This window comes from Benincasa hispida, chromosome 2 (assembly GCF_009727055.1).
Source record: "Benincasa hispida cultivar B227 chromosome 2, ASM972705v1, whole genome shotgun sequence".
NCBI lineage: Eukaryota > Viridiplantae > Streptophyta > Magnoliopsida > Cucurbitales > Cucurbitaceae > Benincasa > Benincasa hispida.
In genome coordinates this window covers 4,773,803-4,845,891 of record NC_052350.1, presented here as the reverse complement: position 1 = coordinate 4,845,891, position 72,089 = coordinate 4,773,803, and the positions used below count along the sequence as shown (strand labels likewise).

Here is a 72,089-nt window from a genome sequence, read left to right as displayed (position 1 = left end):
AAGCTATGTGATCATGCTACACACAAACAATAGCACGTCATCTCTCAATGCAAATGCCATAATTCCTATTTCTAGGACGCATGGTATGTATACGAAAATGTCGATGGGACTTATGTCTAAGCCTCTATTCTTGTCTATGCGATGATGAATGATGCACACATACACAAGGTGACCACATACTATCATATCTTATTTCTAGGGTGTATGCGATGTGTTAATAGCAATAGCACTTATGTCTAAGTTTTTACCTCTTGCTTATGCGGTTCTAATCTGACTCTCTAAAGCCTAGATTCTAATCTGACTCTCTCAAGTCTAGATTCTATCTTTAGACTACTATCTCAAGTATCTCTAAAGGGTGAATGAAGCATACATAAGACAAGATGATCGCATAAAATGTAAATCTTAGGTCATGCTAGCTAAGTACTTCTCAACCCATTCGGAAATTTAGCTACTCATTCGAAATGTGGAGAGATTAAACATAGGTTGAAATGATATTTCCATTTTCTATAAATAAAGTGTTGAATACAAAATAACAATGGAATTTAGAGATAATAAGCTCGGTACGCAATGTCTTGCTTCCCGAGGCCTTTTACACTATCTTTTTCACTCCAACTCTGTCCAGATGAATATTCTTGCTCTCGCAAGTATTACCCTCTCTCCCTTTGTATCATTTTCCAGCAGTCTCTCGATCTGTCCGGGAATGATCTCTCGGCTTCTTTGTCTCCTAGCTCGTCTACGTCTTCTAAATCTAAGTATGTACGTGAACAGACTCACGACTCTCTAACTTATTCTTTATATATCTAGCTATCCCCTTTGCAATGGTGGCCTACGATATTTCTAAAGCTCAAGATGAAGCAACCTTTCTCTTTAATGATTACAATGATGGGCGGTCATTAAAGCTCCTGCTCTGATGCGCCGATTAAAAGACACCGAAAGTTGAGTGTACTTGTTACAGTGTGGCTTTAACGGCTTGTCAACTAAATTCGGATTCGACCGTCATCAGCTTTCCGTCCCATCATGATTTATTATGCTGTCACCTTGATGTGCAGTCTTTATACAGCCACCTTCTTGAGAAAATTCTCACGATCGCAATTTTACTTGCGCCAACGCATTTTTCCTGCACAAAATAAGTGAATTAACCGCTTTTATGTGATGAGCGCATGCGATCACAATTTCTTTAGTTTAGCACTTTTGGACATGATATTGTTTATTTTTACTGTCGCATTCTCTTATTGTTTTACTTATTTGAGCTGTAATAACATGTATTTCTACCGTTATCAGTAACTTGGATACAAGTTGAGAATCAGTTTTTGGGTCAGTTTGAAATGTTCAAATTAACAAGAGGGAGTTCGGTTATATATGATATAATTAAATTGTTTAATTATATATGATATGATTGACTAAATGTATGAGATACATTATTTTGGAGGAAATTGGATATAAATATAATTTATATCAAGTAGAGGAGAAAACACTATAGTTGATATATGATATCAAACTATAGGTTAAGAATATAATATGATTTTATTCATTATTTTATTAATTGGGCAGTTATTAGTTAATTGGCCAAAGTTTTCTCTGAATTCGTGCAATAGTGGGAAGTTCAATTCAGTTCTAGTAACTGAAGAATAAAATGAAAATAGTTTTCATTTTTACAAAAGGCACCAAAAATCGCTCACGGTGTGATAAGTATTGTACCGCTTAGTGTTGAGAGCCTATACGATAGCGCCCGCCTACTAAACAATTGCACATCCGCACATTCCTAAACGATCACTTGCGATATCTTAAATGATCACTTACCTTTACTAGACGATCGCTTAGCGCCTGAGCATGTCTAAACGGTCGATTACCTTTTCATAAACGATCGCTTAGCTTTTATTAAACGATCAAGCACCGACTATACGATAGTCTTGCTATTCCCCCACTTGCTTGATCGTAGTACACGATAGTCTTTCCTCCCCCCTTCTATTAATTCCATCAAAGTCCACCCTTTGGATTCTCACTTCGAGAATACTGAGGGCTTCGAGTGGTGGTGGTGTCCCCTTTGCCTGTTGTTCGTGCGTTGTTGTTCATGTAGACGACCGTGTTATTGCTAGGTGATTGCTTGCTGGACGAAAAAGAGTAAGAGGAGTTCGTTCACAGTAAGACCGAGTTTTCTTAAGAAAGTCTTCAACTGGTAAGTCTCTCAGTCTCTTGTATTTTATCTTTTAAAGCATGCTAGTAATTAGTGTTTTCAATGCATATTTGTATGTTAGAATGTATACTGTTAAATTTTGTCACAATGAATTGGAAATATTCGCTTCTGCTCATAGTTTCTCTTGTATAAGAGTTCCTTCAGTTGTCTAATCACATCTTCCAATGACATACCTTAGTCGGCTGTGTGAGCATGCATCGTCATGTCGTATGTGGCAAGGGGTGAATCATAGTGGAACTTGTCCCATCCTAGGTTTCCATAGCCATGAGACTCCTCCCATCTAGGCCGATGAAAATCATCATCCATATAACTAGGATACCCTCCCATGGAATAGCTCGCGACATAGGGCTCCACCACAAATTTGGGCATGCTTCTCAGGGTGATCAATCCTACATGTTTGCACCTACTGTGGGTTACCTGCAACCAATTGACTAACCAAAGAAGTTAACTCAACGAGTTGACCTCGAAGGTCACGAACCTCGTCACTAAGCCGAGATGCTCTACTTGATTGTCCCCATTTTTGTTGATGAAATCTGTCCATGCTCAAAACACTGACACAAAAAGGAAAACAAATCAAAAGCAAAAAAATTCTCTAACTAGAAATTTAACTAACGAAACGTCAATGGCTTCCCTGGCAATGACGACATTTTTTATCGGATCGAGATTGAAAAAAAAGAAAATTTATAATACTGAACTACTCCTATTACTACAAAGACGTAGTAACAGTGGTAAGTTCGAGTCGATTCGCAGAGAAGTGCGATTGGTTTCATTAAGCTAATTTTCTAACTAGAGCGATAAATTGGAGGGGGGGGGGATTGATGTGGAAGAGATAACATGCGTGAAATTGAAATAAAAGGATAATGTAATCTAGGATAGGAGTCTATCTAATTTCTAGAGTAAGAGATAGTTCCTATGAAATTTCTTTCATTAGACATCAATTAATTATACTGAATTTGTCAACCTCTCAACCTATTAGAAAATCTAATAGCCCAATTAGCCAATTTTGATAAAAATCTAAATCAGCCCCTAATTCAATTTAAAACTTTTCCTTCTCAGCGACATACAAGTTAAAATTGAAAAGCATTAAGAAAGGGTTCAATTGTTGAGACATACTACAAGCCGAAAAGCCATATCTCATAGCATGATTTATTTGGGAATGATTATATTAGGGCATACATGCATTTGGTTAGAAAAAGTCAAGGCTTCAGACATACGATCCTAATATATGGAACTTAGTCAATCAATATTGCACAGGCTATGACGATCTTTGCAAACAAGAATTTCAACAAATTAATTTTTCAGAATAATTCATCAAAACTCTATTAATATTAAAACGAATCCATCCAAAGAATTCTCAAGAGTACAGTTAAATTAATCAGAAAACCTTAAAGAAATTAATATAAAGCTCTTACTCAAAGAAATTAGATAGAAATTACCTCTCAATTCATAGACAAATTAAGAATGAACCTCCAATCCATCAATTGCAACCCAAAATAAAAAGCAAAACTAACCTAAGAATACTAAAAATTGAAGGGGATAGAAGAAGAAGAAAGTCTGACTTCGGTCTCCATGCCTTCACCTCCAAGAATCAGCATATTCCCCCCTAAAATTCAGCATATTTTGACTTAGGGCCAATAAGAGGTATAAATAGGAATCATTGCAACATTGCAACCCTTGGAATAGCGTTGCAACGCTGATGCAGCAAAAGGGAAGCGTCAACGTTGAAGTCCAACGCTTGGTAGCATGCGCGCCCAACTCCATGTCCATCAATTGTTGCAGCGTTGCAACAGTCTAAAGAAGCGTTGTAATGTCGATGTTTCTACCTTCAAGCATATGAGTGAAGCGTTAGGATGCGTTACGATGCTGGCGGTGATGCAACTTCGAAGCGTCGCAAAACTTAGAATAGCGTTGCAACATTGCGTCCATTGCTAGATACTCGCTACTCGATACTCGATCCTTGTTCACTCGATAGCACTTTCTTGATTACTCGACAGCCTTTTCTCAATGGTACTTGATGATGCACGATGGCTGATCATACTCAGTGGAACTCAATGCCATTTTAGTCTTTTCAACTCCTTTGAAGCCCGGATGTTCTAATTAACACCAAATTGCTTCAAATTAACCCTGTTCTTCACCAAATGATTAATTCTACCTCTTGGTTGCTCGATACCTACAAAATAGGAAAATAAACATATAACATCCAATAAAGAGCCCAAATTAAGATAGGAATAATAGCTCTTTTTGAGAGCTAACATATAATAATAACTCTTTTTTAGAGCTAACACACAAATGCTAAGATATGAGTACAGTTGTAAAGGGCACTTACCCGTAGTTTGATGTCCGCATGATACCCGTGAGGGCAAGCCAAAACGAAGGTGAGTCACTTGAATCAACGCATGGGTGGTCCTAAAACAGCTCACAAAAGATTTTCTATAAAAGCAGCATCCAACGCATTGCTAGTTTAGAAATATGAGATTGGTTTGGAAACAAGGAATCATTGATAAAAGGCTTGTCGCATTTGAGATAAGACACATTCTTTTTTTCTTAGAAGGAACAAACCTGTATTTTTTTCAAACGCCAACCCTAATACTTGCAAGTTAGCATGATGAGAGGTGAAGTTATTGCATTAAGATGATGGAGATGATAAAGAATTATTTTTGGAATACTCGAAGACGAGTATTGTTCAAAATTTAGGGGTGTGATAACTTGTAGAAATGCAAGTTTTTGTCTCTTGAAAGTTGGAACAATCAGGATTTTTACTGATAAAATCTCAGCTATCTTAAAGGAAAACGCATGGAGTTTTTCAAACATTACTAACCTTTACAAAAGCATTTTTTTTATAAAACCGCATCACTAACGCATCTCATCGCAGGATTTCAATAAATTTCACTAAATGTCGCAGGCTCAACTAACACAAAGGCATGCGTCTGAAGGATTCCAATGCATAGTGGATACATTGGTTCGAGTTGTACCTGTTAAATCTGAAGGAAATCGAACACGAGGATTTCCATGAGCAATGGAAAGATCATTCCAAATCACAATCGTATATGAACTTTACAATTATAATCGTAAACAAAAACATATGGTTATGCAAAATATATAAATTACAACATGTTATACAAAGGATCAAGGACAAGAGCAACACACTTTAGTCGACTCATCACAAAGCTCCTTGATCACGAACACTGGATCACAGCTACACGAAAACACACGAATGCTCGTCCAACACGTCCGCTACACAGCACAAACACCGCACACTTAAACTAAGCGATCGCCTAGGTCACGAACACCCCGAACAACACGAATGGCCTCCACAGAACCTCGACAGTGTTGAGTTAAGTATGACACCACCAAGAAGGCTACCTTGGTATTCTCGGTGTGAGAATCCAGAGGTAGGCTCTTATTTGTGGGACTTGGTTTTTGAGACAGAAAGCAGGAGGGAACACAATCGTGTAAACGATTGAGCAAGTGGGAGATGTGAAGAACCTATCGTATAAGTCGATGCCAATCCTTTAGGAAAACTAAGCGATCGTCTAGCAAAACTATCGATCGTTTAACTCATCGTTTAGCTGAGTGTCTATTGCCTACTAACATTCCACGATCGTTTAGCTAAGTCTAAGTTTTCGCTTAGTAAATCCAATTTACTACGACAACTTTCGTGAGGTTTTTCCGAGAGTGGAAATCTCAAACAACAATTTTAACCAACATTACTAAAATTAGGAAAAATAATTTTTCCTTTTATCTCACGGTTACCATGAAACCACCAATAACCTCCCACTCAATTGGTTATTAGAGAAAAATAAATAATTATCTAATATTTAATATTATATTATTATAAATATAAATGATAACTAACTTATCATACTATATTTATAACCTATAGTTTTAATATTTCATCTCATGAAACATACAAACCATAACTCTTTTTTTTGTTCCATAGCACTTAATGTAAATCTCATTTACATTAATCCTCCACTTGATGTATCTCATACACCATACCGATTATATCATATATAATCAAATTACCTCTTGTCAATTTGAACATTTCAAATCAACACCAAGAATTGATCCTCAACTGAATCTATTGAGCTACCAAGGGGACCTTATAGACCTGTAGCTCGAAGCTCCAATGATACGTGAATAACTAACTAAACTCTTTAGTCACGGAATCCACCATCCGTTAACTACCAAGTACTCTATTAAAGACCGATAGCTGAACTTTCCTTACCGCAGATATATTATGTGTCCATTTTAACCAATCAGCAGTGCGACAACCTTTTACAGATCGCTCGTAAGTACAGCTCGGCCAATAACTGTTATGCCCCTGTAGTTACATCTAACTCCTTAAGTATCACTACATCCTCTAATGAACATAAGTCATAGTCCTACTATGACCGAGTCTTCTCTTCCAAAAAGAAACTATGGCCACTATGTTCAAGCTCCGGAATTAGCCCTTAAGGGAGCAATCTCTCTACTTACTCCTACTTCGAGGAATGAGTAAATTCCATCTTATGTATTGAGTTCCTAGCTCCCAAATCAGACAAGTCCCCAAAAAGGTAGGTATGTTGAGTTGGCAATCTGGCCATTCTCACCCATACTAATCAAAGGACCGCTCTCAAAGGCAGAAGTTCTAAAACACTCAAGATTGAGGTTGTGTCACCTATGGTCGTTTAGGTGAGATGTAAGTCTTCAGTATCAACGATGTTATATACAAAGTCTAGTCATCTCGTGGTCTGATCTTATACAAAATTTTTGTATAGAACACCCCTGCTTACATGTCTCCACATGAATGGTCAGGATCTACCATCTGTAGTAGTTTACAACACTTGCAAACCTCTACAAAGCGGGCCATATCCGTAGTGTCACCAGGATCAGGTATCCCACCTTAATCCTTATACTATAGACCTATTTAGGTTATCATTTAAAGCATGATCCGCTTGTATATCACATATACATGCTTAAGTTTACATAAGATAACCATGGAGCTTTGTTTATTGGATATGAGTAAATGCCAGAACGAAATAATAGTTATTTTATTCATAAAAAAATGTGTATCATTATAAACAATGAGACTCCGGGAGAATTAGGACACTAATCGCAAAAAAATCACCACTTGAATGGGTGGTTATTCTATTCATGGTAACCATGAGATGAAAGGAAAATGGTTTTCCTAATTTTAGTAACTGTTGAAAAGTTTTAATAAAAAGTTTTTTTGAGATCTCCCTCGCAAAAAAAAAAAAAAAAAAAGGGGATCTCATAGAGTTGTCAAGTAAATACAGGTTTACTAAACGACAGCTTGGGCGAGCTAAACGATCGTGCAGTGGTAAGCTAAACGATCGTACAACATTTACCAAACGATCACATAGATTTTTCTAGACAATCGCTTGCCCAAAGTAAACGATCGTGTAGTGTCTGTAGGCGATAGACTGAGTTATACGATGAGCTAAACGATCGCATAGCTTTTGCTAGACGATCGCTTAGCTTTAGCTAAACGATTGGGCATCTACCTATACGATAGGTCTCCACCATCTCCCACTTGCCCATTTGTGTACACGATCGATGTTTCCTCCTTCGTCTGCCTCAATTCAAGTTCGAACAGAGCCCAATCTCTGGATTCTCACACCGAGAATACCAAGGTAGCCTTGTTGGTGGTGTCATACTCAACTCGACATCGTCGAGGTGCTGTGGAGATCGTTCGTGTTGTTGCTGAGGAGTTCGTGGCCGAGGCGATCGTTGAGGACGAGCACGAAGTGTTCGTGCTGTGTTGCAGTCGTGTAGATCGAGCGTTCGAGGTTGCAGTTGTTCGAGCGGTCGTGCACAAAGGAGTGTGAAGATGCATCTTCAAATGTTCGTAGAGTTTTCTCTTTGTTCATTTGAGTTTTCATGCTGAAATTTCTATATTAATTGTATAACCGCTTGTTTCTGTACGACTGTAAATGTAATGTTCATTCATGATTGTAATTTGGAATGATCTTAATTTCGTTGCTCATGGAAATCTCGAGTCTGATTTCCTTCAGAATAGATTAAGAACCATTCTTAAACTTGTGCTTCATTGATTGATCATAATTGAATTTCATTCTTGATTGTAAATTTCATTCAAATTGACCGTTGAGGCTGAAGTAACAACATTGCAAATTAAGCTAGCATATCTTTATTTTATATTTTTTCTGTTTGTGTGCTTCTACCTTGCTCGGGACGAGCAATAATTAATTTTGGTGTTTGATAGCTCTGAAAAATAGCTATTATTCCTAACTTAATTCGGGCTCGTTATTGGATTTTACATGTTTATTTCTCTATTTTGTAGGTAATGAGCAACCAAGAGGTAGAATTGGCGATTTGGAGTTGATCGAGGTTACTTTAAAGCAATTTGGAGGTGATTTATGCATCCAAACTTTAAATGAGTAAAAAAGACCAAAATGTTCATGCTTCAACGTTGCAACACTCACCTTATACGAAACCCTGACGCTGAAAGGCAGTAGCCTGGTGTGTAGGGGAGCATTGCAACGCTACTCTTATCGTTGCAATGCTTCGAGTTGGCAGCAACGCCAGCGTTGCAACGTATTCTCCGATGCTCATGGTCTTTTTTGTTGAGTGTTGTAATGCTATTTTTTTTGTGCAATGCTGCGAATATTTTCTATAAATATCTCCTTCCGTTTTAGGTCAAATTATGCTGAAATTTGTGTTGTTTTTCAAAGGAGGCCAAGGAGAGGCCATGACTTTTTCCTTCTCCTTTATGTTTTCAGTATCCTGACGTTAGTTTTTGTTTTATTTTCGGATTATGGACGTGTGTTGGAACGTATCTCATTGGTTTGTCTATGAATCGAAGAGGTAATCCTTTCATTTAGTTCTTGGATCGAGCATTCTTGTAATTTGATAAGTTTTCTGTTAAACTTTGTGCTTTAAATTATAATTGTGTTTTTCTTTAAATCTTGCATGATTTAGATTTGCTTTTGTGTGTTGGATTAACGCCCCTATCATGATCGCATATCTTACCTAGTAAATTCAAGCTCGCATGTATCCTTGTAATCATCCATGCTTTGAGTTTACCCTTGTAGCATCGATTAGATAAGCATGCCAAGATGTATAGGCTGACCTTGAATCTTTGCATCGCATATTTAATCCAAATTTAAAGAATAAATTGATTATTTGAACATGGCTTTTCCTGACACTTAATTAACATAGTTGAATCCTGAATCTTAATGCATGTGTTTCTAGTTCTTTATGGCAGCTAAGGACCCAATTGCATCTAGGAGCATGTAGGTTAGTTAGGGTACGGTCTTTCCAGCCTTAATTACGAATTAGGGCGCTTGATTGGTTTCAAATTAATTGATTGTCAGTCTTTATAGAGATTAGTTAATTCGCATCAATTAGGTAGCTATGCGTGTATATAACATGATATTTTGGCAGAAACCAATGATTTAAATTACATTGAATGACTACTTGATCCGAGAACTAGATGAATCCATTACCGTTTCATATATTCCTTGCAATTTCCCTTTCTTGAATGTTTTCAATTTTAAAACCAAAAACCAAAACCCCTTTTTTATTTGTTTTTCCATGATCAAATCTAACCCAAAAAGAAATTAATTCTTCGCTTCCCCTGTGGTTCGACCTCGCACTTACCGCTGTTGCTACGTTGTAGTAGTAATAGGAATAGTTTGTGATTTTACAAATTTTCTTTTGATCAAGTTTGAAGCTAATTAACGACGTAAGTTTCAGGCTTGTCATAAGCACTTTGTCAATCAACTTGATGATACTTCATCAACCACTAACAAAGTGGACTTATGTGTTAAATCATGGATAATTCCACTAAAATCAAATTTTTGGGATGTTTCCACTTTCAATTTAAAAAATCAATTTAATTTTGATTTTGAATCTAATATTTTATTTTAGTCTAAAATAAAATTAGACCAAAAACATAAATTCAATTCCGAATTTGAATTTAATAAATTAAAATTATTTATTTAAAATTTTAGTTAATTAAACATATTTAATTAATCGAATAATAATTTAATATCAAATATTAAAATAATAAAACATGTAATTCAAACATGAATCTATTCATGTAATCAATATTTAAATATTTTAAATTCTTTAATTTATGCTTAATTTCGATAAATTTAAATGTTTTAATTATATCAAATATAAATAATCAAACCCTAAATTCAATTTTAATACTTCAAATTCAAAACCTAATTTCAATTTTAAACATTTCAAATCCTCTCAATTCATTAATCCAAGGAGTAATTTTACGAGCTAGTAGAGGGATCTTATGGACCTACAGATCATGAGCTCCAACTATTTGAAATTAATTGGTTAAACTCTTTAAACCGAATTAATCAATATCCGTTAACTATCGAGACATACCATTATAACTCGATAGTTGCACTCTCCTCACTGTAAATATATTTCTGTCCACTTTAACCATAATCAATAAGTTGACCATTCACAGGTTGTTCGTACTTACAACTAGGTCAAAATTACCATTTTACCCCTATAAATATATATTGCTCCTCAAGCTCTCACTGATCCTCTATTGAACAATTAGTTTATAGTCCAACTAATAAACCATGATCCTCTTGATTATGAGAAGGCATGGCCCCGTTGTTCAAGACTAAGAACTAGTACTTAAGAGAATAACCTATTTGCTAACTCTAAATTAGGTAGGAATGAATTCCATCTTGTAGGACCATGTCCTTCAACTATCTATCTGGTGTTATCCCAAAATGGGAGGCTTATTGAGCAGTGTTGTTGGACTAATCTTACCTATGCAGATCAAAGGACAATTTCGAATAAACATGAATTCATAGTTAGCTCAGGATTAAGATCGAGTTATCTTAGGTCATCGAATTTGAAATAGTCAGTTTTAATATTAAACAGTCGTTATAAAGAAAAGTGACTATTTTGAGGTCCGGTCTTATACAAACATCTTTTTACATAGAATGCCCCACTCACATGTTTCCACATGAATGATTTTGAGATCACATCACTTGTAACAGTATACAAAGTGGGTCGCATCCAATAGTGTCACGAGGTACCCAATCTCATCCATATATTTATAGACAATTTTGGCTATAAACTAAAACTTGATTCATATTTATGTCTCTACATAAAGTTAAAGTATTCATACTATAACTATGAATTTGTTTAATATCAATAACATTTTATTGAATGAACAATTCAATAATACTTTTATTGATAAATAGAATATGTTTCCAATATTTACGAACGACGAATTTTAAGATATTCCCAACATTATCAAATTCAAAATTCCATGAAACATACACACATGCATCAGCCCTAGATAAAATCACACTTTAAACTACATTTGAAGAAGTTATTTTTCTAAATATAAATCTCAATGGTTGATTTTTTAAATATAAATCTCGATGGTTGATGTTGGCTAGATGGACCGAACAAATTTCAAAGAATTCTTTTAAAAGGGTGCTAGTCTAAGATACCAAGATTTTTTGCACGGCAGGAACCCCCGAACTCTCCTATATCTCTCACTGCGACGCAGCGATACTCACGCCGCCTCCTTCAACCACACGCCCGCCGGACGCCAATCATCACACCGTCGCTCCCCGCCGTGCCGTCGTGCCCCGCCGTCCACCGCCGGTAGTTTGTCCACTCCATCTTTCTGATCTCCCCCTCTCTCTCTGTTCCTGCGTCTCTCTATCTCATTGTTTTATCTCTCTTAATCGCAGCAGTGCCCAACCTCCAACACGCCACCCACGTCCGCCCCCAACCGTTTGCCGATCCTGAGCTGCCGTCGTTGCGAGCCGTCACCGCCGCCGGAGGTGATTGGGTCTGCGTGCACTTCGTTTCGAGTTTGAACTTAATTCCTTTAAGCATTTGGAGCAAATTTCAACAAAGAGACTTAGTTTTGGTTAGTTATATGGGGTTCTTGTTTAATTTGTAAATACCCATTAATCTTTGGCATAGATTTAATGTTACCCATAATGTTTCGAATGTTAGATTGAAGATTTGGAAAGTGTTAAGTTGCTGTCCAGCAGCTTCGAAAGGATTTCAGCGACTTTTTGGTAAATATTTAAAGGTTCTAAACCTTTTTGGATTGGTTATAAATGGTCGAATTGGATTTTAAACTCTTAATTATGGTTTATGTGTAGATTCGTACCTAAGGGCTAGGATTAGAAGTTACTTTAGAGCAAACCATGTGTTGGGTATGTTGTTTGGAGTTTTTGAGTAAAATTTGTGTTTTGGAAATAGGCCCTAACGTTTGGGATTAAGTTTGATTATGGTTTTTGTTAGGGGTTTTGATCCAAGATTTGCTCTAGGCCAGGAAGAAGATAAATTTCTTATTTTTCGGGCTCAATTTGGAGGTAAGCAACTTTACTATTGGAATGCCTATGTGTTAGGAAAAATAAATAAAATGTTATTTTTGGCTTTGCCAAATAGTTTTAGAAAAACTCATTATATTTTACATGATTGAAACGATTTTATGAGCATGCTATGAACATTATGAACTTTTATGATATGATTGTATGATGTGGGACCCATGTGAGATAATAAAAGTGACAATTTACCCTTCTATCACTAGCTATGTAAGACCGTGATCCTATGAGTACAGTACTATGTAAACCATGATACTAGGGGTTCACTATGTATGATCGTGATCATACGGATTCACCACTATGTATGGTTGTGATCCTACGGATTGACTACTATGTTTGGTTTTGTTCCTACGGGTTCACTGGATGAGTATGTTTATGCGCCTTCGTGGCATTTGATATTTGTGATAGGACAAATTAAATTGTTCACTTAGATGGACATCCATATTAAGCTATAGTACACAGGTCCCACTAGTTACAAACATTCAATTCATGTTGCATGTGATTGCATAGCCTGACCCACTAGTGATGCTTGGCGAGCAGATCTATTGATAATGTTATGGGATTAGAGAAAATGCTTTCGCTTATAGTCATGTTTTTAAGCAAAGTTTTAAGAATCCCAAACTAAATATTTGTTTTGACTTTTATTTAAATAGTCTTGATGAAGTTTTTTGCTGGTTTAGAAAATTTTTCAGTTTAAATTCCAATAGTCAACTAGTTTTGGTTTTGAAACTGCATGCATGTAGTAATGCCCCCATGTAGAGATTTTGAAAAGCTGGGTTGTTATAGTGACACTACTAAATTGATATGATAACGTTTATGTGATGAACATAACATTGACTAAACATGGCTTCTTATGTGTTTGATTTGATTTATGAATGATCATCATGTTGTTAGGCCACCAATTATATTACGGTATAGTAGGAGGGGCATTAAAGGGAAAGCACGTGTGTGTGGAAGTGTGGCTTCTGAGGTGTCTGGGGACCACAAGTAGTTAGGGAATTAGAAAGGGAATATATAGGAGAAAGAGTGTAGGGCAGGGGTATGGTCATTTTTTGGTGTAGGAGGTCATCTCTCTGAGTGTGGGGGAAGACAGTAGAGAGTCTTGTTCATTGTCCTTGTTTTTTGTCTATTGTGTTCTTCTGATCTTGTTATAGCCTTGGGCTTGTTCTTGAATCAATAAAGTCATTGGAGTTAGTTTCTTATCAAATTGGTATCAGAGCATCAAACTGGGAAGAATCGGCAAGATGGCTCAGAAGAGCTTTGAAGAGAAATTGGAATTGTTAGATCAAGAAATTTCTGGCATATGTGTAGAGATGCAGAAATTGCCGACAATTTGTCGACAGTTGAAGAGAATTTGGCATCATTGGCCAAGAGCATCAAACGTTTAGGAGTACAAACAAAGAAGCATCAGAAGATGTTGATTTTGTATGTCGCGGAAATGGCGAAAGACCATTCAACAACATGGAGAATTGTTGAAGAGTTCGGAAGTAAAGGAGATTCTGGAGAAGTGACTGAAGCAACTATGGATATGTTAATGAATGTTGCCAAATCGGGAGTTGAAGAGATGGTGAATGATCGAAGTAAGTTCAAGAAGGTGGAAATGCCAATATTCAATGGATCAGATCCTGATTCGTGGTTGGTCAGAGCCAATCGGTACTTTCAAGTCCATAAACTGACGGAGGCGGAGAAGATGGCTGTAGCTATAATCAGTTTTGAGAGAGCTGCCCTGGATTGGTATAGATCCAAAGAAGAATGCGAACCTTTCAAGGATAGGAAGGATTTGAAACAGAGATTGTTGGTGGGATTTCGATCCATGAGAGAAGGATCAATTTGCGGATGATTTCTGGCTATTAAACAAGAGAGGACGGTCGAGTATCGAAATGTTTTCGATAAATTGGTGGTGCTATTACTGCGTTTACCGAATGAAGTTTTGGAAGAGACTTTCACGAATGGGCTGGCTCCATGGATTAATTTTGAAGTGGAGTGCTGGGAGCCCGTTGGCTTGCACAAATGATGAAATTGGCCCATCGAGTGGAGAATCGCGAACTTATGCGACTGGAAGCAGGCCTAGGCAAACAAATCGAAGGTAAGGCCCAATCTCTTGCTAATAGTACTAAAACTAATTATTGAAAATTCTTGGAGAAACAGGCGTACCAATGGATGGTCAGGCTTTACCATTAGTGCAAAATTGTGAACGGTTAAAGTTGCAATAAAGGGTTGGTTTGCTGATTTCCAGGAAATGCCAAAAAGAAAGGAAGAAGAATTGTTAAAAGAAATAATAGAGGGAGAAGCATTGGTTGAAACTTTGGGGTGGAATTCAGTTGAGGCTGACTACTTTTCATCATTAAAAGCTGAGTTGCTGAATCTTTACAGATTGGAAGAAAGAAATTTAATCCATAAAAGCAAATTAAATTGGATGTTGTTGGGCAATGAAAACTCTAGTTTTTTTCCACCTTTTTTGGCCGCAAGGAAAAAGAAAAATCTAATCACTGAATTGATAAATAATCAAAGGGGAGCCAGCCAAATCGTTCCGCGAAATGGAAAGCCTTATTTTGAATTTTTATGATGCTTTATATACTTGTATTCCTGGAAACACTTACTGGTATTATTAAATTGGTCATGTGTTACCCCATCTCAAAATGCCTCGCTAATTGCACATTTTTCAGAAGCTGAAATTTATTTGGCCTTAAAGTCACTTGGCAAGAATAAAGCCTCAGGACCGGATTGATTTACAGTAGAGTTTCTCTTTAGGTTTTGGTATTTGGTTGAATAGAATTTTAAAGAACTATTTGAAGACTTTCATGAATCTGGAAGACTAAATGCTGTGTCCAAGAAAACTTCATATGCTTAATCCAAGAGAAAGATGATGCTGCTTTTGTAAAGGATTTCAGACCAATCAGTCTCACTACCTTAACCTATAAGATAGTTGCAAAGGTACTCGTAGAAAGATCGAAGAAAGTGATACACACCATAATTGGCTCATCCCATAATGCTTTTATTGAGGGTAGACAAATACTAGATCTAGTGCTAATTGCTAATGAGGTGGTGGAAGATTACCGAGCAAAAAAGAAAAAGGGTGGATTCTTAGACTTGATCTGGACAAAGCTTTTGACCGTGTAGATTGGGGCATCATAGAAAAAGTAATCACTTTGATCCACGTTAGATCTCTTGGATTATGGGATGCATGAAAAATCCCAAATTCTCTATAATCATTGATGGAAGGCCACGAGGTCATATTCTTGCATCTTGGGGCATTAGACAAGGCGATCCGTTGTCACCATTCCTTTTCCCCTTAGTTAGTGAAGTGTTAGGGGCTCTTCTTGATAAGCTTTATGGAAATGGTCTGTATGAAGGTTTTGTGATAGGAAAGGAGAAGATTCATGTTCCACTACTCCAATTTGCGGATGACACCCATATTTTTTGCAAATATGATAACTGTATGTTATTGAAACTGAAAGAAGCCATTGAACTATTTGAATGGTGCTCAGGACAGAAGGTGAATTGGGAAAAATCAGCCTTAAGTGGAATCAATATAGATGGGTTGGATTTCTAAATTGCAAGGTAGAATTGCTGCCTTTTCTTTATCTTGGTCTACCTTTAGGTGAGTACCTGAAGCAAGCTTCATTTTGGCAGCCAGTGATTGATAAGGTTCATAAAAAATTAGATAAATGGAAGAGGTTTAACTTGTCCAGAGGAGGGAGGGCTACTTTGTGCAATTCAGTTCTCTCCAATATTCTTACTTATTATTATATGTTCTTATTTGCAATGCCTGATAAAGTGATTCTTTCATTAGAAAGAATTATGCGAAATTTCTTTTGGGAAGGACATAAGGGAAGCAAAATAAACCATTTGGTGAAATGGGACACTGTTACACGTTCCTTAAGTGATGGAGGCCTCGGTTTGGGAGGTCTCAAAAACAGAAATATGGCTTTATTAGCTAAATGGGGTTGGCGATACATGGAGGAGAAAACTTCCTTATGGACGTAGGTGGTCGGAAGCATTCATGGGGAAGACCTCTTTAATTGGCACACGACTGGGAAGGCTGGGAATAGCTTGAGAAGCCCTTGGATTAGCATTTCGAGATTTTGGTCAAAAGTGGAAGCTTTGGCTCCTTTCGAACTTGGCAATGGTGCTAGAATTGTTTTTTGGACCGACCTATGGGTAGATGCACTCCCTCTGAATATTCGGTATCCAAGACTTTTTAGGATTGCTTTGTTATCAGGGGGATCCATAGTGTCTCATTGGGACCATATGCTAGGTTCTTGGTTTATTGTTTTTCGTCGGTTGCTTAAAGATGATGAGATAATATAGTTTCAGGATTTGTTAACTCTAATTTCAGGTAAGAGAATTTTGAAAGACTCTGGTACAAGGACATGGTCCCTAGAAGCTTAAGGTATTTTCTCAGTTAAATCTCTCACTACTCATCTCTCCCCTTCATCCCCTTTGGACAAACGACTATACAAGGCTTTATGGAAGACCAAAAGTCCGAGGAGAGTTAATATTCAAATCTGGATAATGATGTTTGGCCTTCTAAATTGTTCCTCAGTCATGCAGAGAAAGTTCCCCTCGGTCTGTTTGTTGCCTTCTATTTGCCCTTTGTGCAAAAAAGATGGTGAAGATTTGCAGTATCTATTTTTCAATTGCTCATATTCAGCAAGATGATGTTGGAAAATTTTCTCCGATTTTAATACTGCTTGGGTGTTTGGAGATAATTTTAGACGTAACATTTAGCAAATTTTAATGGGCCCTTCACTTAAGAAGCGCCCGAGGTTAATTTGGGTTAATATGGTTAAGGCTCTCCTTGCTGAGTTGTGGTTTGAAAGAAACCAAAGAGTATTCCATGATAAAGAAGCAGGTTGGATGGACCGGTATGATTTAGCACGAAGAAATGCTTCATCCTGGTGCACCCTATGCAAGACCTTTGAAGATTTCTCCTTACAGGAATTAACCTTTGAAGATTTCTCCTTACAGGAATTATGTTTAAACAGGCAGGCCTTCATATTCCCAGACTTTTAGCAGTTCTGTCTCAATCTTGTTTTATTTGGCATAATATTCTTTTTATTTTGTATTATTGTGTTTTGGTTAGTGATTTGTTTTGGGACCTTGATGTTCTTTGTTTTATCACCATGTTATGTTAGTATGTTAGTTTTGTATGGATATGATGAGGGCGCTAAGGGGGTGTTAACCTAGTTGAGATGTTCGAGTGCGCCTCCTGATCCTTAGGATCTTTTGCTCTTTGTATAATTCTCTTGTACTTTGAGCATTAGCCTCATTTTATTTTACTAATGAAGAGGCTCCTTTTCATTTAAAAGAAAGAAAATATTAAAACTATTGTTCCTGTTGTTGTGAAAGGAGTGAAATCAACTGAACCAACACCGATGAGAACAATTACTTTGAAAGGTGTGGTGGCGAGTGGTAATCGGCGAGAAGGTCCGATTAAGAGGCGGTCTAATGTAGAATTTCAAGCCATGAAGGAGAAGGGCTTGTGCTTCAGATGTGATGAGCGATACTCTGTGGGGCATCATTGTAAGGGTCGTGAGCAGAGAGAGTTGAGAATTTTGGTGGTTCAGGCAAATGGAGAGGAAGTTGAATTGATTGACGATAACGATCAACTAGAGGAACAAGTGATTGAAGATGCTTGAGGTAGAAGAGGAATTACAACTTGTAGAGGAGTTATCGATTAATTCTGTGGTAGGATTGACGAATCTGGGAACGATGAAATTAAAAGGCAGAATCAAAGGCGAGCAGGTGGTAGTCTTAATCGATTGTGGAGCGAGTAGCGACTCATAGTTTCATCTTCGAAAGGTTAGTGTCTCGTTTACAATTGCCGATGGTTGAGACCTCGAATTATGGTGTTATCCTTGAGTCTAGGTCAGCGGTAAGGGGAAGAGGGTTTGTAATTCGGTGGAATGTCATTGAAGAGTGGATGTTGAAGGATAGTTTTCTTCCCTTGGAGTTAGGAGGGGATGTAGTTTCAGGAATGCAGTGGTTACATTCACTGGGGGTTACTGAAGTCGATTGGTGAAACTTGACTATGACTTTCAGTCAAGGGGATCAAACGATTGTGCTGAAGGGAGATCCAAGCTTAATGAAGGCTCGTGTGAGTCTTAAGAGCATGATGAAATCCTAGACGGATACGGACCAAGGGTTCTTGATAGAGTGTCGAGCAATGGAAGGGGGAGTGTCATTGGTTGAATGGTATGGGATAGGTGAGGTGTATACTTGTCTCTGAATCTATACTTGCATTGTTAATGAAGTTTGAGGATGTTTTCAATTGGCCTGAAGACCGAGGAGTATTGAACATCATACACATCTGATTGTAAATGTTAGACCATATTGTTATGCTTATCAACAGAAGGAGGAAATGGAGAACTTGGTGGATGAGATGTTGTCTTCGGGAGTTATTAGGCCAAGTACCAGTCCATATTCAAGTCCAGTGTTGTTGGTTCGGAAGAAGGATGGGGGCTGGAGATTTTGTATTTATTATAGAGTACTAAAAAATGTTACCATTTCAGATAATTCTGGTAATTGAAGAGTTGTTTGATGAGTTGAACAGTGCTGGGATGTCTTCTAAAATTGACTTGAAGTCGGGTTATCATTAGATAAGGATGCACTCAGGGGATTTAGAGAAGACAACATTTAGAACTCATGAGGGCCATTATGCGTTTTTGGTAATGTCGTTTGGACTTACCAATGCTCCCTCAACATTTCAAACTTTAATGAATTCCATGTTTAAACCTTATTTGCGAAGGTTTGTGTTAGTATTTTTTTTTGACGACATCTTCATATATAGTGAGAATTTGGAGAAACACCTGAAGCATTTGAGTTGGTGTTGTCAATTCTTTGAGAAAATGAGTTGTATGCCAACCAAAACAAGTGTCAGTTTGCTTGAGGTAGAGTAGAATACTTGGACCACATAATTTCAGGTCAAGGTGTGGAGGCTGACCCTGAGAAAATTCGGGCAATGCTGGAGTGACCGGTTCCTTCTAATCAGGGAAGTTAGAGGATTCTTGGGTTTGATTTGTTACTATAGGTGGTTTGTTCAGAATTATGGAAGTATTGCAGCTCCATTGAGTCAACTATTGAAAGGAGGGGCTTTTGTGTGGCATGAAGAAGCTCATGAGGCATTTGAAAAATTGAAACAGGCTATGGTAACTTTTCCAGTGTTGGCATTAACTGATTTTAATCTGCCTTTCGAGGTGGAGACCAATGCTCTAGGGTATGGGATAGGAGCTGTTTTAGTATAACAAAGAAGGCCAATTGCTTTCTATAGTCATACATTGTCGGTGAGGGATCGTGCTAAGCCGGTATTGAAAGGGAGCGTATGGCTGTGGTAATGGCAGTACAACGATGGAGACCTCATTTGTTGGGGAGGAGGTTTGTAGTCAAGACTGATCAGAGAGCTCTGAAATTTCTGTTGGAGCAACGGGTCATACAACCACAACATCAAAAATGGATTGCCAAGCTACTGGGATATGATTTTGAAGTAGTTCATTGACCAGATCTCGAAAACAAAGCAGCTGATGCTTTCTCTCGTGTGCCTCCTACCGTACACTTAGCTCATTTATCAGTTCCTACTTTGTTAGATGTGCAAATTATCAAAGAAGTAATGGAGAGAGATTCAAAGTTGAAGGAAATTATTATTAAACTGCAAGAAGACGCTGACAGTGTTCCTAAGTTCTCGCTACAACAAGGTATTTTGAAGTATAAGGGTCGGTTAGTGTTGTCTAAATTTTCTACTTTATTACCTACAGTGTTACGTACTTATCATGACTTGGTCTTTGGTGGACATTTTGGTTACTTGAGAACTTATAAAAGGCTGACAGGGGAGTTGTATTGGGAAGAGGGATGAAAGAGATGTGAAGAAGAATGTGGAAGAATGTGTGGTTTGTGGCTTAAGATAGGATGAAGAAGCGTGTTGACCGGAAGCACGCGACATCTGGAGTTTCAAGTTGGTGATTTGGTGTTTTTAAAACTCCATCCTTATAGACAATCATCTGTCCGACAGAGAAGAAATGAGAAGCTGTCCCCAAATTTTTTTGGTCCTTACAAGGTGTTGCAAAGGATTGGACCGGTGGCTTATAAATTGGAGCTACCCCCTTCAGCTATATTTCATCCGGTGTTCCACGTTTCTCAGTTAAAGGGTGTATTGGGACAGCATCATGAGGTACAACCGATGATTCCTTACTTGTCTGAAAAGCATGAGTGGACCACTGAGCCTGCTGAGATCTTTGGTTATAGAAAGAATCCTTCAACAAATGTTTGGGAAGTGATGGTGGGCTGGAAAGGTTTACCTAGCCATGAAGCTACTTGGGAGGTTTTTGATGACTTTAAGTAGCAGTTTCTAGTCTTTCACCTTGAGGACAAGGTGATTTTGGAGAGGGAGAGTAGTGTTAGGCCACCAATTATATTACGGTATAGTAGGAGGGGCATTAAAGGGAAAGCACGTGTGTGTGGAAGTGTGGCTTCTGAGGTGTCTGGGGACCACAAGTAGTTAGGGAATTAGAAAGGGAATATATAGGAGAAAGAGTGTAGGGCAGGGGTATGGTCATTTTTTGGTGTAGGAGGTCATCTCTCTGAGTGTGGGGGAAGACAGTAGAGAGTCTTGTTCATTGTCCTTGTTTTCTGTCTGTTGTGTTCTTCTGATCTTGTAATAGCCTTGGGCTTGTTCTTGAATCAATAAAGTCACTGGAGTTGGTTTCTTATCACATGTATGGTTATTTTAGCACTGAATTGTGATTTTATCAGGGACCTCATGCATGTGTGTATGTTTGAAGGAATTTCGAATTTGATAAACTTTCTGCCTATATTGGAAAAGTGCCTGAGATGACATAGATTTAACATGGAATGACATAACTTTAGCCTATAATGACACTGATTAGCCTGGAATGGCACTGTTTAGCCTAGAATGACATGCCTAGATTGGCAAAAATTCTAGCTTGGAATGACACAATTTTGGATGTTTTGGCTAACTTTTAGGTCCCACCAGTTTTAATAATTTTTCAACTCATGATTGTATGTGATTGCATAGCATGACCCTTGTAATGGGGTTAAGAACGTACTAAACGCATGACGAAGTGATCGGTTGACGGTGCCATGGGATGGGACTAGTGTCATTGCTTCCTCTTCATTTCATGTGTTTGAGATATTTCATGTTTTGACTTAGAACCTTTGAGTTAGTGGTTTTAACTCTCAATGTTTCTTTTTATTAACGTTTTTTGGGGATGTCGAATTAAAACCTATTTTGGCATTCATTAATTTATCATAGTGATGTTTTGTTTACTTTATTCCCAATTTTATTAATTTAGAAAATTTACTTTAAGTTAAATGATCTTTTGGTTTTTGTTTTGAAATCACATGCATGTAGTAATACCCAATTAGAGATCTTAGAAAGTTGTGTCATTAAAACAAAATTTTCAAACTTTTGAGACTTGAATGTCCCTCAAACCAATTAGACATTGCTTCTCATTACTAGTTTAACTTCATTTCATGTTGTTTCTTAGAATTGAATTGTTGGTATTATTATTGTTTACATCTTTCTGAAAATTTACATAATTTGTCATTTAAATCTTCTTGTTGGCTAAATTGGTAGCCATTCCGTTTAACTATTATCAAACTCAATTTCAGGGAGATGGGGGGCGAAAAGGACTTGAAAACGTGGGTTTCGGATCAGTTAATGTCACTGCTTGGTTTTTCTCAGCCGACGATTGTGCAGTATATGATTGGACTATGTACTGCTTCTCCTTATTTAGTGATTTAACATTCCTTTGGGTATTTCAATTATCAATTGTGAAAGATATGGTATTTTGGCATATTTTTTACGACACGTTGACCATTCTATTGCAGCCAAACAAGCAACATCACCTGCCGATGTAGTGAGCAAGTTGGTGATCGATTTTTCCTTGCCATCTTCCGGAGAAACATTGGCTTTTGCTGAAGGAATTTTCTCTAGAGTGCCACGCAAGCAATCATCTGGTTTAAATGTATCAGTGAAATTTTGTTTACAATTAATATGTGATTTATATATTAAGTGTTCTTCGCTGTTCCATTACCTTCACTTATTGCATTTACAGCTTCCTTGACATTGGATTATTTAATCTATTATAATTTTTTGTTGTCCTGCCTCAGCTTTATCAGAAGCAAGAGAGAGAAGCTGCAAGTTTGGCAAGAAAGCAGAAGACATATGCACTGCTTGATGCTGATGACGAAGATGTTGAAGATAAAGGACGCAGCAGTGATCCCAGAGAAACAAAAAATCGCGAGAAACATTTTAGAAAGAAAAATGAATATCAAGAAGATGAAGATGATGAGAAGGTATGATATATGAAATGGTATATATATATGTTCTTTTAAGCGGGTTATTTTTTCTCTGACTTGATGTGTCAATGCAGGAAAGTGCTATTGAAAGAGAAAATAGACAGGTTAAACGACGGGCATCTAGTTCTGAAGATGATGGCTCTGAGGTACACATTTGGGCTTATTTTGGTACACCTTCATTAATAATGTCAAATGTTTCTTTAGTACTTGGATGTATCTTTTACTCGGATAAAAATCTATTCAGTGAAACAAGTTCTCTTAACATCAAGTTTAAATCGAAATGCAGTCAGAGGAGGAGCGATTGCGAGATCAAAGAGAGAGGGAGCAATTAGAGCAAAATATGAGGGAAAGGGATGCTGCAGGAACCAAAAAGGTATACTTGTATAGAGCTAACTTGCTATTCCTTATTTTCCCTCTCTTTCAAAATTGATTCATCCTTTCTTATTTTTCATTTTCTTGAATCATGATAAAAAATTACAAGCAAAGTCTAGATTTAAACCAAATAAAACATAAAACTATGGAATCTCACAGACCCCACCCAACACTGCCGCCCCAAAAGAACTCCTCAGGACTCATGCTCTTTTTGCGGACTTCATACATCAATGAAATCTACAGTGATGTTCTAAGAACTTCATTATCTCTTGTTCTGATTCTAGTCATTCTTTGACAGTTAACAGAGCAGAAATTGAGCAGGAAGGAGGAAGGTAACTGGTTTTTAATTTAGTTAATACATTGTTATAACGGAAATGACATGCACTTTTTTCAGCTTACACTATCATCCTCGTTCATCTAATGTTAAACAGAAGAGGCAATTCGAAGATCAGAAGCTTTGGAGAATAATGGAATTGATACTTTGAGGTTTACTACTGCTACATTCACTTAGTTTTCTTCATGGTTTTACCTTTATTTTCTTGAGATAAATATTTAATTTTTACAGAGAGTTTAAGGAGTATGTAAAATATTTGCCTGCGGCCTAAGTTTGAAACGCAACCAAGCATCAGTTGAATGAGTGCAATTATATCATTACAATGGGAGCTATCTTGGATCCAAATAATAGGACAATCTAGGAGAATTATAGTAATTGGGAGGAAACTTAAACACTAACTAAATTTTATTGGCATCTATTAGACCTAACCTCATCGATGCTTAGGCAATGGCAGGCCCATCTCTTTTTGGCATGATTCTTGACTAGGTCGTGGAGTGATTGCTATTGCTTTCCCTTGTCTTTTCTGTTTAACTACTTGGCCTACTAGTATAGTCGTTGAAGTGAAGTTTGAAATTCTGACAAGGCTACTTGGGATTCAGGTGAACTTTGAGTTTTCGCCATAACCTCAATGATTTGGAAATCATTGAGTGGTTTAAACTTTCTCTTCTTCTTTCCTTGATTTTTTTATGGAATCTTGATAATTATTGGTCTTAGCCACTTGATCCTTCCAATAATTTGCTCTTGTTGGTACGGTACACCTTCACCCAGTGCTAGCAATCTTACTCAGTGATTTTGAATAAGACTTTTCCAAAGAAGATTAATACCTTTCTCCGAGCGCTTAGTCTTGGTGCAGTTAAGACAACTGATCATTTGTATTGAAGAATGCCTTACTTTCAAGTTTCACCTTCTCCTTTTTCTTGGTATATTACGTGTTCTGAGTCTCCTGGAACTTATTTGCTCATTGCTCCTTTGCATCCAATTATTGGATGACTATTCCGGATGCTTTTGGGTGGTCTTTGGCCTTGCTGAATAACATTTATAATTTTTTTGCTTCTATTTTGGTGGGTTATCCTTTCCATGGTGTGAAGAAATTATTATGGGCTGCTCTTAACTGAGTCTTTTCTTTTGTCTCTTTGGAGAGAAAGGAATGGTCGCATTTTTAGACATATCTCTTATTCCTTTGAATATTTATGGATTTGATTCTTTTGAATACTTTGTGTTGGTGCAAATGTAAATACCTTTTTATTAATTGTCGCCTCTCTACATTAATTGCTATTTGGGAACTTTCTTGAAATCCACCTCTATGTGTTCGGAGTTCTTCCTCTTTTATTTCATGTTATCAATGAAATTTGTTTCCCCTCAAAAAAAGAAGAAGAAAAAAAGAACTCTTATGGTCGGGGCTTCTGGTTCTTCTTTTATGTACATGATGTAACAGTTTCATTAGTTTGTTTTCGGTTTGTTTTACACTTCTGTGAATAACCAGTACCTAAATCAATTTGTAAGTTTGTAAATCAGTTTGTAACTAACTCTAGCCTATAAATAAGGGCTAAGTCCTTCACTTTGGAAATAATACAAGATCAAGTCAGTTTCTACAAGTGGTTTACACCAGTACAATTCTTGCAACCAAGGAAAAGGTTTTGCTTCCAATCAAAGCTCGACGTTGAGCATTCCAGAAGTTATGTGCTCCAAAGCACCTAATGAGGATCTGAGGGGAGAACAATGCTGCTTCCTGGTAGTAGCTGAGTAACTAGACAGGGATTTAGAAAAAAAAGACCCAGAATTATATCAAGGGAAGAAATCAAGTCCTTATCAATAGTCAATCCAACATTTTGGAGAGAGAACGAAAAGAGGCTCCATTTGTGATCCGTATGAACCATCTATTACTTAAAGGTCCTTTTGAAGATCAAGTTCCATCTGTCGTTTGACATGTCTGACATTCTTTAATAACCTAATTTTTTTTATAATTAAAAAATTGGAGCATCCTGGGAGTTTTCTTCCGGGAACAATGGAACATCTCGATGCCGATGATCAAACCAGTAGGAGATATTACACTAATTTTCCTGATTGAATTGGTGCAATCGTCAAGAAGTAGCTTGTAGTGAGTAATATAGTTTCAAGGTGTTTCAAGGTGTTTCTGCCGCTATTTTCATGGACATTCTAAATTAATCATTCTGCCTTAGCAATTCGGTATGTGTTCCTGTGATAAGATATCAAGGTTAAGTTCCTCAACCAGTCAATTTATAGTTTCTTAATCCAATATGTTTTGGCAATCTACTCTTAAAGATGCTTCGTTAGGTTTTTAACATATTTGTTCAAGGGAAGACACATTGCATTGAATATGTAAAGAATTAGGAATTATGGTGTGTAATGACGTAAATACAGAAGTGATAATTGATAAATGCTCATTGATAATGAAATTTTAGATACTCATCATCTAACTTTCCTTACTGTTTCAGGAAAGTTTCAAGACAGGAGTATTTAAAGAAAAGGGAGGAGAAGAAACTGGAAGAAATCAGGTATAATGGGATACATTCAGTTGGCACAGTTGTTTTTCATCTTATTACTGGTGTTATTTTTTCATCTGGGGTCAATTTTCCGTCCAAGAAATTGAAAGGACATTACATCGTTCTCTCAATTAATTTTGTTTTTCCGTAATCGTGATGTCATTTTCTCTCTCTCGCTTCATCTTATATTTTATTTTATTTCTCGACTTTCGTGATGATCAATACCAGAGATGATATAGAAGATGAGCAATATCTTTTTGAAGGTGTGAAGCTTACTGAAGCAGAATATCGAGAGCTAAGGTAAGAGTTCCATTCTTTTTTGCCATTTCTTTTGTTTTTTATTTTTAAATGATGATGTTAATACTTAATAGTTTGGTTCTCTCTCTCTCTCTAATTTCATTGTATTTTATCGTGTCTGTTTGTAAGCTTATAATCAAACTGTTTCCCTAAGTTCTTTAGGTGTTCAGATGTTATTTTCATGGGAGATAGTAGTTTGGTTTTTTTCTTTTTATAGAATCAAATGCGGCCGCACAATTGATAAGCTAGTGTTTGCGATGCAAGATTTTTTTTTGATATGGTGGATGGTTTTCGTGTGTTCTATATATATATACTGCTGCAAATATTTCCTCGTGTTTGAAATAAACAAATGAGTAGTAGTTAATGATGCTTTCTCTCTCTTGTTTTATGTACTCAGATATACTTGTAATTTTAGTTTTTGTTTTTAGTTCTTTATATAGAACTTGGTGCTTGCTACCATATTGATGTCATGCAATCTCATGCTATTGGATTTTTTAATATGTTCTTGGCGGGTGATCACTGATGTGTTCTGATGTGATTTTTTTCCCATATAGGATCCAATGAGGATGTATACGCCTAGCTCTTTATGGTTTATATAATATATGGTGTGCTTTTACTAGTGTCCGTGAACGAAATCTCTTAAGTAGTCCAGTCATTTAAGATCATTATTTTATCTTTCAAAGAAGTCATACAAGGACAGTACAAAAGAAGATCTTATCATTTGACCGTGCTGTACGAATCCTTTTTGTTCATTAGTTCCTGTTCACTTTTGAAATTTTTAAATATTTAATATTCATTTGATTGTTCAAATATTCTCTCTTTACTATCTAAAAACAATAGGACTTTCGTGGTATAAGTTTATGAAAATGAAACCTGGTGAAATATTTTGTTTGTCATTTCCAGGTATAAGAAGGAAATATATGAGCTTGTGAAGAAGCGGACAGATGAGGCTGATGACATCAATGAGGTCATATCTTTGATCTTTCTATTTTTGTTTCTTCGTTGTTGTTCTTCTTCATTCTCTTCTTCCTCTTCTCTCCCTTTCATTCTTTTAATATCTAATGAGTATTTTGACAAATTAATTGAAATTCCTTTAGTACAATAAGATAAATTAAAACAATTTGGAAAGCTAAAATTTTAAACATCTGCTTTTTTGCCTATCTGGAAGTTTTAAGATGTTTCTTTTTATCACATGAATCATAGATTTTTTTTTTTAATATTATTTTAAATAATAATAATAATGATGCTTTATTTATTTTTATTAACTTTTCCCTCATTCCGTTTAACCTTTGTGTGTCTTCATTTCTCCCTTTTCGGTTTAATCAAGATAAGAAGTTATTCTAACAGCTTTAAAGGGATAAGCAAGATATCGGAATAGCATTACGGATATTGTTCAATGTTGACATGGTATAGAACTCATTTCATAATGTTAGGGCCTCAATTATGAAGGATTTACCAGAATTCACCATGCCCTCCCTAACCCTCCTTCCTTCTCCTTCCTTCTGACCGTCTCTCCCACCCCTCTCCCTCTGCCCCCCTCTCCCTGCCCCTCTTCCGGCGCTTCCACCTTCTCTGATCTCCTTTCTTGCCCTGTATTTTAACCCTTGCTGCTTCGAGTAAAAGGCAGTTTTTTGTGCAAAAACCTTTCGACTCCTTGATAGGAGTGCTTTCCGGTCATGGAGATTAAAAGCTGCAACATTATGGGTCATTTCTTTTGTATGTGGCAAGAGGGTCCAAGATTCATAGTGGAAGATTTGAAAAAAGGACAGTCCTTGTTCCTTTCTTTAGCAACAACCATTTGGCAGAAAGAAGGCTTCAGAAGACTTTTGTTTGCCTCAACGGTTGAGTTCTTTTTGTTAAAAGAAAGAGTAGATGAGAGTTTCATACGTCTAGCCAAATTCAGAGTCAAAGACAATTGGTTTGTAAAATGTGCAGTGTGGCCTACCACAGGGGGAAGAAAGAATATTCATGTTCCTTATGGGGTTGGATGTTCAGGCTGGCAAAGAGTTCAAGGAAATGATTGATGCTAGCATCCATATCTTCAAAGATATTTCAGTTCAACAAGCCCCTCAAGTGAAGAGTTTCTCAGAAGTGGTGAAAGGTACGTTCTCTCAACCATATCTAAAGCCTTCAAAGTTTAGGAATGTTGCAGCTCAAAAATCCTGTAGTAAAGGTCAATTAAATCAAGAAAAGGGTTCTTATTGGATTCAAAAAGATCATGAAGTTCTCAAGGAAGATTTTAGTAGTTTATGGCTCATCTCAAGGCTTTTAGTCTTCAATGATTGGAAGGATATTTCGAAGGTAATGGGTGAGGCCTTTAAAACTGGTGTCACTATCAATCCTCTGTTTGCAGATAAAGCTCTAATCAAAGTCAGCAATGGTGATTTGGCCACATTGATATCAAGTCCGGGTATATGACAGTCGTTTGGTCCTTTTCACTTGCTGTTTGAAAAGTGGAATCCCAAAATACATGGAAGAGCCTCTGTGATGAAAGGTTTTGGTGGTTGGATTTCAATCAAGAATCTTCCTATGGATTATTGGGGAAAAAAGACCTTTGAAGCCATAGGTGCTTATTTTGGGGGTTTGGAATCAATTGCCTCAGAAACTCTTAACCTAACTAATTGTTTGGAAGCCAAAATTCAAGTTAGAAGAAACCTATGTGGATTTATGCCAGCCACAATCGAAATAAAGGATGCAATTCGTGAGAATTTTTTTTCTAAATTTTGGAGATGTGGAATGTTTAGAAGCTCCTCCTAAGGCAGTGGGGAATTTATTATTTAAGGACTTCTCTAATCCTATTGACCTTGTTAGGTTAAATGATGTAATTAAAGATAAAGGAGTTAATTTCAAATTGGATATTTCGGAGTGGAACTCCCTTGTCTCTTCACATTCCAAACCCACCTTTTCAAGGAACTCGAATCCGGTTCAAGAACCCCTTCAAAGAGATGAAATTTACTTAGAGGAAGTCGAGAAGTCCCATTCCCCCCTTGCAAGGTGCTTAATTACAAAGAATCCAACTTCCCCTGCCTCCTTTACTGTCGAGGAAGATGTACTGCCCACTGTTAGTGAAAAGTTTAATGTGCAAGAAATTGAAGAGTCACTGCACTTTAATTAAAAAGTTGAAAAGATGCCTAGAGCCTTTAAGAAGAGAGAGAAGGGAGAATTTAATGGGGTATCCAGCCCCTTGGCCAAAGAATTTGAACAGTCACCTATTCAAAAAAATGAAAAGTCACAAGGAATTAAAGATAATTGTTTTTCGAAGCAATCAGCAACATTTTTATCAAGCAGCAAAAGTGACCCTTCGTCTTCCAAGGCTGCTGCTCTGTTCCCCTGTTCTAGTCCGGGTAAGTCTCCTTCCCCTGTTTTCACTAAAAAACAGGCTCCTCTGCTTCAGCTGGCCCCCGAGATAGCCCCAAAAGTCCATGCCTCCTTCTCGGCACTCCTCCTTCCTCCCTGCAGTAAGCAAGCGCCAAAGGCAAGCAAAACAGGGGCTAAACGTCAGCAAAAATTAGCATCCCCCCTGCCTTTTTAAATCATTTCATCAGAAGAAAGTTAGCCAAGGACTCATCCAAGAAACCAAGCTTTAAAGCCAAGTCAGTGGCAATACACAACCCGGATTTATTAGAAGCCCAATGCACCCAAATTCAAGGACAACCTCAATGTTCTAGGTCAGGCTCCCCTTCTCCTCTCCCTACTCTCTTTGAGCACTCTGTTTTTTCATTACCTAATACAGAGGTTACATTCTTGAGAGGTTCCACAACCTATCCAGGGAAGTTCCCAGCAGATAAAGGGGAGGTCCTCATTGATTAAGAAGTTTGGGCAAATTCAGTTGGTTTTTCAGAAGAAAAAAGTAAAGAGGACCCTATTATTCAAGATTTGAACCCCCTGTTTCAGACAGAGGATGACACTATTTTAGAGGTTGTTAGTTCAATTTTTCCAGCTATTCCTTGTGATCTTCCAGCTCATTTAACCTCAATTGTCAAGGACTGCCATCTCATCCTCGATTAATGTTTAGAAATTGAGGTTACAATCCTCGAGTTAAGTCCGAATCATGAGAATTGTGTCGTGGAATACTAGAGGCCTGAAAGATGTTAACAAAAGGTTAGCTCTCAAGCGTTTTCTAAAGAAAATTAACCCTACAGTAGTTCTAATTCAAGAGTAAAAAAAAGACAGCTTTGAAGTGAGTTTCATCCAAAGCTTGTGGAGTTCTTAAGATATTGGCTGGGAATGTGTGGAATCTTATGGTTATTTAGGTGGTTTATTGACTCTATGGGATAAGAGTTTGATCTTGGTGATTGGAACTTTGAAGGGGGGGTATTCGTTATCAGTAAAATGCATCACTGCTTGCAATAAGACTTGCTGGATCACTAATGTCTATGGACCAAATGATTACAAAGAGAGAAAATTCATGTGGCCAGAGCTGTTATCTCTTTCATTTTATTGTGGTAGAAGCTTGTGCATTGGGGGAGATTTAATATCACAAGATGGGCACATGAAAGATATCCATTGGGCAGTAGCACTAAAGGAATGAGGAAGTTTAACAACTTTATAGACAAGCCCAGTTTTTTGGAGATTCGGTTGGGAAAATGGCAGCTTCACTTGGTCCTTAGGGAAGGAGTTCAGCTTCAAGATCTCTCTTAGATCGATTTTCATCACCAAAACTTGGGATTGATTGTTTGAGAACTCTAGAGCCAACAGACAGTAAGAATCCTTACTCCGATCACTTTCCAATTTTTCTTGAAGCAGGAGGGTCCGTTCAGCTGGGGTCCTTCCCCTTTTAGATTTTGTAACAGCCTTGGTTGTTTTATAAGGAGTGCGCGTTCAGACTCAATCGAATCAGCTTGGGCTGTAGTACCATTCAGGGTGGGCTGGTTTTGCCCTTAATCAGAATTGAAAGGTGTATAAAGGCAGCAATAAAGGAGTGGGTAACTCGCTAAATTTCAGGAAGATCAAAGAAGGCAAAAAGAAGAGGGGCTGTTAAAGAAAATTGAAAAATGGGATGCACTGGCTGATTCCTCTTTCCCTTGATAGCAGTGAATTTGGCAACTTAGAATCACTTTTAAAAAGTCAAGATTTAATGACTCTTTAAAGATTGGAGATATTTAATCAGAAAAAGTAGTTGAATTGGGTTGAAGTTGGAGATGAGAACACACAACTTTTCCATAAGTATTAGCTGCAAAGAAGAGAAGAAATTTTCATTGCTGAATTAATAGAGATCAAGGGGTGCCAACAACTTCTTTTCAAGAGATTGAACATCTAATCTTTGAATTTTTATACAACAATATCCGAAGTCTCCAGGTTTAAAAGGCAATCTTCCATTAACACCTTGCATTGGTCTTGTATCATATGCTAACTGCAGAATTTAAAGCGCCAAGCCCAAGTATCTTTCTGAAAGAAATCAGGGCTGCTGTAAAGGAAAAATAGGAAAATATAAAGCACCAGGAACCGATGGCTTCAACAGTGGAGTTTCTGCTGAAATTTTTGCACTTGATCAAGGATAAAATCTGCATTCCACCTTTGAAAATTTTTTTATAAGAATGGTAAGCTAAATGCCATGTATAAAGAAAACTTCATTTGTCTTATTCAAAAGAAAGAAGTTTAGCAGTCAAAGTAAGTGATTCCAGCCAATTAGCTAACTCAGTGATATATGAAGGTTGTTGCAAAGTGTTAGGCTTGAAAGATTTAAAATTGGTAAGCCTAGCATTAAGACTCTCCAAAGTGCCTTTATTGATAGGAAGGCCAATTTTTAAGAACCCCATCCTCATTGCTAACGAAGCTGTAGAAAGAGTATAGAATGAAAAAGAAGAAAGGATGGATCCTCCAAAACTTGATTTGGAGAAGGCCTTTGAACCGTGTGATTGGGATTTCCTAAAAAAGGTGTTGAAAAGTAAAACTTTGATCAAATGGATTGATTGGATTTTGGGCTGTTGTTAAAAATCCATTGTTTTCTGTATTCACAATGAAAACCAAAGGGAAAAAGTGGCTGCCACTAGAGGCCCTAGGCAAGGTGATCCCTCTCACCTTTCCTTTTCCTTCTAGTAAGTGAAAGTTTTAAAGTGCTCAGTGACCCTAAGATCATTTCAAGCCGGTCTATATGAAAGGTTTTGTGTTGGCAAAGATAAACCAGAATCTCCATCCTTCAATTTGCGGATGATACCTCTTGTTTTGTAAGTATGAAGCAACATGGTTGCCAAAGACTAAAGCAAACGGTGGAGTTTTTCGAAAATGGGCTTAGGCAGAAGGTAAACTGGGAGAAAATCAACCCTTTTAAACGTATAAATGTAGATGATAATGAGCCGCTTTCATGGCTGCTCATTTAAATGTAAGGCTGATCAGCTTCCAATCCTCTATCTTGGGCTGCCTTCTTGGAGGAATGACCCGAAGAAGCTGTCTTTTGGCAAACCATTTTTGGATAACTTCCAAGCCAATTGGATAAGGGAAGCACTCAATCTTTCTAGAGGAGGTAGAGTCAAATTATGTAAATCAGTTTTATCCAACCTCCCAACACACTCAATGTCTATATTTATATTGCCGAAGGAGTTGCTTCGATATTGGAGAAGGAATCACAAGAAATTTTCCTTTGGAAGGGCACAAATGGCAGCAAGCTAATCATTTGCTGAAGTGGGATATGGTTCAAAAACCATTGACAGATGGAGCCTCGGCTTAGGTGGGTTCAAACTTATGAACCAAGCCCTTCTTGCTAAATGGGGCTTGGAGGTTCTTCCAAAGAAAGAAATGGCTCATTTTGGGGCAAGTTATCAAAGAAGCATCCATGGCACGGACCCTTTCAATTGGCATACGGCAGGTAAAGGGGGTAGAAGTCTAAGAAGCCCTTGGATTAGTATTTCTAAATCTTGGCTAAAAGTTGAATCGTTGGCCACTCTTAAGCTTGGAAATGGTAGAAGAATTGCTTTTTGACTGGACCCTTGGGTGGGAGCAACTCCTTTCCGTTCCTTATTCCCAAATCTCTTTCGAATATCTTTGTTACCAAACGGTTCGGTTGCTGACCATTGGGACACCAATTTGGCTGCTTGGTCAATCACCTTCCGCCGATTGCTTAAAGATGAGGAAATCGCCTCCTTTCAAGATTTGCTTGGGGTCATTGCAGCAAGGAAAGTTTCAGAAGTTGTTGATAGCAAGATTTGGTCTATCTCAGCCTTGGGTCTCTTTACGGTCAGCTCACTTAGAACATACCTCTCCCACTCCTCCCCAATGGATAAATCGCTATTCTCGGCCCTATGGAAGACTTGCAGTCCAAGAAGAATTAATATTCTTATTTGGATAATGCTTAGTGGGCAGTTGAACATAGCCTCGGTGTTGCAAAGTAAGATGGCAGCCAACAATATCTCTCCCTCAATTTGCCCTTTGTGTCTAAATTGGTCAGAAGACTCCCTCCACCTTTTCTTTCATTGTTCCTATTCAGCTTGGTGTTGGAATAAGTTGCTGTCCTTCAACATCTCATGGGTTATGTGTAATAACTTTAAGGGAAACTTGCAGCAGCTGTTAGTTGGTATAAACCTTCACAAACCCAGCAATTTTCTATGGTTAAATGCAGTAAAGGCACTGCTGACTGACCTTTGGTTTGAAAGAAACCAGAGGGTGTTCCATGATAAAGTGCTTGGATGTCAAGATCGGTTCGAATCAGCCCGTCAGCTAGCTTCTTCTTGGTGTATCCTTTCCAAGCACTTTAATGCCTACAGTTTATCAGAGTTTAATCTTAATTGGAGGGTGTTTGCCTCCCTCCCAAGTGACGGGATTTAGCCTCTTCAGCATCCAGTGGTTCTCTTAGTTTTTTCATTGTATTTTTCAGAATGTTCATTTAATTATTAGCCCCGTTGTTTGTCCTTTTGGGTTTGTAAAGAAGTTATGCTTCCGATTTAAGCTAGTCTTAGATAATTATTGGATATGATGAGGGCGCTAAGGGGGTGTTAACCTAGTTGAGATGTCCGGTTGCGCTAGCTGATCCGTTTTGGCTTTTTGATGTTACTCAGCTCATTGTATAATCCTCTTGTACTTTGGGCTTTTGCTCGATATTCTCTTTAATTAATGAATTGTTTCCGTTTCAAAAAAAAATTATGAAGGATTTTATGGATGTTTCTTAGAAGGAAGAGAACATATTTCTGATAGTTGGGGTCATGGTTGTTCTTTGTGGCAAAATATGTGATATTTCTAATGCTTTGGCAGTTGAGTTCTGGCTCTTGCGTTTGTTTGGTATTGAATTTACCTTTATTTTTTTTTTAAAAAAATATATATATAAGGAATAGTTTCATTGGTTGAATCAAAGGGTATACAAAGGGTGTTTCCAAGGAAAGAAAAACTATGACTATGTGCAAAATACACTTGGGTACAAAAGCTCCTTGGAGGTGTGAACCTCGTTGAGGCACAAATTCCTAGGAAAACAACCCTTTAAAAGTACTGCTACACTTTTACTGCAAACTCTCAAACTTCTTATCTACCCTTGTTTTTTTTTCTCCCTTCTTTGATGAAAGTACTTATTTGAATTTGAATATATAAAGAATTTGTTTTTTTTTTTTGGGCAAAAAAGAGGGAGTTATTTACAAGTGGATAAGTTCTTTCAATTCGCATGTTGTGACTAGTGAAAATTTCTTTTATCCATTTTTTAAATAAGTGGTATAGGTCAGTTCACATCGTCGTTACCAGTAAAGGGAAATCATTCTTTCTCCATTTTTTTAGTACCATTCTCAGTTGGAAAGAAACATTTTGGATGTCTAGGGATGTCTAAAAGATGAGTCCTAGACATCCAACCTATCCATGTTTTTTTTTTTTTTTTAATTAAAAAAAAAAAGAATCCTTTCAGGATACAACTCTATTGTTTCTACAATAAAGCAATGGATTTTTGTTACTATGATAATTCTCATTTATTGATGAATTGCATATTTCATGTTTCGCTATATTGGAGTGCAGTACAGGATGCCTGAAGCTTATGATCAGGAAGGGGGTGTTAATCAGGATAAGAGGTTTGCAGTGGCATTGCAGCGATATAGGTTAGTTGAACTCTTCGAAATAAATGGTGTCGTAATATTTCCAATTGAGTTTTTGAGTTGATTATAAAGAGAGTATAACTGTAAAAGAAGTTGGATAAGGAGGTCCCATGAGAGTGGTGAAACTTTGTCATCTATTGTTGCTCTCTGTCAATGGTCCTGTTATCTTGTCGTAATCTTTGAAATCTTGTTATCCTTACAGGGATTCAGGTGCTGCCGATAAAATGAACCCGTTTGCCGAACAAGAGGCATGGGAAGAACACCAAATAGGTAAGTGCCACGTCTTTGAGGACTTAGTCATGCTCTTTCATCAGATTCTGAAACAAAATTATCCTTCAGGGAAAGCAACAATGAAATTCGGTTCGAAAAACAAAAAACAAGCATCAGATGACTATCAGTAAGCATTTTATGGTTCTGAATTTTTCCTTTTACGTTTCTGATGTTTTGTTAGAATATTTTACTATTGTTACGTTTTTTGTTGTATTTTAATGCTCATTAATGATACCAGGTGGATTGTCATCTTTTATTTGGAACATATAATATCTTCCATTACCATTACATTTTTACAAGATGTTTCCATTTCATTTCATTTTATTTATCCCTTGTAGCAGGCTCTATTATAATAGAGAAAATGAACATCTCCTGAATCTTCTCTCTCTCTCTCTCTCTCTCTAGGTTTGTCTTTGAGGATCAGATTGAGTTTATAAAGGCATCAGTTATGGAAGGTGATGAGGTGTGGCTTAAACTTTTGAAAGTTATTGAATGCAGTTGTGGCACTGTAGTGAAAATCTTGTTTATTTCATGCTACCTTCATTGTTCTTGGTAGTTTGTTGATGAACGTCAGACTGAATCACTTGAGAAGTCCAAGGCTAAGTCAGCTCTGGAGAAGCTGCAGGTTTTGATTCTGATCACTCTTTGTTGTATCAAGTTTATATTGTCACAAACAGGAATTTAATACTCATTGGTATTCATAATTAGATCTTAGTTTTAACTGATTGAACGGGTTTTTCAAGATGAATGGGAGGCAATTAACTTTCTCTAGAGATGACGTTATATGTTCATAATTAGGAATATGATAGTTATGGCATTAGAGGGATATTAGGGGTATATTAGAGATGATGATTAATATAAAGGTCTTAATATAAACGGATTGGAGGGGTTTTTCAAGATGAATGAGAGGCAATGGACTCTCTTCGGGTTTTTCAAGATGAATGGGAGGCAATGGACTTTCTGTTGTCATGATAATTAATATGTGCCACTTTAAACATTAATTTCTGGTCAACTTTGCTATCAATGAATCTCTTTTTAACAAGATCTGACCTTTTTTCATGTAATAATTGTTTATTGGTGTTTACTATCAACTCACAACTGACTGAGAACTAACTTTTTGTTTGCCTAGGAGGAGAGAAAAACATTGCCAATCTATCCATATCGTGATCAATTACTCCAAGCTGTCAACGATTATCAGGTGGGTTTCTTTTTTTGGGTGGATGAGTATTATTATGCTTAAACATTTTCAAGACATATCTGTTCACTTCTCACAAAAATTTGTAGACGAGGTAGATTAGGGGTTCTATACTAAACCAAAGACTAGGAGCTCGCCAACTCTAACTAAAGAATATGGCACTCGCCAACATTAGAAGTTAATATTATAACACTCGATGTCAGAGCTCAAAAGTTTCATCCTATGTCTAACAGTCGTGATCAAAATGTTAGACCCCCTATTATTAACACATAAGGGAAAGGGTAAAACAAGAATTATTCCAAGGATAGTGAATGAAAAAGAGAATAATTGTGAAAGGGGTAGAATAATTCGGTTCTATCAATTTGATATAAGAGCAATTTGATTTTGGCTATGGGATTTGATCTGTAGGGGATTAGGGTAACTGTTAAATGCTCTCTCCTCTCCCTGGCTTCCTCATCCGTCCTAGTGTCGTGCTCTCCTTCCCTCCGATCAGGCTCCGATTAAATTCTTCACCGTCCTCTTCCTTCTTCACTTGTATCTTTTCACACCCGGTCCTCATGGCCCTCCCCCCAGCCCTTCCTTCCAAGACTAGTTCAGCTGTTGAAGTAAGCTGTAGGATTAATGACAGCCATTTCTGTGCCCACCTCCAAGAAGGTTCTTTCATCATAGAAGACGTGGAAGCCAAGAAGCAACTTTTCTTGGCAGAATCGCAGCTACTTTGATTCGTGGAAAACATCTCAGTCCTTTTGAAGCTTCCAACCTCCAGCTTTATTGTCAAAAGTGGTCAAGATGCCTTCGGGGTAACAAAGATATCAAAGATCAGAGTCTACTCAAAATGGTTATTAAGATGTGTCGTTTGGCCTGCGTCTGGAGGATGATAGGTTCCATCAGGATTCCTTAACTCATGTTGACATTCTTTCTATAACATGTTAAGTAGTGCATTGTCTTTAATTGAAGCTGTTCAGGCGGCAAAAATCCTCTAAAGGTCCTAGACACCTTTGTAGACATAGTAAGGGGAAGAAAATCCTTGGTTAAGTCAGCTTTTCCAGCAAAACAGAATCCCCTGCCCCCTCAGATCACTAAAAAACAAAGAAAAACCAAATTTTGGGTTAAAAAAAACCAAGATGTTCTCAAGGAAGATTTCAGCAATTTATGAGTAGTCAGTAGGTTTTGCAAATTCAATAATTGGTCGGAAGTCTCAAAGGAAGTAAAGCTATGGTCAAATTCTAAAGTTATCATTAATCCTCTCTCAGCAGAATCAGCCTTAATAAAGTTGGAAAAGGGGGAATTGGAAGACTTGATTGAACAACCTGGAGTGTGGCAAAGGATTGGACATCATCATCTAAAATTTGAAAGGTGGAACATTACTTTACACAGCTGCCCAAGGTCAATTAAAGGTTATGGAGGCTGGATCTCAATTAAAAATCTGCCACTAGAGTTTTGGCGCAAGCAAATTTTCGAAGCAATAGATTCATATTTTGGAGGATTAGAAGCCATTGCTATAGAAACTTTTAATCTCCTAAATGTGGCAAAAGCTAGAATTCAAGTAAAGAAGGATTTATGTGGGTTTGTGCCAGCAACTTTAGAAGTTTCAGATGAAAACAGGGGAAGCATATTTCTACATTTTGGTGATATTGAGTTCCTAGACCCTTCAGAGAAGGCCAAGAAGATTTTTAATGAAAATGACCTCTCAAATCCGGTAGACATGGCTCGTTTTAATCAAGTTTTGATTGATGAAGGGTTAATTAATACAAATGAGTTTGAAGAATGGTCCTTTCATAAAACAGTCGTTAATCAGTTGAATTTCTCTAGAAATCCCCTGTTTTCAAGGTCTTTATTGTCCCAAACGGAGGATAAAACTATTAGTCCATCGGAAATGGAGATTCAGGGGACTTCTCTAACAGAAGAGGCGGCTCCGGGGGCTTTTCAGATGGTTGGAATAGGAGTCAATCCACTGGAAGTAAACTCTTGTGAAGATCAATCAGAAACCGTTCAAGTCCCTAACCGGTTTGGTGTGAACAGAAAGAGAGAGAAAGTAGAGATGTCATTAAGAAGAGAGAAGGAGGTATGTTTAATAAGGAGAGAACCAATAGAAATTCAAACTCACCCTAGTGGAAGTCCAACAGGTTTGGATTCGGTTATCCCACCAACCGCACCTTTAATTTCTTCTTTTGAAAACTCGGTTGACATCAAATATTCAAAGGAACACCTACAATCCAAAAAATCAATTTATTCAGAGGAAGTCCAACAGTCCAAAAAATTCAATAGTGGAGATTTATTAACAATGGTTAGACAGGAAGTTCAACCGCCTACAGCAGCCCCTTCGTGCACCGAGTTTTTGGTCCCCAAGGCGACAGACGCAATGCCTTTTAATAAAGAAGTCCAAGAGTCTCTTTCAGCCCCCCCTCTCCACATCCCCGAATTATTACTTCCAAAAGACCCTTCAGGCGCCAAAATATCCCCCACATCTTTATCCGGTATTATTCCAAAAAATACAAGCAAGGCCTCCATTCTAAAACCTTTTCGAAAGCATTTTATAAGAAAGAAAACCTCATTCCAAAATGGTTGGACTTCCATGTTAAATGTAGACATATCGGAGAATCGTTGTATTAATGTGCAATTACCCTCTGGCCCTATCATCAGGTCAGTCCCTTCTCCCCCTCATCCTTGCTCCTCCTCATTCCAAGACTTCAAAGTTGGAGACTCACATGTGGCTTTTATGCGAGGCATATCTAGCCCTCCTCCAGTAGATATCAAAAACTATGACTCCGATGAAGACTCTCTGCTCAGCATTAGCAGTGATGAGGGTGGCAGTATAGCCCCTGAATTCCTCCAAGAAGAGGATTACCTTGATTATGAGCAACAACAAGATTTGCACTGCCTGTTTCAACCTGAAGAAAAACTTAAAACGGTTAGTAACATCAGATCTTCCATTAAGCCTATTGACAAAGAAGATATTCCCAGTAATTTGATCTTGTTGGTAGAAGACTATGGTTTGATCTTGGGATAATCCCAAGAATACATCATGAAAATCATATCATGGAATATAAGAGGCCTGGGTGATGCCTCCAAAAGACTAGCAGTAAGAAGAAGCATAAGAAAAACCAACCCGAATTTGGTCATTATCCAAGAAACTAAAAAGGATTCTTTTGATATCAGAATTATAAAAGAACTTTGGAGTTCCAAAGACATAGGGTGGGAGTTTGTGGAAGCGCAAGGCAGATCAGGGGGCTTATTAACCATGTGGGATGAAAGCAAAATCTCAGTTATAGAAGTTCTTAAGGGTGGTCATTTATTATCAGTTAAGTGCATTACATTATGCAAGAAAACAAGTTGGGTCACGAATGTATATGGTCCCACGGATTACAAAGAAAGAAATCATATTTGGCCGGAATTATATTCACTTTCAGGATATTGTTGCGAGTCTTGGTGTATTGGAGGAGATTTCAACATCACAAGAAGGATTTAAGAAAGGGTTCCAACAGGGAGAATAACAAAAGGGATGAAAAAGTTCAACAAATTCATTGATTCAGCAAAATTAATGAAAATCTCCCTTGGTAATGGCCAATTTACTTGGTCAAGAGAAGGTCCTGCAGCTTCTTCTTCACTTCTCGACAGATTTCTGGTCTCTAATAGTTGGGATGATACCTTTGCAAATACCAGAGTAGTAAGATTGGCACGATTATGTTCAGATCACTTCCTAATTCTTCTTGAAGCCAGATCATTCGAATGGGGGCCATCTCCTTTCAAATTTTGTAGCAGTTGGTTATCTATAGTAGAAAGCTGAAAAATTATTAAAGACACATTATCAATGGGACTTCAGCAAGGTTGGGCCGGCTTTGTCATCTCTATTAAGCTAAGAAAAGTCAAGACAACTCTTAAAGCTTGGCATTTAGATTTTGAAACAACAAGGAAATCAAGAGAGGAAGTGTTACTAAGAGAAATAGATAAGATTGATCAGCAAGTAGAAGCTCATGGGTTAACGGAAACAGAAAGGAGTATGAGAAATTCTTTGATAGCTGAATTATTTTCCCTCTATGGAATTGATGAAAGAAATCTAAGGCAAAAAAGCAAGCTTAGTTGGCTAAGCTTAGGGGATGAGAATACAAAATTTTTCAACAGATTTCTGGATGCAAAAAAAAGAAAGAATCTTATCTTCGAACTCATAAATGACCAAGGAGTAGCAACCAACTCTTTCAAGGAGATTGAAGACCTAATTTTAGACTTCTACTCCACGTTGTACACCAAGTCTCCAGGCCAAAGAACAGTTCCTATCAACTTCAAATGGTCCAAAGTCTCTACAATGCAAAGCTGACAGCAGGATTTTCTATAGTCAAAATCAGATCTGCCTTAAACTTATTGGGCAAAAATAAGGCCCCTGGACCGGATGGTTTTACTGCTAAATTCCTCAAATTCTGGGATTTTTTCAAGGATAAATTCCTAGAACTCTTAAGATTTCTATAACAATGGGAAGTTGAATTCATGTATAAAGGAAAACTTCATCAGCCTAATTCAAAAGAAAAAGGATGCTCCTTTTGGGGATGGCACCTCCGACTGGCAAGAATTCAATGATATGGTCAGCAGTTGCCTCAAGGATCCCTTACCAAACTCGTTTTCTTCTGAGAATAAACTCCCCCCTTCAAAAGTTGACAAGCCACCATTGAGTACCTCTCTTCAGCCACAGATTTCCTCAAGGAACCCGAGTTCCCCTGTCTCCCCTGTTTCGTTGGTCAAAAAACAAAATAGGCATCACCAATGGGTTATCAAGCATGCTGATGTGCTCCAACCTGACTTTTCCAACCTATGGATTGTCTCACGTCTATTTGAGTTCGATAATTGGCTTGATATTTGTAAAACACTCAAAGATCACTTCCAATCTAATGTTATTATCAATCCTTTATTTGCAGAAAATGCTTTGGTAACAATGGAACAAGACTCCTTAGATGAACTGATTAATATCTCAGGCAAGTGGCAGAAATTCGGCTCCTTCCACCTGAAATTCGAAAGATGGAACAACTCCATCCATGGCAGACCAGCTTATGTCAGGGGTTATGGGGACTGGATCTCTATCAAGAACTTACCCCTTGACTACTAGTGCAAGCAAACCTTTGAGGCGATCGGGAAATACTTTGGTGGGTTAGAAAGCATAGCAATGGAAACACTTAATTTGATCAATGTCTCGGAGGCCAAAATTAAAGTAAAGGAGAATCTTTGTGGTTTTATCCCAGCAACAATAGGAGTTTCAAATGAAAAAAGAGGCTCCATCTACTTGAATTTCGGTGATATTTCGTCATCCAACCTTCCTAGGTCAGGGGTGAATTATTTGAATTTGACTTTACAAATCCCATTGATCTAATTCGACTAAATGAAGTTAAATGTGATGAAGGCATTTATTGTGATCCAGTAAATTCAAACTTCAATTTCCTCCTTTCCTCCAACCGCAACATTAAGTTCTCTAGAAGCCCAGGAGTCTTTGTGGATAATAAAGAAAACAAGAAGAGAGAGATTAAATCCAAGGCCAAGAAGTCAAGAGGCCGTTCGTCTTCTGAGCCGCCCCTCCGATCCTGCCTCAGCCCTCAGTCGGTTGATCTTCCCAAGCTGCTATCTTCAGAGCCGCTTGTAGAGGAAAAGGATTTAATTATTGAAAAAAAGACAGAGGGTCGTGACCCTTCAACTTCCCCTCAAAAAGGCGCCAAAAATGATTTGGAAAAAATCAGTAATATCGGTCTGGTTCTTTCTCTTCAGAAAGTAGTTTCGTCTCCAACCAATTTTGAGAAGTTTGTTGCTCAAGTTTCTCTCACGAAGAAGCCGGAGACCTCGGTCTCTAACCCATTCTCCCACAGACGGATCCAAAAGTTGAAAAGGAATAAGCCATTAAAGCCTTTCAATACTGCAAAAAAGAAGTCGTTTGGGCTGCGGCCTTTTCCCAGACATTTCATCAGAAAGCACATATCCTTTCAAAACCCTTGATCAGCCATCTCCAACCTGGATATTCTTGAAGTAAGTTGTGCTAACCTCCAAGCTAATCCTTAATCTTCGGGCCCAGGTAGGGAGATCCTACCTTTTCTACACTGCACCCGAAGTGGTAAATCCTCTCCAAAAAGTCAAGTTCTCGGCTGTAACAAGTTTATTTCTCCTTCTCCATTCTCCCAAGAATCAGATGATGACTTGTTGGCTAGTGTGAGTAGTGAGGAGCCGGACATTAATGATGTTGAATACAACAAAGAACTCGAAGATTACCAAGAAGGCATGGATTTCTCCCTGAGTCAGCTCTTCCTTCACTCAGACGAACCTACACAGGTTAGTGAAAACATTTTCCCCACCCCCCCTCTAAATTTGTTAGTTGTCCCACAGACCCTACATTCCATCATAAAAGAGTGTGAATTCATCTTGGCCTGATCGAAGGGGAAGTGCTAAAGAATCCTCGGTGGTCCTTAATGAAGATTGTTACTTGGAACACAAGAGGCTTAGGGGATTCCTCAAAAAGATTGCTTCTGAAAAGATTTTTGAAAAAAGTCAATTCAGATACGTCCTTATTCAAGAAACAAAAAAAGATAGAATTGAGGGCTCCTTTATCAAAAGCCTTTGGAGCTCAAAAGAGGTAGGTTGGGCCTTGGTGGAAGCTAAAGGAAAATCGGGAGGTTTACTCACAATGTGGGATGAAAGAAAAATTCTAGTTTCCTGCAGTTCAAAAGATGAATTCTCTCCTTCAATCAAGTGTCAAACAATAAACAAAAAGATTTGCTGGATTACAAATGTCTATGGCCATTGTGATTACCGAGAAAGGAGAAGAATGTGAGCAGAATTATCCTCCCTAGCAGAGAAATTTGATGATCCGTGGTGTATTGGTGGGGATTTCAATAGCATTCGAAGAAGGCATGAGAGATTCCCAAAAGGTAGAGCAACGAGGGATATGAATAACTTCAATAAGTTCATCAGGCTAAACAATCTGCTGGAAATTCCACTCTCAAATGGCCAATTCACTTGGTCTAGGGAAGGAAATGGTGCTTCCAAATCTCTCCTAGACTGTTTTCTTGTATCAAGCACATGGGAAGAAGTTTTTGATAATTCAAGGGTTGCAAGACAAGCTAGAACCATGTCAGACCACTTTCCTCTTACTTTAGAAGCAGGAGCATTTGAGTGGGGGTCCTCACTGTTTCGTTTTTGTAACAGCTGGTTGAGTAATAAGGATTGCTGTAAATTGATTGAAAAATCTCTAAAAAAGAAGGAAATTCATAAGTGGGTAGGATTTACTCTCTCCACAAACTTAAGAGAAACAAAATCAGTTCTTAAGAAATGGTTTCATGATTATGGGAAAGAGATGAAGATGAAAGAGGAAAGCTTACTAAAAGAACTTCAAAGAAAAGACTCACTGACAGTGGATGTATCTTCTCGGATCAGTGGTGATGAAGCAACCTACTCCTTGAAAGCAGACCTCCTGGCCTTATACCAACTGGAAGAAAGAAGCCTAATTCAAAAATGCAAGTTAAAATGGTTAAAAGAAGGGGACGAGAACATCTCTTTCTTCCATAGATTCCTATCTGCTAGAAAAAGAAAAAATTTGATTGCAGAATTGCTTAATGAACAAGACCTTCCAACCAAATCTACCTGGGATATTGAAGATATCATTTTGGGCTTTTACTCCTCATTGTACTAAAAAAGTAATGGTCCTCGAGCCATTCTCCTCAACCTTGACTGGTCTAGAGTCTCAAGAAGTCAAAATGAGCAGCTGGTAGTAAGTTTTTCTGCTTTAGAAATCAAGCTAGCAGTGAAAGGGTTAGGAAGAAATAAGCACCAGGGCCGGATGGCTTCACACCAGAATTCTTCATCCATTTTGGCATCTTCTGAAAGACAACCTTATAAAAATGTTTGATGATTTCTACAGCAACGGTAAACTCAATTCGTGTATTAAAGAGAACTTTATTTGCCTAATTCCAAAAAAGTCCGATGCAGTGAAGGTAAAATCTCATGCCAAGCATAGTAGCCTCTACTCAAAGTGCCTTTATTGAGGGAAGACAGATCCTAGACCCCATCCTAATTGCAAATGAAGCAGTTGAGGACTATAGATCGAAAGGGAAGAAAGGTTGGCTTCTAAAGTTTGATTTGGAGAAAGCCTTTGATAGAGTGGACTGGTCCTTCCTTGAAAAAGTCCTACTTGGGAAGAATTTCAGCTCAAAATGGATCTCTTGGATTTTGGGCTGCATCACCAATCCAAAGTTCTCCATCTTTATCAATGGAAGGCCTCGTGGAAGGATAGTTGCAACTAGAGGAATCAGGCAAGGAGATCCCCTTTCTCCTTTCCTCTTCATCCTTGTGGGAGAAGTTTTAAATGCCTTAATCAACCGGTTACATGAGAAAGATTGCTTTGAAGGCTTTTTGGTAGGGAAGGATAAAGTCCATGTTTCAATTTTGCAATTTGCCGATGACACCCTTATCTTTTACAAATATGATGAAGCTATGCTAGAGTCTTTTCGGGCCACTCTTGACCTTTTTTAATGGTGTTCTGGCCAGAAAATTAATTGGGAGAAATCATCTCTTTTTGGTATAAATATAGGCCTTGACATGCTGAATAAGTGGGCAGCAAAGTTCAATTGTAAAGCCGAGCAACTCCTCCTCTATTTAGGACTTCCATTGGGAGGCTACCCGAAAAAGATAGATTTCTGGCAGCCTGTTATTGATAAACTTCAAGGCACTCTTGATAAATGGAGAAGATACAATATTTCAAGAGGAGGAAGAGCAACCCTTTGTAAGTCAGTACTCTCGAACCTCCCCACTTACTATATGTCTTCCTTCTTGATTCCAAAAAAAGTGTTGTACATCTTAGAAAAAATATTGAGGAATTTCTTTTTGGGAAGGCCACAAAGGGGGTAAACTAAATCATTTAGCCAAATGGGAGCTTGTGGCTAAATCTCATGAAGAAGGTGGCCTTGGTTTGGGAGGCTTGAAAGAGAAAAATCTGGCTCTTTTAGCAAAGTGGGGCTGGAGATTCCAACATGAAAGCTCTTCCCTTTGGTGCAGAGTGGTCAAAAGCATACATGGCAGTAGCATTTTCGGGGGTCACACATCTGGTAAGGCATGAGCAGCCTTAGAAGCCCATGGATCAACATTTCAAGGGCTTGGTTGAAAAATCTGTCGGTGTTTGTTTTAGGCAATGGTCTTAAAATTTCTTTTTGGTTAGATGTTTGGCTTGGCAATCTCCCCCTTTCATCCAGATTCTCCAGATTATTTAGATTGGCCACTCAATCAAACGGTTCTGTGAGGGAGCATTGGGATCACAGCACTACCTCTTGGAGCATCTCTTTTAGAAGGCATTTAAAAGATGAAGAGATTATTGAATTTCAAGATTTGTTAAGCCTCATTTCTAAAGATGCAAGAACGCCCTGACTCAAAGGTTTGGTCTTTGGAACCCAATGGAGCTTTCTCGGTTAAATCCTTAACCAACTATCTTCGCAAAGCCCCCCGAATTGATCCTCTACTATATGAAGCTCTCTAGAAATCAAAAAGTCCAAGGATAATAAATATAGTCCTTTGGATAATGGTTTTTGGATCCCTAAACTGCTCAAGTGTGCTGCAAAAGAAGCTTGTCTCCCACTACATCTCCCCCAATATATGTGCTTTGTGTAAAAAGAATGGGGAAGACCTACAACACCTTTTTATCGACTGTTTTAATGCACAAAGCTGTTGGTTTTCGCTCTTCAATATCTTTAATTTGTGCTGGACCTTCGGAGCAGATTTTAGCCTAAATGTGCAATAGTTGTTGATAGGGCCGGTTCTCAAGAAAACACATCAAATTCGGTGGGTCAATGCTGTAAAGGCTGTACTAGCTGAATTGTGGTTTGAGCGGAATCAAAGAGTCTTCCAAGACAAGGAAACCCCATGGTTCTCAAGATATGAAGCTGCAAAGCTGAAAGCCTCTCTTTGGTGCTCCCTTTTAAGCTCCTTTGCAACATACTCTAGTCAGGAAATCAGTCTAAATTGGCATTCATTCCTTTCTCCAGCTTTCTGAAGTTCACATTGCTTCGTTTTTTAGTTCTCTCTTTGTTATAATTTTCCAGTTGGTTCTCTCTCTCTCATTATTAGTATTGTATCCCTTTGTATTGCTTAATTTAAAGGCTTTTCTAGTGTTAGGATGTGATGAGTGGTGCTAAGGGGGTGTCAACCTAGTTGAGATGCCCGGGTGCACCTGCGGATCCTTATGACTTCCTTGTAAATTGAGCATTAGTCTCACTTCATTTTCTTAATGAATAAAGAGATTTGTTTCCTTTTCAAAAAAAAAAAAAAAATGCTGTTCGAGTATGTGATTTCAGACCAATAAGCTTAGCTACTTTGACTTATAAAGTAGTAGCTAAAGTACTAGCGGAGAGGCTAAAAAAGGTAATGCCAAGTATAATAGAGGCTTCACAAAGTGCTTTCATTGAAGTAAGGCAAATATTAGACCCAATCCTCATAGCAAATGAAGTGGTTGAAGATTATCATTCCAAGAGGAAAAGAGGGTGGATTTTAAAACTTGATCTAGAAAAAGCCTTTGATCGTGTTGATTGGGAATTTCTTGAAAAGATCCTTGTTGAAAAGAATTTTGATTTAAGATGGATAATGTGGATGATGGGTTGTATTTCTAACACAAAATTCTCAATTTTTATAAATGGAAGACCTCGTGATAGAATCCAAGCCTCAAGAGGGATAAGGCAAGATGACCCTCTTTCTCCCTTCCTTTTTCTATTAGTCAGTGAAGTCCTATGTGCATTACTGTCCCAGCTTCATGAGAAAGGTAAGTTTGAAGGCTTTATAGTGGGCAAAGATAGAATTCATGTTCCTCTATTGCAATTTGCAGATGATACATTAATTTTCTGCCAAGATGACAAGAAAAAGCTTAGAAACCTAAAGAAAATAATTGAACTCTTTGAGTGGTGTTCTGGGTTGAAGATTAATTGGGAAAAATCAGCTATAAGCGGCATCAATATTGACCACATTAAGCTACAATCAGAAGCTGCCATTCTGAATTGCAAGGCTGTCTCTCTTCCATTCATGTCCCTCGGTCTTCCATTAGGTGGCTATCCTAAACAATTGGCTTTTTGGCAACCAGTAATTGATAAAATTCAAAGTAAATTGGACAAATGGAAGAGATACAATCTTTCTAGAGGAGGTTGCTCCACCCTTTGTAAGTCGGTTCTTTCTCATATCCCAATTTACTATATGTCACTTTTCTTGATGCCAGAAAAGGCGGTTCGAATTTTAGAAAGACTGTTGAGAAATTTTTTATGGGAAGAGCATTCTGGAAGTAAAATAAATCATTTAGTAAAATGGGACCTTGTTTCTCGTTTTCAAGAAGATGGTGGTCTTGGTATTGGTGGTTTGAAACTCAGAAACCAAAGCCTTCTAGCAAAATGGGGGTGGAGGTTCATCAATGAGGAAAATTCCCTTTGGAGGAAAATAATTACAAACATCCATGGAAAAACTAAGTTTGGTTGGCACACTAATGGTAAAACTACCAGCAGCCTTAGAAGTCCTTGGATCAACATCTCAAGATCTTGGCTAAAAGTAGAATCCTTGGCAGCCTTCAAAGTAGGTAATGGTGAAAGGGTAGGTTTTTGGCGTGACCCTTGGTTGGAAATTGTTCCTTTAAAAGACTCATTTCCTAGTCTTTTCTCCATCTCCACCAAGCCCGAAGGCTCATTACAAGACTATTGGGATGAGACATCAACTTCTTGGTTTTTCTACTTTAGAAGACTGCTAAAGGATGAAGAGGCAGAAAACTTCCAGCTCCTGATTGAAAAGCTTTCCCACTCTAAACTTAATTCGCTCCTCGATAAAAGAAGGTGGACTTTAGAACCAAGTGAGATTTTTTCAGCCAAGTCTCTTGTAAAGTATCTATCCTTCTCCTCCCCAATTGGACCACAATTAGAATCAGCGTTATGGAAGTCCAAGAGTCCTAGAAGGGTTAATATACTGATTTGGATCATTCTGAATGGCTTGCTTAACAGTGCAGGTATTCTTCAAAGGAAGCTGCCTACTCACTATATTTCTCCATAGGTTTGCTCTCTTTGTTGGATAAACTCAGAATCTCTCTCACTTGTTCTTCCAATGTGTTTTTGCAGAAAACTGTTGGATACGTTTATTTAATTGCTTCAATGTCAGCTGGGTCTAGACAATGATTTTAAGGCAAATGTGCTACAATTTTTAATCGGTCCAAAATTGAAGAAGAAGCCAAGATTACTTTAGGTCAATGCAGTCAAAGCTTTGTTATCAGAACTATGGTTCGAAAGGAATCAAAGAGTATTTCAAGACAAAGCATCTATTTGCTCCTTTAAATTCGATATCGCTCTTATCAATGCCTCCTCTTGGTGCTCTCTCTCCAAAGCTTTTAAAGATTTCTCCATTCAAGACATCAGTCTCAATTGGAACACCTTCATCTTCCCACTTTCTTGATATTGTAACTGCCTAGTTGTTGGCATCTTTTATTTTTCAGATTATCATTTTGGTGTATGCCTTAATTAGGCAAGGTCTAGTAAGATTTGTACTCAGCTATTGAATTTCTGTTCTACATTTTAGGAGATGATGAGAATGCTATAGAGGTGTCAACCTAGTTGAGATGTCCTGGTGCATTTGCTGATCCTTTTTGATTAGTTTTGTTTTCTAGTGTTTGTTTCCTTTCATATACTTGTAACATCTTTCATTATCTTAATGAAGTGGGTTGCTTCTTGTTCAAAAAAAAAATTTGTGAAAGGGCTAGAACCGTATGGAGAGAGGGAAGGAATAATTGGGAGTGAAATAACCGTAAGGAGGGAGCGAGAAGTGGAAGGGGACCACTGAGGCGCTATAAAACCAGAGCAGAAGGAAGACAAGGGGGAACCTATTTTGAGGATGAAAAGCTGTGGTAGCTTTTGAAGGAGAGATCGCCGGCCCTCTCGAATAGGCTGGGTACCTGCATTTATTTTCATTTCCTTTTGTTCATCTTCTTGGATTAATGTGAGGAGATTTCTTATTGTCTTGCTGTTTCTTTACTTGTACTGGTTTTTCTGCTCATTTTCTCTATTTCAATAAACTGTAATCAGAGCTCTTGCTCTGTTCTTGTTCTATCCTTGTTCGGTTTGCTGAGTGTAGGAATCAGATACCTAACACAAAATCTTCACTTGTTTGTTGCTAAGGATGCACATTAGATTTGGTGCACATCATTGTTGCCATTTTTTCTTTTTATTTCTTTTTACTGTTTCCGAACTTACTAGGCATTAAGGACCAGACTAGGAACTGAAATTTTTAGCCACCTTCGAATATCTGGTTGTCTTTAGACTAATTTCTGCATACATGCACGGAATTTTATTGTAACCCTTGATGTTTTCCTTTTATAGGTTCTTGTAATTGTTGGTGAAACTGGTTCTGGAAAGACCACACAGATTCCTCAATATCTTCATGAAGCTGGGTACACAAAGCGAGGAAAAGTATGACCTTCTATTCTTACCAAATTGACTTTTGTTTGTTGCGCTTAGTGGAGCTTGGAGTTTTTGGATAAACATTTGTAGGAATTCTTACATTATTCTCTTATTGGTTGAACAAAAAATGCTTCATATTGGCTTCTTTTTCATAAAAAAAAAAAAAAGCTTTATATTGGAGATTCTGGATTTGTACTTCCTCTTCTAGTTTTGATTAAGGAGTTGGTTGCAATTGTAGTGAGCAAAAAATAATGGATGTGCTTGTAATTAGTCATCAACTGAATGACTTGTCAGAATCTTTTTGTTTCCCTGATATGTAAAATTCATTTTCATGCCATCTTCTTAAGGTTGGATGCACGCAACCACGTCGAGTTGCTGCTATGAGCATTGCTGCTCGGGTATCTCAAGAACTGGGTGTCAAGCTTGGTCATGAGGTGATGTTGCCTTGACTGGAAGCCTAAATCCTTTCTCCCTTCCACGAACTATTTTGATACTATGGTGCATCTTATTACATGATTTGTTTTACATGGTAGTTGTCTTATCTTATTTATTTTGTAGTTTTAAAGATGGGACAAACAGTGTAACGACCCGACCCATAGGACTTAAGTTAGGTCGTTACTAAATACATGCATGCATGAAACTTAAAACGACACTCTTTTATGGTGAAATAAATGCTAAATAAATAAGGTAAGTGCAAAAGACTTTTGTTAAATTCAAATATTAAAAACAACATTAGGGTACCCATAAATCATAAATGATAATAAATAAGTTTGAAAACGATTCTTAATAGTAAGTTTTAAACATCAACATTGAAAGCTAAGGAAAACATGAAAAGAAGTTTAAATCTCATGAGCGGAAGCATAAAACTAGTCCCAATGGCTCCATCACGATTCCGCTTGTCCATCGCCCGTGCATCTCTACTTTTACCTGAAACAACAACATGAGCAAGAATGAGTATAAAATACTCAGTAAGTAACCCCACTACTAAGGTCAGGTTAGGCATATATGTCCTCTAGATGCCTACCTCTGGTGGAACATATAAACTGTCCTAGTCCTCATGGGACACATACATACATGAAAAACTAAGTTCTATTCTACTGTAGCTAAATATGCCCACTACCTCTGGTGAATCTCGAAGGAAACACAATCTGGTGAATCCCGAAGGAAACACAAACTGGTGAATCCCGAACATTCTAACTAATCAGAAAAATCACGATCACAATCTCAACATGGTTCTATAACATACATATACATCTCATCATCATGATTCTACAATATACATATAAATTTCTTCATCATAGCTTTACAACATATGTATGCATCTCATCCTCAGATTCAGCAGGATCTCCAATAAAAATAATATATTCAAACATTTCTATACGCAACTAGCCTTTTAAACTTTCATATCAGCAAGGCATACATAAACATCAAACTAACAATATACCCTCAGTAAATCATATTTGTCAATACTTGGCTCCAGTCATTTCAAACCTCTGTAAATGAAGACAAAGATAAATATCATGCTAACTAATAATCCTCAATAAATCATAATTATCATTGTCGGGCACTAGGGCAGTTCCAGTAGTAAGATTACTTACCTCAAGTTAAATCCAAATAAACCCAAGCAAGCTTATCCTTTTCTAGCCAAGCAACACCTAAAATAAATCCAATATTTAAATCAATATTTTGGGTCTAACTCCAATAACCAAATTATTCAAAGACCTCCAATTTAACTTTATCTAAACTATGGCTTGGTCTAAACTTAATTCCAAAACCCAATTCTGTTGGCTACCTGAACATACACAAATTCCAAAATTAATAACTTAATTCTCCACAATTAATCTTAATTCAAAATAACCAACCAACAACTTACTTCAAACTTACCAAACTTCAAAAGAAAATTGGCTTCTACTTTGATGAGCAACACTTCTAAAAGTCTCAAATCTTGAATCTAAAGTCCAAACCAAGGAGATATTAACAATTTTAACCGAAACCAATTGGGTAAACAAACCTCTCAAATAAAACAATCCAAAGATCTTACCCAAAAATTTCAAGACCCAGTGAGAAACAACCAAAAATGTCGGCGGCAGCCATCGGAACATAAGCGGATGAACGGTGGCACACGACGGTCGGATGGCGAGCTGATGGCTAGGCTGGGATGCTAGAGGCGGCTGGTGCACAGTGAGGCGCTGTGACTCGTCAAACAGAGGCAGCACGAAACGATCGGCGGTGAATTCGACTTGCTAGACGACAACCGTGAACGCCAAGCGTGAACGACTGATGGACGCTGGTGGGGGCGTACGAACCACTGGATCTCTCTCAATTTGGCACGGCGGACTAGGCTACCGACATCGAGGCGTTCGACGACGTGGACGATCGGCTTCGCGGTTGGCGGCAACGGAGCGACGCATTGCAGAAGGGAGCCTGAGGCTTCGACGGCGGTTTAGGGCTCACGGCAAGAGGATGGAAAAGAAGAGTTTCAGGGGGAGGGGGGTCTGGTGCGTGAAACATGTGGGAGAGGGAAAGAATAAATAAAAAAAGATAATAAAATAAAACAAAACAAAACAAAATATTTATTTTATTTTATTCTATTATATTTTATTTTATGTTACTAAATCCTTCTCCCCAACAACTTCCAATTCAAAAAGAATTTAATTAACAACCTTAAAAATGAAATTAATTCTTGACATTAATTTCAAACATAAATTTCCAACTTTAAATAATTAAATTCCAGCAGTTACACTTAAAAGTCCAAAATTCCAAAGATGCCATCAATTAAAGGAAATTACTGAAATTACATTACTAACAAAATTTGGGGTGTTACAAATAAACACCTCTTTCATTCTTTACATTCACTAATTTCCATTACAAATTTATGCAACCTCCTTTGGTATGTTGTTTCACTCATATTGGTATCTAGTGAATATTACTTGGTATTTGTTACATTGAACTATACTTCATATGAATTCCCAGAATGTATTTCTCTTAGCACTCATCCGTCATCTCTTCCTAATATTTTTAGGTTGGTTATTCAATACGTTTTGAGGATTGTACGTCAGATAAGACCGTTTTAAAGTACATGACAGATGGGATGTTGTTACGAGAATTCCTTGGTGAACCTGACCTTGCAAGCTACAGGTGCACCTTACTGGATATTTGATATTTATTTGTAATCCAAGTCGATTAGCCTCTTTTCTAACTCTATTTGCAATATTATTGAATTCCTTTTTTTAGTGTTATAATGGTGGATGAGGCTCATGAAAGAACATTATCAACTGATGTTCTGTTTGGGTTAGTGAAGGTGAGTTGAAGCTCCAACTACAACTTTATTTTGTGCCTTACGCATTTTGCATTTCTTTGTATCTTGTTTCTTTCAGTTAGCTCAATTATTTTTGTTCTTTTTTCTCTTTTTCCAATTATGTTCTTTTCCTAATAGGATATTGCTAGGTTTCGACCTGATTTGAAGTTACTAATTTCAAGTGCAACACTTGATGCCGAGAAGTTCAGTGATTACTTTGATTCGGCTCCAATATTTAAAATTCCTGGTAGACGTTATCCTGTAGAAATTAACTTCACAAAAGCTCCTGAAGCAGACTATTTAGATGCAGCAATCGTGACTGCACTTCAGATTCATGTCACAAAGCCCCCAGGAGATATATTGGTGTTTCTCACTGGTCAAGAAGAGATTGAAGCAGCTGAGGAAATAATGAAACATAGAACTCGGGGACTAGGCACCAAAATTGCAGAACTCATTATTTGCCCCATATATGCTAACTTACCAACAGAGCTTCAGGCTAAGATATTTGAACCGACACCCATAGGAGCAAGGAAAGTTGTCTTAGCAACTAATATAGCAGAGACATCCTTGACGATTGATGGGATAAAATATGTCATTGATCCTGGTTTTTCTAAAATAAAATCATATAACCCAAGGACTGGGATGGAGGCGTTGCAAGTGAGTCCCATCTCTAAAGCATCAGCAAATCAGAGAGCAGGGCGTTCTGGACGAACGGGCCCTGGAATGTGCTTCCGTTTGTATACTGCTTATAGTTATTATAATGAGATGGAAGACAATACAGTACCAGAAATACAAAGAACAAATCTCGCTAATGTTGTGCTTACACTTAAGAGCCTTGGTATTCATGACTTGGTAAATTTTGATTTTATGGACCAACCTCCATCTGAAGCATTGCTAAAAGCTTTGGAATTGCTTTATGCACTTGGTGCTCTAAATAAACTTGGTGAACTGACTAAGTTGGGTAGGCGGATGGCAGAGTTTCCTCTTGATCCCATGCTTTCTAAGATGATGGTTGCTTCTGAAAAATTCAAGTGTTCAGATGAGATTATTTCTATTGCAGCTATGCTTTCTATTGGAAATTCTATTTTTTATCGTCCGAAGGATAAACAAGTTCATGCTGACAATGCCCGGATGAATTTTCACACTGGGAATGTGGGGGATCACATTGCACTGCTGAAGGTTTCATTTCTCTAAGAACCTTTTTCCTAATATTTTTTACATTCTTAAACTCACATTTTAAATCTACCTAGTTATGAAATTGAGTTTCATACTTTTCAAAATGATAGCACTATTAATTGTTAATTATTTTAAAAAATGTTATCTATTGGGCCTTTTCTCATAGGCAGCCGTTCATTTGTATGACATATTTTTTTGAACTTGGGTTTAAATAAGTTAGGTATTAAAAATTTTAGTTCCAAATTGCAAGTATGGAACTGCTATTCTTCCTTTTTGTTAATTTTTTTAATATTTTAATATTTATTATTTAGGTTTACAACTCGTGGAGGGAAACTAATTACTCTACGCAATGGTGCTACGAAAATTACATCCAGGTTGGTTCAGCTAACACTTGGCTCATTATGTATTTCTACTTTTTAATGAATCTGTTAATTTCTCGTTCGTGGAGCTGATATATTGTCCTTTGTGTTTGCTAGGTTAGAAGTATGAAACGTGCAAGAGATATCAGAGACCAACTTGAAGGGCTCTTAGAAAGGGTTGAAATCGAATTAACTTCAAATTTGAATGACTTGGATGCAATAAAGAAGACCATAATATCTGGTAGGTGGAAATAAAAAATTATTCCTCAGTGTTAGTAATCTGAATTCCGTAAAGCCGTTCTTTTCACTGTTATGGTGAAACATGAAATGTGACGTACATGATTGATACAGTTTGGTTCCCCTTTAAATAGAACGGTTTTTTAAGTTATGAATGCTGACTAAACAAATCTGTATTATACAGCGGCAGGCTGAAAATTTGTAAGACTTATTAAATCCCTAACCTTAAAAGTAACGCTATGGATTAATTGACAGCTTTTGACAGGGATAGAGATATCTTTCATCTTTGTATGAACTCTGAAAAGAAGGGGGATTCTGAGGGGTTACAAAATTGGGTTTGCCTGGAACCTGTTCAGCTTGAAGAGTTGGCAATGAAGTTTGGGTTTTTGGCAATTTAAATTTTGAAGTACGACATGCAGCTGCAGTTTTCAAATATGTAATGTTACGGTCACTAACAGTACTGATATTGATGTAACCTAAGAGATAAAATGAGAGAAATCTCCGATACTAAAATCAAAGTCTTTCTTATGAATCAAAAGTTATCAGCAAGATGACAATTACACTATTTTTAGAGAATTGAAAAGCAAACTAATCCTAATTCTAATTAATAGAAAAAACTAATCCTAATCCTAATAAACCAAAGAAATTAATTCTAATCATAATCAATCAAGGAAACTAATTCTAATCCCAATCAATCATGAATTTGACCGAGAGTTCCTAAGTTAATCTAATCCTACTACATCAGTTACTATCCAATTCACACAAAATATGTATAGTTATGAACAGTACTGCACTGTAGTTGGGTTTACAATTGGCTTGCAGCTGCTGTGTAGTCTGTATTTGCCTTGACTAAAGTCCTGTTACAATAAGTCTTGAAGATAGCGGGAAATTGATAAATCTACTTTGCTTGTGTGGAATAGGATGTACTTTGATCTGGTTGTGCCACGGAGATTTCCTAACCATCAGGCTTCATCACCATTCATTTTTTTCACTAGAATGATGCAACGATTAAGGAGTTTGAAATGACTTGTCTTTCTAGATATTGTTGAAGTGGAGTTCTGTCAAAATTCTAGTGTTTACTAATTTGAAAGAATCTTCTTTTCTTCCATTGGGATCTGCAGTCTTTTTTATTAAAATTGTTTTTCAGGATTTTTCCCTCACTCTGCAAAGTTACAAAAGAATGGTTCCTATCGGACAATTAAGCATCCACAGACGGTTCATATACATCCTAGCTCAGGGTTGGCTCAGGTATGCTGTTACCCACAACTCTGAAATAATGTATTGCTCCCTGTTAGGAGTGTTCCTTGATTCTTTATGGTTTTAAAATGAGTGCAGGGTTTTGAGTTCCTATTATTCTTCTGTCCACACATAGGTCTTATTTTAGGAGCTATTTGTTATCACTACAAAAAGTGTCGGATCATTTTCATTTTAAATTGAAAATGAACTATTGATTATTAATAGACGTTTTTTAGTTTTGTTTTTTTATTGGAATTGTTGGTAATAATGGGTTTCCTAAAGAAGAATTGTAAAAGTGAAAAAAAAAAATATATATGCTTTTATATGGTATTTCATTATTTTGATTCACCGTCTCAGGTTCTTCCGAGATGGGTTGTATACCATGAATTGGTGTGTACCTCAAAAGAATATATGAGACAGGTGAGTGATACTTTCTGCCCTCTAATTATCCATTTTAATTCATCTTATTCCTTCATTTCGGCTTATATGTTATTTATCAATTGAGTTATAGGTAACGGAGTTGAAGCCCGAATGGTTGGTTGAAATTGCTCCACATTTCTATCAGCTCAAGGATGTTGAAGATTGTATGCTCCCTTTCTCTCTCTCTAAACTGGACATAAGATTATCTTTCAAATCAAGCAAATATTTAGCGATATATTATTCAGAAAATGACTGGCGATGTTTGAAATACCTCTTTCTTGAATAAACATCAGAATCTGATGCTTGAAGTTAATAAAACTAATGTAAGCTTGAAGTTGGAAGGAACAAGAACTCGTAGATGTCATAGTTCTTGGATTATAATAGTGGGAAAGTTTTTATGTTTTATACTTAATGAGCTATAAACCTTTCTATTTTACAAACTTTCTAAAGAGTATCATAATTTGTTTGATAGTGAGTTCAAAAAAGATGCCTCGTGGACAAGGTCGTGCAGGTGCGACTGGAGAAGCAGGTAGTTGAAGAAAGTTAGGACTCGATTGCGAGAAATGATAAGTGGATATACGTTTTCTGGCACGGTATCAACCTATAGCTGCAGATTTCAAATAGAATTTCTATCAACCCCCTCCACCACAAAAGATGCTTTACATACTAACTTGTAGTGTGTATCCTTCTGTACATGTCTAAATTTTAATTGTTAAATGCGTTCAACCCCATAAGGCAGAGATATCACAATTAGAAATTGTACATTTAGAAATAGGAACTTAGGCAAGTTTTGTAAGGTATCTGATGGGAGCTTTAGTAGAGAAAATCATCACTATTAGTTTGACTTAAGTTATGAACTCTTCTTTGTCGATAATATCTATCAAATGTCTACTTGAGAGTGTTGACCTAATTTTGTGACGAACTGAAATTGAATTCAGACAGTTTTTGCCATAATTTTTTACTTTCATCAAATTGTATCTCATAGCAAGTGTTGTAATTTTCACTTTCAACATTTTTTTTTGACAATTTCCTCTTTTAATAAGTCAATGACAATAGAGTTGTAATTTTGTTTAGAATTGGTGAGTTATGGCATAGTTATTTAATAGATTATGTGTGCAAAATATGATATCTTACCTAGTTCATAAACATTCAAATGTGTATTTAGTCCACAGATCCCAGGTCTAAAATGTCTTATAGGTCTTTGGAGTTGAGAGCATTATAGATTGGTCTTTGAGTTTTAGTTTTGTAACTGTAGTATATTCCAAACAAATTATAAAATTAATTAGTAGATACAAAATCAATTTTATATGTAATTGGGTTTTTAAACTTTCAATTTTCTTTTCTGAGCTCTTACATTTTTAAAAATAATGAATTGCTCAAATAATTTCTTGGACACAAAAATGAAAAATAGATTGAACATAATATTGAAAGTTTAACGGCTTTAAAGTAAGGATTTATTGGAAGACTTATCAACTACTTTTTGAAGTTTATGGTACTCTTCAATGGAAGGCAAGCAATACTAGAGATAATTGACGAAATTGTCCAAACTAGTTGAAACCGATGTTACATCGAGATTACAATTCCATTTTGTCAATGGTGGGTTGGGGACCTTGAAAGTTGGTTTTCCACGTATTCTTCCTCAAATGTTTATTTGCTCTGGCTCCAATTTTGCCAATTTATCGAGCGGAATTAAGCCGCTTCCACTCTTAATATTAAGATTTTATGAGTTTTTATACTTAAAAAATAAGTCAGAATCAAATTTAGATTTTAGTTTTAGATTTCATTTTTAAATCCTTTAGGAAAGGAAAAGGGAAAATCTTCGAAATATGGAAAGAATCCAAGTAATATCTAATTCAAAATTTGAACTACCCAAACATGTAAACTATTTACATTCAGAAATTTTAAATTTTCGATTTTATTTTTGGGCTTCAAAATTTAATTTATCATATTGTTTAATTTTGAAAATAAGTTATTTTGTAGTTATAACTACTCAAAACAGCCTAAGATTTTTGTTTTAATTGATCAATATGAACGATGAACGCTACAACGAACACACAGGAAATCATATTTTGAATTTATTACCAAGTTTAAATCTTATTTTGGTTTGTGAACTATGAATAATGTTCTAGTTCGGTCTCGAAACTTTTAAAAATGTCTGTTTTAGTCCCTGGATTTTATTTTGGAAACTTAACTTTTTAAAATGTTCGTTAGAGTCCTCGAACTTTTAAAATGTGTTTATTTTGGTCATTTATAATAATAGTGTTGAGTTATATGCCCTAAAACTCGTAGATAGTTAATGTAATTAAATGACCGTCATTAATAAATAGTTATTAATGTTTTTTTCAATAAGTGTGATTGATATTTTATTTAATTTTGTCTTATTAACCCTAAAATCCAATAAACTAACATCCTAGGCTGTCTTATGAGTCTTGAACTGTATGTAGGACATATAGGGATCAGTGTTCAAGATACAACATAAAGGGTCTATAGTATAGGGGTAAGGTTGGGTATCTTATTCTGGTAACAATATGGATACGACCCACTTTGTATTTGATACAAACGCAGTGATCCAATACGTTCGTGTAGGAGACACGCGAGTGGGGGTATCTTGGGCAATGAGTTTGTATAAGATCGGACCATGAAATAGTAATCTCTAGTTGTAACTCCGTTGACTAGTTAGGTTTCTATTTCAATAGGATGACCTAGACAACTTATTCTTACTCCTGAGTATATTATGAACTCTTGTTCATGAGAGATTGTCCTTTGATTTGTATGGGTGAGAGTGACCAGTTCACCGACTCAATATGCCTACCATTTTGGGTTAAGACCGAGTAGGTAGCTGGGAACATAATCATACAAGATGAATTTCATTCCTTCCCGATTTCAGGGTAAGTAGATGAGTGTTCCCTTAAGTGGTGTCTCCAGAACTTGAACAAAGGGCCTTACCCTCTCACTGGCCTGAGAAGAGTTTTTGTTTAATGGTTGGACCATAAACAGGTTGTTCATTAAAGAAGCCTAGGTACTTAAGGATGTACAGGTAACCTAGGGGTAAAATGGTAATTTGACTCAGTTGGTGTTACGAACACTCATGAAGGACTAACTTGCTGTTATTGGTCTATATCTATGGACATAGAAACATATTTGTAGTTGGAAGAGTGTAGCTGTGGGTCTTTATTGGAGTATGCCTACAGTTAACGAATATTGATTAATTTGGTTAATAAGTTTAACCAATTAATCTCATATTGTTGGAGCTTCTGATTTGTAGGTCAATTAGGTCCCTTTTCTAACTTGTAAAGGGCATTGAGGTAATATGTCATTAAATTGAATTTGAAATGTTCAAATTCAAAATTGGGAATTTTTTTAATGTATGTTGATACATTTTTAATATAAATTTTAATTTTAGACTTTATTATTAATTTTGGATATGATTCAAAATTAATAAATGAGAGAACAAAATATTTGAAAGGAGTTCAAATATTAATTTAATATGAATAAGATTCATATTTAAAACTATAGGTTAAAAATACTGTGCATTGGATACACATTAAAACTATAGGTTAAATGAGAGAAATATATTTGATTCAAATGAGAAATTTAAATTAAATATGTGATATTTAATTGGAGAATTAATTAATTATTTAATTTAATTGAATTTTGAATTTAATTAAATTGATTAAATCAAAACTATATGTTAAAATTAATGCGTATTAGATGCACATTAAAACGCTAGGTTATGTGAGAGGAAACCATTTAAATATGATTTAAATGTTATTATTTTTATTTATTTAATTAAATTAAATAAATAATTTTATTAAATTAAATTAAATAAATAGTTTTATTTAATAAATTAAATAAATAATATTATTTAATCTTAATCAAATAAAATGTAACTTCTACGTAGGGGATTTACTAGAGACATGGGACATCCCACGTCTCCTCACTTTCACCCTTTCTCTCCCATTCTCTCTATATAAAAAAAAAAAAAAAATAGAGAACAATTGATTGATAATCAAAATTCTCTGCATTTTTTGTCTTCACTCTTCCTCCCAATTCCAAAAGAAAGAAAAAAAAAGGAGAATCCCACAATTCTCATCTCCTCAATTTCCCTACAATAATAGGAGGACTCCAAGTGGTGGTGCCCAATCCCAATAGAGAAATTCTACTATCAAAAGGTTTACAAGGTAAGGTTTCTTCCCCTATGATTATGTTTTTGAATTACATGCTTAATCTATTTTTCTATTTTATTCCAATGTAAAATTTTTCTGTTTTAAATGCCAATTTTAAATATGTTTGGATTTTATGTTTTGGCTTCTGCTGTGCCTTAGGGTTTTCATCCCTTAAAGTATTTTCTTAACTCATTAATAAAATGACGACGTGAGACTTATATTTTTGGATGACTAGCCTACCAAATAACTCTTTAATAAGTTAGTTACGTTAACAAATCTAGAGTTTCAATTTTGAATAAGGTGGCAATGCGGAAAAGTACATTTTCAGTTCAAAATTTTGATCGTTCAATATTTTGGGTTTTGGTTGCTGACATTTTACTTCACCTTCATCTTGGTTAATACATCTAGAGTCTAATCATTAAAATAATACGGACTAAAAATAATATTTTTTTAAAAAGTTTAGGGACCAAAATAAAACAATATTCAAACTAAAATAAGATTTGAAGCTTATTATAATTATAGAAATTAGTGCGTATGAGTCAAGATGTAGATTTCAAAGCAGAATTTTAAATAAAGATGGAGACCTTTCTTCACACTAAAGGACACTATTAAGCCGCTAGGGTTTCTTTTTGTATATTTCTTCTTCATTAAATTTAATGATATACATAGCTATTTATACCAAAGGACAAGCTAAAGTCCTAGAATGAGAAAAGACAAAATTGTATAACCAATAGGGAAGATGGAGAGAACAGGTCAGACCCAATACCAAAATCAAAGAGATAAATTGAATATTTGCACCAGATTGTTTTCAAACTAATTTCTTGCCGATGTGTCATCATTTGCCACGGGGTGCTATCCATTTAATTTCCTCACATCCCCTCAAACAAGAAGGGAGACTGGTGACCCCGAGTTTGGATCTCAAATAATTGAATTGTGAATGTGGTAATGACTTTGTAAGGCAGTCTGCAATTTGATCGGCAGAAAACATATATCGAACTAAGGGTGGAAATGGTTCAATTTGGTTCAGTTTGGTGGTCAAACCAAATTGAACCGAATTTTCTAATAAGTGAAACCGAATTTAACGCATATATGCGGTCCGGTTCGTTCGGTTTCAAGGTTTTGGTATTTTTAAAAATTCTATTTTATGTTTTTTTTTTAATTTAAAAATGGTTTGATTCGGTAGTTTTAAATTCAATTTTACTATTTTTTTTAAATATATAAATATATATACACACATATATATATTAGTTAAAAACAATTCGCTTCGATTTCAAATTCGATTTTCGAAATTGAAACCGAACCGAACCGAATTAATTTGGTTTCAAAATTTCTTCAAATTGGACTAAAACCACATTTTTCGATTTCACTGAGTATTGGATTCGGTTTAGTTCGATTTTTAGAAACAGTTCGATTTTGCAGTTTGAATGGCCACCCTTATATCAAATTTCTAGACCACCATTTAAAACTTGATCTAGGACAAAATGCACATCTATTTCAATTTGTTTGGTACGGGTATGGAACACCGGATTAGAAGCGAAGGCACCTGCACTAATATTGTCACACCAGAGAACTAGTTTTTGGAGAGACAGGACACCAATTTCAGTCAATAGTTGTTGAAGCCATTTGATTTCAACAGAGGCATGAGCCAAGGCATGGTATTTAGACCCAATACTGGAACGGGCAACAACAATTTGCTTCTTTGACGACCAAGACACTATGTGTTTCCAAGAAATGTATAGTAGCCAGCAACAGATTTTCTATCATCAACATTGGACGCCCAATCAGCATCCAAAAAGGCAACAACATTCTGGTCATCACTAGGTGTTATGAGCAGACTCATGTCTTTTGTGCCAGTCAGATATCGTAGAATACGTTTTACACCTTGCTAGTGGATGTCAGTCATCTATTTCATAAATTGACTCATATGATTCACAATATAGGCGATGCCGGGGCGTGTATTGGTAAGATAATATAAGGTGCCAACAATGCTTCTATAGAGAAAGAGATCAGCCATTGCTTTCCAATGACAGAAGTGTTGGTTTGAGAGAGGTCATGTTGAGTTTACTAAGTAGATCATCAACGTATTTGGACCGATTGAGAAACAAACTTGATTGGAGCCAAGATACTTGTATTCCAAGAAAGTAATTGAGTTGTCCAAGATCTTTGAGTGTAAACTGCTTGTTTAGTGAGGTGATCAGGTGATTGATGAGAGCCCTGTTATTACCTGTGATGAGTACATCATCCACATATACAAGAAGTAAAATTATGGAGATGCCCTTTTATGAATGAAAAGTGATGTGTCGGCTCGACTATTTGAAAAACCTCATGTGGCAGGCACGAGGGGCCTATTCCAAACCATAGATCGCCTTCTTCAATTTTCATACACGATTGGGATAAGTAGGGTGAACATACTGTTGAGTTTTATATCCTAAAAATTGTGGTTTGTAAAGAATAAACTTATTCTGTTATCAATAAAGATGTTATTGAGGCTTATTCAATAAAGTTGTTATTGAATGTATGAATTGCTCATTTCGTTTAAGAAAGAACCTAAATCCAATAAACTAAAGATCCATAGCTATTATATGAATACGTGAACTTTATGTGGCGACATAAAGATGGATCAAGTTCGAATAAATAGCCAAAATGGTCTATAGTATATGAATAAGGTTAGGTGTCTTATTCTGGTAACATATCAAATGCGGCCCACTCTCTAGTTATTACAGTTTGTTATAAAGTGCTACAAATGATGTGATCCTGATTCGTTCATGTAGTGATATAAGGAGCGGAGGTGTCCTATGCAATGAATTTGCATAAGAATGGACCAATAAATAAGTTACTCTTACTTTATAACGTTGTTTACTGTTTAAGACTGACTATTTCAAAGTGATGACCTAGGTAACTTGACCTTAATCTTGCTAATTATGAACTCCTATTTATTTGGGATTATCCTTAAATGCATGGATGAGGGTTGGTTCACCAGCAACGACTCAATAAGTCTCCCATTTGATGGTGAGATCGGGTAGATAGCTGGGGACATAGAGTGCAAGATGGAATTCACTCCTACCTGCTTTTAGGGATAGTAGAGAGATTGTTCCCTTAAGTGCTGACTTCTAGTCTTAAATAGGGGGCACCACACTCTCATTGGCCCGAGAGGGACTCGGTTTAATGATTGGATCACAAACCAATTATTCATTATAAGATCAGTGGGACTTAAGGAGCAAGATATAATCTCGGGGGTAAAACAACTTTTGGCCCAGCCGTTATTATGAACGACCTATGAAGGGTTAACTTACTAATCATGGTTATATCGTGTGGACACAATATATCTACAGTGATGGGAGTGTAACTACTGGGTTTTAGTGGAATGACCCAGCAGTTAACAAATGGTGGTTAATTAGGTTAAAGAGTTTAGCTAGTTAATCCTGAGGTAACTATGAACTCCTGTCTATTTGGGATTATCCTTAGATTTGCATGGGTGAGGGTTGGCTCAACAGCGCTGGCTCAATAAGCCTCCTATTTCAGGGGTAAGACCGAGTAGATAGCTGGGGACATAGGGTGCAAGACAGAATTCACGCCTACTCGATTTAGGGATAAGAGAAAGGTTGTTCTTTTAAGTATTGAATTTGTTTCTTGAACAAGGGGCCCCACCCTCTCACTGGCCTGAGAGGGATCTAGTTTAGTGGTTGGATCATAAACTAATTGTTCATTAGAGGATCAGTGGGAACTTAAGCAATAAGACGTAAAATCGGGGGTAAAATAACATATTGACCCACGATATTATGAACAATCTTTGAAGGGTCGACTTACTGGTTATGGTTATATCATGTGGACATAAACATATCTATAATCAGGAGAGTGCAACTATCGAGCTATAGTGGTATGACTTGATAGTTAACGAGTACTGTAAAGAGTTTAGCCAATTAACCTTAATCGTTGGAGCTCATGATCTGTAGGTCCATAAGGTTCCTCTACTAGCTCGTAAAACATAAACACCTTGAATTATTAAATTGAGTGAATTTGAAATGATATTAATTTGAATTGTTCATATTGAATTTCAATTTGAAAATGTTCAAATTGAAATTAGGATTTTGAGTGTGAATAAATTCAAAATCAAATTAGGGTTTATTTAATTATATTCGATATAATTAACATTTAATTTGTTAAAATTAAACGAAATTGGAGAGTTTATAATATTTAAATATTGATTTAAATATTAATTACATGAATAAGATTCATGTTTAAAATTAGGTGTGTGATTAATTTAATATTTGATATTAAATTATTTATTTAATTAAATTTATTAAATTAATTAAAAATCAAATTAATTTTCAATTTTAAATTCATTTTGAGAAATTGAATTTGATTAATTATGAATTAAATCAAATTGGTTTTAATTAATTTTGAATTAATTGGAAAATTGGAAATTTAGAAATTAAGGAAATTTGAAATTTGAGAAAGTGGGTTTTTCCCACTTTTCTCAAGCATGAGATGCTTCTCATGCACAATCACAAAATTTAAACTTGAATTGGGAAGTAGCTACTGGCCATCAATAAGATTGAGGGTGGTTGCATGCTAAGATTCAAAAAGAACTCTCAAATTTGAAGAAGAAATGGATGAACTAGAGTTGGAAAATCTGATTTTCTGCACTTCTTCTTCCAACTAAAACCCACATTTTACCTTCACCTAATTCACTCAAATTCGAATTCCACCACTCAAATTCAAGGCTGAGAATAGTAAAAAAGATCTCTTGGTAGTTTACGGTCGATTTGGAGCTGGATTAACGTGAAGAGTTGCTTGGAATTAAAAGAAATCATCAAAGGTATGTTATCTTAAAACCCTCTTCAATTTTCTGCAAATGCATGCTTTTAGAACTCAAACTAAATGTAATTAGAGTACTTATTGATTATGTTTGCTTCCGTTGCATGCTTGTGTATTCCATCAAAACCTTATAACAGTGTGGCGAATAAATTTGAAGTGTTCAAATTCGATTTTTAGAGGAAAGCGTTAAATATATAAAATATATTTAATCTAATGTTTAATTTTGAATTAAACATAAAGAGAGATAAAATAGAAGATATTTAAATAAGATTTAAACATCAAGATTATGAATAGTCACTCGTTGCCACATTATCCGTCTTAGATTCATATTAATTGGGATTAGTATTGTATTTAATATTAAATTAAATCAATTAAATCGATTAATTAGTTATTTAATATTGATTTAATTTTAAAATTAATTATTAGAATTAATTTTTAAATTAAATGGAATTGGTCAAAATTACATTAAAAATTAAAATTGTTGACTAGGTAAAAAATGCAATGAAAGTCAAAATGTTGACTTTTGACTTTGATAGTCAAAAAGTCAAATTTGTTGACTTTGGACTTTAACAGTCAAACTTTGATCTTTGATCAAGTTAGTGGAAATATCCAACAATTATGAGTGGGAAATGTCAACATTTGCATTGTTAAGTATTGTCTTCAATCGGAGACACTTGTCCTGCTAATCCCACTTTGAGTTAGTAGATTTTTTAGTGTCAAATTCTCATCAAATTCAAAGTTGCATATGTTTGCATGAAAATGGCTTTTAAAAGGAAGAGTTTAATGAATTTTAATCTTCTTCAAGTGAGATTTTATGAGATTATTTGATAATCTCAACCCCTTATTTTCCCTAAAACACTTAGCTTTTTCCTCTCAAAATTAGTCACTCACCGGATCCCACCATCCCATTCTAAGTCCGAAGTGAAGGAAATCGTACACGAGAATTTCCATGAGCAGCGGAAGAATCTTTCCAAATTACAATCGTATATGAACTTTACAATTATAATCACAAACGGAAACATACGGTTATGCTAAAAGAAAATTACAACATGCTTTAATATAGATCAAGGACAAGAAATAACAAACCTTTGTAGACTCATCTTTGAGTTCCTTGATCATGAACGCTCGATCACAGCAACACAGCAACATATGAACGTTCGTTCAACACGACCGCTACAATGCACGAACACTGCGCACTCGAACTAAGCGATCGCCAAGGTCACAAATACCCCGAACACCGAAAAAAGCTTCCATAGAATTGCGACAGTGTCGAGTTGAGTATGATACCACCAAGAAGATTACCTTGGTATTCTCAGTGTGAGAATTCAGAGGGTGGGCTCTGTGTGGACTTGGTTTGAGGCAGAAAATCGAAGGAACCACAATCATGTAAATGATTGAGAAAGTGGGAGAAGGAACAACCTATCGTATATGTTGATGCCCAATTGTTTAGGAAAAGCTATGCGATCATCTAGGAAAAGCTATGCGATCGTTTAACTCATCGTTTATCTGAGTGTCTATTGTGCACTAACACTCCACGATCTTTTAGCTAACTCCAAACTGTCGCTTAGTAAATCAATTTACTTGACAACTCTCTGTCAGTATTTTCTGAGATTGGAAAAATCAAATCAACTTCTTTCATTTTCTTACTAAAATTAGGAAAATATTTTTCCTTTTATCTCATGGTTACCATGAAACCACCAATAACCTCCCACTTAATTGGTTATTAGAGAAAAAGAGATAATTATCCAATAATTAATATTATTATAAATATAAATGATAACTAACTTACCATAATATATTCATAATCTATAGTTTTAATATTTCATATCATGAAACATATAAACCATAGCTCTTTTTCTATTTCATGGTACTTAATGTAAATCTCATTTACAGTAATCCTCCACTAGATGTATCTTATACATCATACCGATCATGTCATATATAATCGAATTACCTCTTGTCAATTTGGACATTTTAAATCAACACCAAGAACTGATCTTTAACTTGAATCCATAACTACCAAGTGGACCCTATGGACTTATAGCTTAAAGCTTCAACAGTACGTGAATAATTGACTAAATTCTTTAGTCACGGGATCCACCATCCGTTAACTACCAGGCACTCCACTAAAGACCAACAGCTGAACTCTCCTTACCACAGATATATTATATGTCCATCTTAACCAATTAACAGCATGACAACCCTTCATAGATCGTTCGTACGTACAGCTCGGCCAATAACCATTATGCCCCTATAGTTACATCTAACTCCTTATATACTACTGAATCCTCTAATGAACATAAGTCATAGTTCTACTATGACTGGTCCTCTCTTCCAAAGAGAAGTTGTGGCCACTATGTTCAAGCTCCGGAATCAGCCCTTAAGGGAGCAATCTATCTACTTACCCCTACTTCGGGGAAGGAGTGAATTCCATCTTGGTAAGTGAGTTCCCAGCTCCCAGATCAGATAAGTTCCCAAAAAGGTAGACATGTTGAGTAGGCAATCTGGCCACTTTCAACCTATACTAATCAAAGAACTGCCCTCAAAGGCAGAAGTTCCCAAAACACTTAGAATTGAGGTCGTGTAACCTATAGTCGTTTAGGTGAGATGTAAGTCTTTAGTATCAACGACATTATATACAGAGTCTAGTCATCTCGTGGTCCAGTCTTATACAAACTCTTTGTATAGGACACCCCCGCTCACATGTCTCCACATGAATAGTCAAGATCTACCATCTGTAGTAGCTTACAACACTTGCAAACCTTTATAAAGCGAGCCGTATCCGTAGTGTCACTAGGATCAAGTATCCCACTTTAATCCTTATACTATAGACCTATTTAGGTTATCACTTAAGGCATGGTCCACTTGTATATCACATATACATGCTTAAGTTTACATAAGATAACCATAGAGCTTTGTTTATAGGATTTGAGTAAATGCCAGAATGAAATAACAGTTATTTTATTCATAAAACAATGTGTATAATTACAAAAAACGAGACTTCGAGAGAATTAGGGGACCAATCTCAACAATCTCCCACTTGTCTTAATTCCTCGGGAGACTATTGTATAATACAATATAAAACATGTACAATATACAATAAACTAGGGCATACCCCAGTATCATCTCCCACTTACCCTAGACAAGAAGCTGCATGTCCTGCAGACCCAAACTCTCCAGGTGACCCTCGAACACTTTAGCCGTGAGAGATTTTGTAAAGGGATCAACAATATTATGCTCTGACGCGATCTTCGTGACTATCACATCACCGCAATGGACAATCTCCCTGATCAAGTGGTATTTCCGCTCTATATGCTTACCCCGACGATGACTCCGAGGTTCCTTCGAATTTGCCACAGCCCTGCTGTTATAACAATAACGAGTGAAAGGTAAATCCATATTTGGAAAACTTTCAAATTAGAAAGGAATTTCCTTAGCCAAACAACTTCCTTAACTTCTTCACAAGCTACTATATATTCAGCTTCCATAGTGGAGTCTACGATGCATCCTTGCTTGATGCTTCGCCATACTACAACCCCTCCATTTAGAGTGAACACTGACTCTGATGTCGATTTGCGAGAATCTCTATCGGTCTGAAAGTCAGAATCTATGTATCCTGTAAGGATCAGATCTTTATCTCCATACACGAGCATGTAGTCCCTCGTTCTCCGAAGATACTTGAGGATCGTCTTGACCGCCGTCCAGTGATCAAATCATGGATTGGGCTGATATCGACTGACAATCCCTACTGCATAGCAAATGTTAGGTCTGGTACACAACATTGAGTACATTAAGCTTCCTACAACTGAAGCATAGGAAATCCGTCTCATATCTTCAACTTCTTGAAGTGTCTTAGGACATTGATCCTTAAACAAAATGATTCCATGCCTAAAAGGTAATAGACCCATCTTGGAATCCTACATCTTGTACCTGATCAACATTTGATCAATGTACGATGCCTAAGACAGGACTAACCGTTTGCTCTTACGATCCCGAATGATTTGGATCCTTAGAACGTACTGTTCCTCACCCAAACTTTCATTTGGAACTGGGCAGCTAGCCATTTCTTAATGTCAGTTAGATACCCTATATCATTCTCAATGAGTAGGATATCATCCACATACAGTACCAGGAAAGTTACTGAGATGTTGATGATCTTCTTGTAGACATAAAGCTCATCAACATTCTGATCAAAGCCAAACGACTTGACCGCAGTGTCAAATCTCATGTTCCATGATCTAGATGCTTGTTTCAGCCCATAAATGAACCTATTAAGCTTGCAAACTTTTTGCTCTTGATCTGAAACTATAAACCTCTCTGGTTGAGTCATATAGATGGCCTCCTCAAGATTACCATTAAAAAAAGCCAGTCTTGACATCCATTTTCCATATTTCATAAACATAAAATGTGGCTATGGACAAGAATATCCGGATAGACTTGAGCATGACAACATGTGAGAAAGTTTCTTCATAATCAACTCCCTCAACCTGTGTATAACCCTTTGCCACGAGTCGAGCCTTAAAGGTTTTCACCTTTCCATCTACACCTCTCTTTCACTTATAAATCCACTTACACCTAATAGGTCTCACCCCATCAGGCGGATCAACAAGCTCCCAGACGTTATTGAAGTACATAGACTCCATTTTCTGATTCATGGCTTTAATCCATTCATCCTTATCAACATCCTCTATTGATTTCTCAAAAGACAATGGATCATCGACCCCATCATTCGAAATGATGTTTTGGGCTTTAGTCAAACCCATGTAGCGATTCGGTGGGTTCATAACCCTTCCACTACGTCGAGGAAATCTCAACTCTTGAGCTGGTTGACTAGATGTTCCAACCTCAACAACTCTTGTTGATCTTTCGGCTTGTTCAACAACTCTTGTTGAACCCTCAGTAGTTTCAATCTCACTAGAAATCTCACGCAAAACGAGCTTACTCGGTGGCTTATGATCCCGGATGTGGTCTTCTTCCAAGAAGATAGCATTTGTAGAAATAAACACTTTGTTCTCACTCAGATCATGGAAGTATCCACCTCTCATTTCCTTGGGGTAGCCTACAAAGAATCAAACCTTTGAATGCGGTTCCAACTTCTTTGGGTTAGTCACTAGCACATGTGTCGGACAGCCCCAAATCCTAAAGTGGCGTAAACTACTTTTACGTCCCCTCCACAGCTTAAAAGGTGCTTCAGAAACACTTTTTGAGAGAGCGTTGTTCAGGATATAATATGCAGTCTCACTGCAAAACCCCAAAACGAGTCTGGAAGATGAGCATAACTCATCATAGACCAAATCATGTTCAACAAGGTTCTTTTTCTCCTTTTTGATACACCATTCTACTGAGGTGTACCAGGGGCCGAGAGTTGGGACGCAATCCCATGTTCTATCCTATAGTTCTGGAATTGGAGGTCCATATACTCTCCACCACGATCAGATCATAGTTTTTTTTTTTTTTTTTAATCTTTTTAACTAAAAAGTTATCAACTTCAGCCTTATACTCCTTGAACTTGTCAAAGGCTTCAAAATTACGTTGCATTAGGTAGAGATACCCGAATCTTGAATAATCATCTATGAAAGAGATGAAATATTCATACCCACCTCGAGCTCTAATATTCATCGGACCACAGAGATCTGAATGTACAAGCTCCAAGGCTTCCTTGGCTCTGTAACCTTTTCCAGTAAAAGGTCATTTGGTCATCTTGCCTTCAAGGCATGATTCACATATCGGTAAAGAGTTTTCTTCTAAACTCTTTAGAAGTCCACTTTTCACCAACTTCTCAATCCTATTGAGGTTGATGTGACCTAAACTTAGATGCCAAAGATGGCATTTTCCTTAGGAGAAACCTTCGATCTTTTAGCTGTTGTTGCCGTATTGAACATTTCAGTGTTAAACAAGGCTTTTATGACTAACGAACTTAGTACATATAAGTTACTTTCCATTGAACTATAACCAATCTCTGTTCCATTCTTGAAAATAAACACTTTATTCTCAGAAAAGGAGACGGTATACTGTTGTTCAATGAGACAAGAAATCGAGATTAAGTTCCTCTTAATATGAGGAACTACAAAAACATTATCTAGTAACAGATAACGTTTCTTTTCAACAAATA

At 36.8% G+C, this 72,089-nt stretch overlaps 2 protein-coding genes across 7 annotated transcripts; both read left to right on the top strand.

Annotated features, from left to right (window-relative positions):
- Positions 1-11,651: 11,651 nt before the first annotated feature.
- Positions 11,652-57,975, top strand: LOC120071440 (pre-mRNA-splicing factor ATP-dependent RNA helicase DEAH1). Of its 6 annotated transcripts, none has more exons than XM_039023728.1 (32): positions 11,652-11,812; positions 11,905-12,083; positions 12,173-12,237; positions 12,325-12,378; positions 12,467-12,537; positions 22,177-22,280; positions 22,396-22,532; positions 22,678-22,863; positions 22,941-23,012; positions 23,153-23,239; positions 23,537-23,570; positions 23,670-23,724; positions 26,029-26,088; positions 26,305-26,376; positions 27,277-27,340; positions 35,299-35,378; positions 35,578-35,645; positions 35,715-35,772; positions 36,051-36,108; positions 36,202-36,270; positions 36,775-36,843; positions 50,187-50,276; positions 50,615-50,701; positions 53,290-53,405; positions 53,502-53,568; positions 53,704-54,744; positions 55,053-55,115; positions 55,218-55,341; positions 56,485-56,585; positions 56,931-56,993; positions 57,085-57,157; positions 57,466-57,975. In XM_039023728.1, exons 6-32 carry the CDS (start codon positions 22,181-22,183, stop codon positions 57,528-57,530), a joined length of 3,159 nt encoding a protein of 1,052 aa, XP_038879656.1. In that variant the 5' UTR covers positions 11,652-11,812; positions 11,905-12,083; positions 12,173-12,237; positions 12,325-12,378; positions 12,467-12,537; positions 22,177-22,180; the 3' UTR covers positions 57,531-57,975. The 6 variants fall into 6 exon arrangements, with proteins under 6 accessions (XP_038879656.1, XP_038879655.1, XP_038879657.1 ...); XM_039023727.1 differs by having other exon boundaries at positions 11,902-12,083; XM_039023729.1 differs by lacking the exon at positions 12,325-12,378 and having other exon boundaries at positions 11,902-12,083.
- Positions 15,725-16,102, top strand: LOC120071210 (uncharacterized mitochondrial protein AtMg01250-like). The gene has a single exon (XM_039023332.1). It carries the CDS (start codon positions 15,725-15,727, stop codon positions 16,100-16,102), a length of 378 nt encoding a protein of 125 aa, XP_038879260.1.
- Positions 57,976-72,089: the final 14,114 nt, after the last annotated feature.

What these genes read in the sequence shown, in the direction of transcription:
- LOC120071210 (XM_039023332.1), top strand. Translation starts at nt 15,725, where the DNA reads ATGGGATGCATGAAAAATCCCAAATTCTCTATAATCATTGATGGAAGG.
- LOC120071440 (XM_039023732.1), top strand. Translation starts at nt 22,181, where the DNA reads ATGGGGGGCGAAAAGGACTTGAAAACGTGGGTTTCGGATCAGTTAATG. An exon ending in GCAGTATATGATTGGACTAT is followed by an intron (nt 22,281 to 22,395) that starts GTACTGCTTCTC and finishes ATTCTATTGCAG; the next exon opens with CCAAACAAGCAACATCACCT. An exon ending in CAAGCATCAGATGACTATCA is followed by an intron (nt 35,773 to 36,050) that starts GTAAGCATTTTA and finishes CTCTCTCTCTAG; the next exon opens with GTTTGTCTTTGAGGATCAGA.